This window comes from Dendroctonus ponderosae, unplaced genomic scaffold (genome assembly GCF_020466585.1).
Source record: "Dendroctonus ponderosae isolate FM_Combo_2020 unplaced genomic scaffold, Dpon_F_20191213v2 Dpon_F_20191213_5, whole genome shotgun sequence".
NCBI classification, from domain to species: domain Eukaryota; kingdom Metazoa; phylum Arthropoda; class Insecta; order Coleoptera; family Curculionidae; genus Dendroctonus; species Dendroctonus ponderosae.
The window spans coordinates 9,253,392-9,322,512 of record NW_026018715.1 but is presented as its reverse complement, the minus strand read 5'-3'; the positions used below and the strand labels follow the sequence as shown (position 1 = coordinate 9,322,512).

At 35.3% G+C, this 69,121-nt stretch overlaps 10 protein-coding genes across 10 annotated transcripts in view; 8 read left to right on the top strand and 2 right to left on the bottom strand.

Moving 5' to 3' along the window:
* Nucleotides 1–2,391, top strand: part of LOC109535255 — a 3,666-nt gene extending 1,275 nt beyond the window's left edge. The window contains exons 3-7 of the mRNA XM_019901141.2: nt 1–92; nt 556–697; nt 1,382–1,525; nt 1,678–1,801; nt 1,930–2,391. The exon at nt 1–92 is cut by the window's left edge and continues 58 nt beyond it. Coding sequence (XP_019756700.1) covers nt 1–92; nt 556–697; nt 1,382–1,525; nt 1,678–1,801; nt 1,930–2,131 — 704 coding nt within the window. The 3' untranslated portion in view covers nt 2,132–2,391. The remainder of the gene's footprint in view (nt 93–555; nt 698–1,381; nt 1,526–1,677; nt 1,802–1,929) is intronic.
* A 4,811-nt stretch (nt 2,392–7,202) lies between these two features.
* Nucleotides 7,203–12,265, top strand: LOC109535256. The gene is made up of 4 exons (XM_019901142.2): nt 7,203–7,485; nt 8,518–8,820; nt 9,646–9,882; nt 11,888–12,265. The coding sequence occupies exons 1-4, from the start codon at nt 7,387–7,389 to the stop codon at nt 12,116–12,118; spliced, it is 870 nt and encodes a 289-aa protein (XP_019756701.1). The 5' UTR covers nt 7,203–7,386; the 3' UTR covers nt 12,119–12,265.
* A 3,167-nt stretch (nt 12,266–15,432) lies between these two features.
* LOC109535109 lies at nt 15,433–16,887 on the bottom strand. The gene is made up of 3 exons (XM_019900934.2): nt 16,438–16,887; nt 15,873–16,127; nt 15,433–15,817 (listed from the first exon to the last, which is right to left on the bottom strand). The coding sequence occupies exons 1-3, from the start codon at nt 16,715–16,717 to the stop codon at nt 15,483–15,485; spliced, it is 870 nt and encodes a 289-aa protein (XP_019756493.2). The 5' UTR covers nt 16,718–16,887; the 3' UTR covers nt 15,433–15,482.
* A 3,861-nt stretch (nt 16,888–20,748) lies between these two features.
* LOC109535123 lies at nt 20,749–22,430 on the top strand. Its single transcript, XM_019900950.2, has 3 exons — nt 20,749–21,461; nt 21,842–22,057; nt 22,284–22,430. Exons 1-3 carry the CDS (start codon nt 20,897–20,899, stop codon nt 22,385–22,387), a joined length of 885 nt encoding a protein of 294 aa, XP_019756509.2. The 5' UTR covers nt 20,749–20,896; the 3' UTR covers nt 22,388–22,430.
* Nucleotides 22,431–33,326: 10,896 nt separating this feature from the next.
* On the top strand, nt 33,327–34,522 carry LOC109535261. Its single transcript, XM_019901147.2, has one exon. The coding sequence runs from the start codon at nt 33,378–33,380 to the stop codon at nt 34,245–34,247; it is 870 nt and encodes a 289-aa protein (XP_019756706.1). The 5' UTR covers nt 33,327–33,377; the 3' UTR covers nt 34,248–34,522.
* A 13,850-nt stretch (nt 34,523–48,372) lies between these two features.
* LOC109535260 lies at nt 48,373–49,451 on the top strand. The gene is made up of 2 exons (XM_019901146.2): nt 48,373–48,851; nt 48,964–49,451. Exons 1-2 carry the CDS (start codon nt 48,429–48,431, stop codon nt 49,333–49,335), a joined length of 795 nt encoding a protein of 264 aa, XP_019756705.1. The 5' UTR covers nt 48,373–48,428; the 3' UTR covers nt 49,336–49,451.
* A 3,582-nt stretch (nt 49,452–53,033) lies between these two features.
* Nucleotides 53,034–55,760, top strand: LOC109535110. Its single transcript, XM_048666834.1, has 3 exons — nt 53,034–53,639; nt 54,177–54,426; nt 54,480–55,760. Exons 1-3 carry the CDS (start codon nt 53,478–53,480, stop codon nt 54,821–54,823), a joined length of 756 nt encoding a protein of 251 aa, XP_048522791.1. The 5' UTR covers nt 53,034–53,477; the 3' UTR covers nt 54,824–55,760.
* A 1,846-nt stretch (nt 55,761–57,606) lies between these two features.
* LOC109535247 lies at nt 57,607–59,173 on the top strand. The gene is made up of 3 exons (XM_019901132.2): nt 57,607–57,802; nt 58,098–58,371; nt 58,440–59,173. The coding sequence occupies exons 1-3, from the start codon at nt 57,661–57,663 to the stop codon at nt 58,627–58,629; spliced, it is 606 nt and encodes a 201-aa protein (XP_019756691.1). The 5' UTR covers nt 57,607–57,660; the 3' UTR covers nt 58,630–59,173.
* Nucleotides 59,174–59,886: 713 nt separating this feature from the next.
* LOC109535248 lies at nt 59,887–62,113 on the top strand. Its single transcript, XM_019901133.2, has 3 exons — nt 59,887–60,262; nt 61,494–61,612; nt 61,670–62,113. Exons 1-3 carry the CDS (start codon nt 59,887–59,889, stop codon nt 61,955–61,957), a joined length of 783 nt encoding a protein of 260 aa, XP_019756692.2. The 3' UTR covers nt 61,958–62,113.
* Nucleotides 62,114–65,276: 3,163 nt separating this feature from the next.
* Nucleotides 65,277–66,461, bottom strand: LOC109535111. The gene is made up of 3 exons (XM_019900936.2): nt 66,071–66,461; nt 65,829–66,013; nt 65,277–65,604 (listed from the first exon to the last, which is right to left on the bottom strand). Exons 1-3 carry the CDS (start codon nt 66,412–66,414, stop codon nt 65,345–65,347), a joined length of 789 nt encoding a protein of 262 aa, XP_019756495.2. The 5' UTR covers nt 66,415–66,461; the 3' UTR covers nt 65,277–65,344.
* Nucleotides 66,462–69,121: the final 2,660 nt, after the last annotated feature.

Here is a 69,121-nt window from a genome sequence, read left to right as displayed (position 1 = left end):
GATCCCTTGGACAAGAAACTTATGAATACTCCTCATCTCCCCGATCAGAAGACTCTGAATGGGATTCGTTGGTCAAATTTGGAATGCGCAAGGTAAGAACGAAATCCTTGGAGCAATATCTATCATTCAAATGGTTATTTGTACAAAAAAGTGATAGATAAATTTTGCCTACATTGTAGTAATTTCAATATTAAACCCGGTTTTGCAACAAATTTTTTAGTGAGTCTTTCACCTGCCAATCAATTTCAACATGTTTTCAGTCTTGTTTAACGATCTGAGACCGCGTTTTATTATCATATAGTCAGCATGTTATGTTCTTTAAAAATTTACTGTCTAGGTGCTAACTACAAATAATTCTGAGCAGGCTTTCAGACGAAGCTCTCGCTTTCCAGATCATATTTCAATCCAAAGTCAAACTTTTAGGTAAAAACTTGCTAAATATGCAATTACTAACAACTCCTAAACAGTTCTGTAAACATTTAAGGTTTTAACAGATGCAAATTTATGAGCATCGTGTTATTGGCGCCATAATTGAGATCTATTTTCTTCTGTTAGGTTGAGAAATTTTTAAAGTCCACTGCCATTGAAGTAGACTTTGATAACGAAGTTACGGAAAGAGGAAAATATGAACCACGTTTTATTGATGAAATTGCTGACGAAATGGACGTAATTGAGGACAAAAAAGATTCAATTTTCAGTAAGTATTTTATATAGTAAATTTTCTGTCTCATTTCCTACCAAATTAAATGAGCTATAATGTCGTTATTAATTTGATGAATTGCATGAGAAAGGCTACAATTGAAAAATTAGCTGCAACATTTAGTTATGAACATTCGCCTTTCCGTTGCACATTTTAGTTAAAATAAAAATTAATAATCTATTGTAATAGTTGATAAAGTTATTGCAAATTGAGTAACTGGATTTGGAGAACGACATTGATTCTTCAATACCTTATCACCTAAATTAGCAAATTTCGGCATCTACAATAGATACATTATTCGGTCATTGTTTCACGTTTAGGATAATATAAACTGGGAGGCGTAATATTTTTAATCTTCAACTTAGAAAATCCAACAAATTCCGCCCACAACTTGGACGATTTTCACACTTCATGCCCAGGCAGAAATGCCACGAAAATCGTCCATAAATTCAATATTATTTAACAAGAAAAGCGTTTTAGTAACTTCGACGTATTTTTCTCCTGGTTAATACCGTAAAGCGACACTTAGGGGACACAATAGACGTCAACTACATCAAGCAACAACGCATATAAAAATATTTTTGCAGGCCGTCATTACAATGTTCTTCTTGAGAAAATTTTTACGTTTGCAATAAGCAGATAAATTAGAGATTTTTTGACAAAATAATGTTTTGTTTTCAGAGAGGAAGCAACTGAAGAAACTCTTCATCCCCATGCTTCTAATCCTGAAGCTATTCAAGTTGAAGCTTTTACTTTTCTTGCCCCTAATTCTGGGACTTGCATCGTTTAAAAAATTATTGGGATTCTTCGCCATTTTGGTGCCAGGTAAAATGTTTGCCTTTTTCTATATGCAATTTAAAAACAAACCCTGGGCGACATTTCCGAGAAAGGTCATGCAATATAAATCGCATTGTCTTCTCGGAGGGTTTCGGAAGCAATTTGATATATCAGAGCAGTAAAAGGAAACTCTGTTTCAGGACTGATCGCTTACTTTAAATTCTGCAAACCCAACATGCAGTCCAGCTTTGGCCCCAGCCACTTTGCAGGACCGCATTATTCCTCTGCCGGAATTGCATATGCTCAACCTGCTCAACATTATCGGTAAGAAAACTGCAGTTATTTGTATGTTTTACCCCAATTCGTTGCTTCTTTAAAACGCGACTAAAAGACGGTTTAATCTTGAAAATGTCCAATGTGGATTTCAAAAATGTGCTGTTGTATTTTTTCAGTGAACAACCGAGCTTTGTGCAACCCCAGTCGTACCATGAAGAATACCCAGGCCACCATGAAACCGGATTTAGTTTCCGGGATGAAAACGCAGCCCAACAGTTGGCTTACAATGGATGGAACGGGCAGTATAGAAACTCTGGAAAGGACATCCAAGCTGAGCCCGAAAATGTGTCGAAAAAATCGATTCTACCCGACTCGTAGGCGATGGAAAGTGATGAAAAAGTACTTGTTATGTGATATAAGTTAAGTAATGTTGTTTCGTAAGTTGTTTATTTATATTTGCTTATTGTAAACGTTGCTAGTAACGTAGTATTTATTTAGGTGTATATAATTGAAATAAATCAAATTGTAACTGTAATGAAATATATAATTTTGTAGTAGAAGTTTATAAAGCAGCAATTTAAATATCTCATCCATTTTATGAAAAGAGTCGTTCTTTGAAACTCGGAGAGAATGCTCGAGCAGGCAATGTTCAGTTTAGTAGCTGCAATTGCAGCTTTAGTCGACTATGTCTGCTTATCATGTCTTCCTAAATGTCCAGAAGAGTTTGATTAGTAATTATACTTACGTTTCCTGAATTATCGCGATCCACCTTGATTTAAGGCATGATTTAATTAAATTTGAAGCTGCCTTCGTCCTGTGGCAATTCAACTAAAATTAAAGCCACCGTTTCACTAATCTGGCGTGTTTTGCTCGGCGATCGGAAACCGAAACATCAATAATATTTCATAAATCCGTCTTGATTTAACCACAATGTTTCGACTGCGTTATTGGGCGCTGAAGTTGTTAATTCGCAATGAAATATTTTGATTAATTTGTTATTGAAATGATTTGCGGGAGTTTCCATTTGCAGGAGGAATTGCGAATGGTCATTTTACAACTTTCCAAGTTAACAACTTCTCTAATTAGTTTCGTTCGGTTGCAACTCGTTGGGTCAAGTCTTCGATTAAAGAATATCCGTTACAAATTTATTATTCATACCACTTATATAAAAATTGTACGCGTAGAAGCTGCGTTTAATCTTCCTAATTGCTATAAATGTAAGGTCGGAGAAATCTCTAAGAGTAAAAATATTATCTCCGGTAGAGTACCATGTGTGATGCAGCCAGCTCACACATTAACCTGGAAAGAATATATGGAATTATAATGGCGAACACCAGAAATTACTATTGTTTTTATTTCACTTATACAAATTACTTCGCGCTCGATAACTGGTCGGATGGCTTCGCACTGAAAGCAGCCGGGGCTTTTCTAGTTTGGTAAGCTGTCGGGATTAAATTAATTTAAGTTTTGCCAAATTGGATGTTTTACAAAAAAACAAAGTTTTCTATATCTTCTAGATCAATAGATAGATCCAAATAGAAAAGTTACCCGGGCACTGAAAATTTACGGCAATATAAATCAAGCGGGGACTTTATTACCGTCATTTTCGCAAAATCCATTACGACTACAACACCTATTCTACCCAAAATATGAGCTTTAGTGACCCATTAACTAATGGATGAATATTAACATTTTCCCAGAGCGTTTAATATTTACCAATTTGGAAGATGCTAAATGTTTCACTCAGAGGTTACGGAGCGCTTCTGGTTCCATCTGCTTAAGACGCAGCAAACTGGTCCTCTTCAAGTGCTATTTACACAGTAAACTTGCAAATGAGAGAATCTGTCTAAATATAGATATCATTAACTACTGTAGGCTTTCTTTGTTTGAATAGGCTGATTGGTTTTTGATATTTGCATATTGGGTTTTCTTATATGTATTCTCTTTTTTGGATTTTAATTATAAAAGTTTCGGGAGGTCTGCGACAGAAATATAACCGAAATTAAAATTGTTGAATTTAAATGTTTCTATTAAGCACTGGTAGGAAATTATTGAAAAATGCCTAATTTTTTTGTTCAAACTTGCAAATATTGCCCGCATGCAGAAATATTCCTTCCCCATTTATTTTTATCATAACGGACACCCAAAACTTGCATCTAAACATGAAAATCTGAAGGAAATTATCTTCAGTTCAGTCTTCGACATATTGGAATATTTGTCAATTTTTATGCGTATATAAAGTTAATTTCAGCGGCAGATCCAAGGAGCAAATAGCGAATACAGGTTTAGATAGTTCATCAGATGGCCGTAGTGAAATTTTGACCTTTACTTCAGATCGGTGTTGTTTTGCGCTTAAAGAAGGTCAAGAATGCTCTTTAATGTTGTTATTTGTTGAGGCTTGGTAAATAGTATGAGAGCGTATTACCGATAAATCCATTAAACTTCTGGTCAATCCTGAAATCAGTCCTCCTGTTTTGTACAACATTTTATGTTGTGCTTCTTTTGCAGTTTATTCTAATAAAGCATATTTTAGCATTGTAGATCGTATGTTTTTTCCTGTATCAACCAGCAAAATAAAATCATAAACAATTGTCTAATCAAAAAAAATTCCTTGCTAACAATAGCATCCAGAAAGTTTGCCATAAATAAAATATATATATATTTCTTGACTAGTTCAGTGAGCTTCGTTTTCTAAAAGTAACAAAACTGGTTGTTTTCACTTCTTCCTTAAGTAAAATGCCACAGTGTGAAACGAAATTGTGTCCTGAAAGATTTCCTACACAGTTATTTAATAAGATTTACGCTTGCACTACTGAAAACCCATATAAACGAAACAGAAACTCTGATTTCCAGAATAGGAATGTTGTTCTCTCGCCAAAGTATCTCGAAGCGGTCACCTTGTGGAAAAAGTGTCTCCCTTAAGCAGAGAAAAGAAGAAGTTTTCACTCGGTGGACGGCAATATTGGAGGTGAAAGACGTTGAAAACCGTATTCGGCTTGGATTCTAGGAATTTTGCGAATATTGTCGTTGCAAACCTTTCGCTATTTAGGTTTTCGTAAAAATATGCTACATGTTTAGCTGGAGACGGGCACACCTATAGACTCTAGTCATAGACATTCCAACAAATCAGCTTCTACGGCCACACTGAGACGTGTTGATTCTTTAACACGTCTGTTCCAAAAATTAATTCACTGTCCCAGATTTTTAGAAAATTGTCTAGTAGATATTTTGGTACTAGCGAATCTGCCGTGTATTGATATTAATTTTTATTTCGTTGGCGGTCTTCTGTTTTGCCATTGACCTAATAAGCATGAATATTTTGTTAACTTCACTTAAATAGGATTCTGAAACAGTATTTCACCAAAACGAATGAGATTAATAAGGATATCTCGAATTATTTTTTATTTGCAAGCTGTCGAAATTAAGAGGGCAAGAAAAAATGTAAACGAAGATTTAAAGCTGCATAACTCTGGTTTACTGGTTTAAAAAAATTGTGAAATTATTCACACGTTACTTATAAAAAGCATGTTGTTCTTTGAATGGAAGATAAGAAAGCTTTTATAGGAAAGCGTGAGAAGTTAATCTCGCCAACTAATTCATGACCATGATATATTTAGGTAGCAAAAGCAATGAATGTTTTATTTTCGCCTATTTTACTTCTTGAAACAATTAATAACCAAATAAATAAAACCTTGTTGTCGGTCATTTAGCTGGGTTTTAGTAAATTCCTACAAACTTCCATTAATTGATTCACATATTTTTCCTGTAATTTTCAAGATCTCGTTTTTGTGCTTATTCACATGGCTTCACTGCATCTTTATTGATTAGCGAAAACAATGCATTCAGTTTAGTGCATTTCAGCACACAAACAATTTCCTAAAAGTTCCTTTATATTCCAATGCTCAATTTTGCTCAGTTGCTAATAAAATAAACCAAAATTACTCTTGTAAGGCAATAGAATTAATCCAAACTCAGAGGCACCAACTGGAACCAAACAATAACCGATATAAACAACCAAATGGAGTCGAAATTGAATGAGCATTAAACTATTGTGGTTTCGATTACTTTGAATTTCCGAATCAGTAGTTTTTAACAGCCACAAAATAGTTTTAATTGCCATCTCATTGTCTAATGGTTTATTTAGCCGTTTAAAATTTCTGGTCAGCTGTCAGATATCAATAGAAATGAAAGTGTTAAACGTGCACTTTATTAATGGCTTTCGAAGTTTAAAAATTTTATGAGAAATCGTGCTTCACTTTCGTTCGTGATTTTCCTGTCGATTTGCATGTTGGTTTTGCAGTTATTAACAATTTTTTAAAATTGGGGTTTCAGTTTCGTGCTCAAAAATTTTATGGTCTTGAACTGTGCAAAAAATCTTCATACATTTGCTGTGGATGATTTTTGAAAATTATCAGAGCAGCGCTTACATTTGTCGTCAATTAAACTGTGGAAAATAACGCTTCCAAGTGTAACTTCTCACTCACATTACTGCCAATATGCATAAGCTTATTCATCAAACTTTTATTCCACAAGCCCTCGAAGGCTTACACTACATCCAGAAAAACGTTGGGTAGCTTCGAGCTGAATAAGAACCCCTTGTAAGTAAAGTCCAAAAATACCCCAGTGTATAAAAATTTCTTTGTAATTTCATAATTCCAACGGGTATTTTTTAAACTGGTTAACTTTGTTACTTTGCACATTTTTCTAAATTTTGTTTGACTATATTCCAAATACCCTCAAGTTGGGAAAGAATAAAAGAGTCGTTTTGTTATAAGGCTTTTGGCAAATTTGCAAAAGGCTCTGAATAAAGCTCCATCGGCTATCCATTTTTGAATTTTGATTACTCAGCTGATTAGCACATTTTAACTGCAATCCTCCTAATTATATTCGAAGTAAAGTAAAAAATAAACACAGCTGTAATGGTTTTTACAGCGAAGATCAAATTGCAAATGCCATTCTTCACTTTTACTTCATTATCATAGAGGTTTCGTGTCGGCAAAGAATGGCATGAATTTAAAGATAGTCATTTCAGTGAGGTGGATTTACACCGATCATTTTTTAAAGAACAGCAAGAATTGCAGATTTTCAAAAATGTTGAAAAACAGACTTAAAGCACTACAATAGTGTGATTTTCAAAAAATAGCCCATTCAATATCAATTGTAAATGGTTTATATCAAGCATCAGGTAATTGCTTTAGGGCGTTCTCAAATTTCTGGTGGGCATAAGAATGATTTAGCTGATGTAAACGCAACCAAGAAACCCTAATTGACCTCCTAAGCAGTGAAAATTTCACTGTCGTTATACCAATTTTCCCCCAGAAAATTCTCACGGGGCAGTAAAATGCAATCGACCAAATCAAGCAACAACCACGGTCTCGACCAATCCGTACGCCGTGTTTCTCAACCTCTGCATTTCTTCTTCATGACTCTAATTCCTTCAGCTGGTCCATACGACACACTTCCTCATTACTGGTGGCGTTTCTTACGGATCGTATAAAATGTTCCCACTTCTTTTTGAGTCTTCATTTTATTTGCTACTTTGGTCATGTGCTAGCATCAGCTCCATTTATAAACAAATCTCAAAGTAGATATTTCTAATTTGTTGATTAATTCATTAAAAAAACAAAGACGATATGAAGTGGGCAGTGCTTTGTGCGGTTTTTGCTGTTTCTTTTGCTGTTATAGCTGCAGGACCGGTGGTGGATGAACATCAAACTGCCCATGTGAATTCCGTAAGTTTTTAGCTAATTTTTGGATTGTTGAGTTCCAAACTTCCAAAAATTATTTGCTATCTAAGCTATATCTTTGTTATTTTAATTAATGTGTTGGAATGTGCAACACATTCAGATGTTTAAAAGTTAATCCGAAAATCTGCAGAGTAAATATGGTATCAACTAATAATCCCATTATGTGCTTCCATTTACCGTTAATAATTGTGGCATGTTTACATTGCATAATTGCATTAGATGTTGTTGCATTAATTTATTACCGAACAATTTCAGGGCATTTTGCGATGAAATCAGGCGGTAGCTTTCTCCGAGATTTAATGCCTCCAGTTACGTCTTGAGCAAATTAAATTAATTGCGTACAATTTTGTTTTATTGATTCATCGAGCTCCTTGTGTGGACACACCGAGCTTTATCAAGTGGGTGATTAATTCGATTAAAAACCAACGAATCTTCGTGGATTGTCGACTAATATAAGGGCTGTCGTGCAGCAAAGAAAACCAATTTCCGTTAAATCGCTCCCTTAGATTGTTTAGGAATTCAATTCTTCCCGATTTTGCTGCGAGTTTTATTAGACCATTAGTTGTTCGATAAATATCAATTATATCTCACTCAGGTCCGGATAAATGGGGTCGTATTTCATTTGACAAAAAGGAACAGTGCCCAGGTGAAAATGTGCTGTACATTACCAGCATTCTAGGATAGTCCATTATTATCAATCATCTTTAGGATCATTACATTAATCAAAAGTGTAAATTTGAAAATACGGCAATCTGCATAGTATGAAAGGAAAAATGCATTTACTTGGCTGAAAGCTTGCCGTATTTGTTTAAATTAAAGCTCTATCGGCCACGTGTTGCCAACTTTTCCCAAAGGCCATTTCCGATGAATTATTTAAAAACTTACCTTATCATCGGTAAGCGCGGTGTTCACCAACGCGGAAATAAACAAAAATGAACCAAAATGCAATTTAATGCACATAGCAAAGAAAAGCCAATAGTTAATCAACAATTTTTTAATTAAACCTTCTGTTTCCAGGTCCACTCAAATGAGCCAACCATTGAAGAATCCCTGTTAAAGAAACTGAACAGCAAATGTGCAAATCACGACATTTCCTCCTGCATGATGCTGAAGCTGGTGACTTATTTCAACCGAATGTTGAAGAAGTCGCAGATTGAGCTTGGCGATGTGGAAATCACGCAATCTTCTACCGAAGCCCCCACAGTGGAAACTTCGCGAAGTCTGAAAGATGTAGAGAAAATGTCTGAAGAGGCTCAACTAAGCCAAGTGATTGGGGACAAGTTGTACAATTTTGTACGCACTAGATCCATGAAATGGCATGTAAGTTGAACGATTTTGTGAAATCGATATGCTTCTTCTTGGCTGAAACTGAGAAACGTGCCAAGGAAAACTTTTGAAACAATTTTTTTTCGTGGCTTTCAATGAAATTTCTTTTTAGCCCTAATGGAGCGTCAAGTCTTGAACGAGCCGAGCCTGAGCCGATGCGAATTTCTTTGATATTCCGTGAAAACACCGACAGAAAATAGATCGTTTGCCGGTGTTTTCACGGAATGTGACGAAACGTAAATTAATTAAATAATACATTTTTATACAAAATAAATTTTGGCATGGGGCAAGCTCGGCTCGGGCTCGGCCCGTCAGGTCTGGACGCATTGGATTATCGGTAATTTCGGTATTTTACAGTTGGGTGGAAAATGCTGCTTTAGAAATTGAATCGGAAAATTACAAATTTTACATGGCAAAATTTGCAGAAGTTGTTAAGTGTTGCTTTTACATTCACAAACACAATTAAAAGTTAAATTATCGCTTTTAGACCAAAATTTTTTTAACCAGGGCAAAGGTAACTCTCACAACGCACTGGTAATTACGCATACACAAATTGTATCTTTCCTTAAGTGCTTACGCTCATTCTATTGTCTTCGTCGTTAGTAGATTACCCTTCCTTCCCGTGCCGACTTATCAATGCTCTACTAAACTAAATGTTCATTTTTTTAGATTACAATTTACGAGTAGATCGCTATCGTCTAGGCGCTTCCTGGGCAAATTTATTTGGTTCCATACAAAGGCAAAATTATAATCAAGCTTAATTTAATGAATGTTAATCAGGATGTGTAATTTCCTACGAGTTTTATTAATGTATTTTAGGTGACTGATGGAGCTGATGTGGTAATTTCGGGAGGAAGCGACAAAGACGGAGGACTAAACTTGGGCTTTTCGTTGCGTCCAGTTGAAGGTGCCACTGAAGAAGGGCGTAAGAAGAAGGACCAGGGAGGCAACATGAATGCAATAATTGCTGCCGTCGTTATGAAAATTGGTCTTCTCAAAGCTCTGGCTTTCAAGGCTCTGGTTATACTGGTTGGAAAGGCGCTGTTAGTAAGCAAGGTAAGAACAAAGTTTTTTCCTTTAGACGATTTGAATATTATCTGCTTGGAAAACTCTACATTTTTGAACACCCACAATCACATCAAATGTTTACTACCATTACGGATGGTTCGCATTTCCCCTTTACGACGTCTCACTTTATCCGCAACTAACAGCTTCAAGTTCAGTGTTTATGGATCCTTCACACTCGAAATTAAGAAAGTTCTTCGGAATGTGGAAATCCTCAATGCATCCCACGTAGAGTTCATTAGGTTAGGCGAAACACGCAAACTTTCTTCACGATGGATTTCCATCACGAACTCGTGGGAAATTCACTTTTCGATAATAAACTTTATTTCAAACCAGAATTTGCATCAATACAGCTTATCTAGTGGCTCAAAGAACAGATAGCCTAAGGGACATTAAAGTCAGCTGGCTTAGATCAGTGCTTTCTTTAAGCAGCACTAAGGTAGATATTTAAATCGACAAATCGCTTTTAAACTTGGGATTTGCAAAACGATTCTGGAAAAGAGTATTAACGAAGTTGGAGCATAGAATGTGTGAAGAGTTTAGATTTTTCCAAACGTTTGTTGGGGCTAATTATGCTGATTCGTTTTGTAGCTTTGTATTAATATTTCGTCTTCAGAACCTTAAAGCAATTGCCCGAAAACTATTTCAAACAAGCCAATGGAAGAACACGGAACACAGAATTCTTCTTGAGGTCGAAGACGCTTTAATTCACTTGATTCGGGCTTGCTATGGTTCGGAACAGTTTCGCCATCTGCTTGAACTTGGACTGAAACTTACCCACCTTGAACCTGTCGGTACCTGAGCAATTTCAATACCAACAGGTGCAACATCGACTTTCTCTTCCGCTCACCTCGAAACTTTTGATTCTCATTAACGATGCAAGATGCCACCAGCGCGCTGGTGAGCTTTCTGGGTCAAGGAAGGCAAACGAGTAACTTTCCAACTAGTAGCTGATATTGTTCAGTTGTTTGGTTATAGGGGGAGCTGTTAGCGCTTAAAGTTTAAACAATTTTGTTTAAAGCCTGAAGATCCTGAATTATGTGCGCATCTAAGACCCGGACGGCAGAGATTCGTTCATAGAGAAAAGTGCAATAAAAATTTTCATGGTTACCAAACTGGAAGTTTCCGTGCGGGAGCCTAATGGGAAAAAATGAGCAAACGATAAACTTGGAAACAAAGTTTCAACGGTCATTAATTCGGCAATTTTAAGAATATATGGTCGTTGCAGCGAAGCTTAGGAAGAAAAATGCCTTAAGTTTCAAAAATTAAATGGACTCAATGGACGTTCACACGAGATTGTCGTCTTCATTATACACTTTAATCGTTCAATACCATGCTGGGTAAAAGAGGTTTCACTAAATCCTGTTCTGCTTTCTCCTGTACGCATCTGATAAAATATCTTGATTAATTGCTGGGCCTTGTGGCAATCCACAAACGAATTACTAGTTAAACAGTGAAAACTTGGCCAGAGTGTTAGGTGTTACAGTTGAACGAATAACTGCCTTCGGTTGGAAATTATTCTTTTAAAATTTCAGTTAAACATTTATGGGCTAAGTTTAAGGTTTCTGTAAGCGGTACAAAATATAAGACAGATAACTCTCGCATTTATTTCATTCGCTTCAAGCATTATTCCATTGAAAACTTTCAGCTTAGGGACGTTGTTGAATATGTAAATGCTTAGAGTCAATTAAAATTTACATTGGCATTTAAAAGTTGATGAAGTCAATAACTGTTTTATATATTATGACCAGAGTGCTCATTAAATTAACGAATGAAACTAGGGAAAATCCTGGAAAATATTCGAAAAACATTCCATCAAATATTATGAATTTTTCTTCTTCCCAGGCAAACACAACTACAGTTTTTAATTGAATGTAAATCTTTTTGCTCAATATCGTCAAAACAGGAAAATTAGTACGCATTAGTTGATTTATATTTTAATTAACTTCCTATTTATTTAATTTTACAATCAATTTAAAAATATTTTTCCTTTCAGCTTGCTCTAGTTCTGGCTGCCATTATTGGTCTAAAGAAGCTGCTGAGCCAAGAGAAACACGTAACTTACGAAGTGGTGGCTCAGCCTCACCATGATCACCATGATCACCATGAGCACCATGTGAGTGGTGGCGGTCATGACAGCTATGGAGGCGGTGGTGGATGGGGAAGAACCTTCGATGCGAAGAATGCCCAAAACTTGGCCTACAGTGCTCACGTACCTGCTAATTAGATGATTATTTTTCATGTTTATCAGCAGCATTCGTGCTGTCTTAAAGTCTCGTTACCACCACATTGGTGTCCTGTGTGTTATTTAATTTATTTTATTTATTGTTGATGTGAATTTTACGTTAATTGTTCCAATAAACTGTTTACCGAACGGGAGAGGATTTCTGAGTTGATTCTAAAAGAATTACAAAAATAAATGTAAAAGAATGCAAATCTCTTCTGAGCTTCACTTTGAGAACGCTTCCGTATTAATGACAAAAGCTCACTCTATCAGTGACAAAATCCAATTACAAACAATTGTAGGCAATAGAAGAAGCATAATGTAAATTTTTATGTTGGAAAAATCTTTCTGAGAGCAGCGTTTTCTCGGCTGTTATTCGATTGCTCGAAGTTTTCCCGGGAAATCTGGAAAAAAATATCGGTTTAAGAAAACATTCTGGAATTGTTGTGGATTTTCAATATGCGGCCTATTGATTCAGAAAAACCCATCCAAGTTTAGCAGCGAAAAATCTACATAAATAATTTCTTGGAAGTTGTTTGCGAAAGAAAAAAGCACTTTGATTTCCCTATCGTACAAGCAAAAATGCTACAGCAATGTAGATTGAAGCGAATGCTTGAGGGTTACTAATTTTTTTTATTAAATCGAGTTCAATAATAGTTCCAAACAAACTGTTCGAATGGTTGGAGTGGAATTAATGAACTTTCAACGAAAATTGCAAACACTTTTTTTTATTTACAAGCACTTCAAACTAGCATTATATAAAATCAAACTAAACCAACAGGAATTTCTAGTTAAGCAATTCGCAGCGAGCTGCCTCTTCTGCCTTTATTTGCGGAAATTTTATTGATAAAGTTTCGCAGCAGACAGCAGGGTTTTAATTGGGCATCCTTATTTATTTTGCTTTTCTTGGTAAAATCGGTTGATTGGCTGAACCTCAGTGTATGTACAGGCAATAATTCTCACTTCCTAACAATGGGCTCTCAAAGGTTCGTTTTGTCCTTCTGCTTCTGCTAATGAGCAGTTGTTCGAAATCGAAAATAAATAAATCGAATTCGCCCTCGTTTCTAGCTGGAATACTAGAAGTTAACTAACTCATGGAATTTAAATCCGGACAATATTGATCCCACTTGGTTAACAATTTAATACAGGAGCATCCTGCAAAACTTTTATGCTGACTTTCAAATACGTGGATACTGAGAAACAATACGCTATCATTTCCTCTGGGAAAACAGTAATACCCGTAAATCTGAGGCTTAAAATCCGAACTTAATCTGCGAGTATTAAAGTTTCAGCGACGGCACAGAGAGATGATTATTCCTTACTTTTTGGTATTATTTAAAAGCAACTACCTATTTTGAATAAACTGAAATTCCCCAGCTCCTGTGGTTGCCAAATATGGTTTTACTAAATAGTTTAACATACGAAAAGTGCAGGTGCTTAAAATAGTCAGAAGTATCGTCCTGCTATCACGTAAGTTTCACCAAAGAAAACTGTTCTGGATGACAATTTCAGTGCGCTTTATTCATTCCGTATATGGCAGCGACTGTTGGCACTAAGAAAACACTGCGAGTTAATGAAAATTATTACAATTAACCCCCTTCAAATGCACTCTCGACATTCACATAACTGCAGAGAAAGTGTCTTCTTGCTGGTTTCACCGAAGTCCTGTTGAGTTTATCGAGACTTATATGTAGGTACTTGAGAACACTCAGCCTTGCCAGAATAAAAATGCAGTAGAGAATTGCTGAATAAAATGCAACGTTGCAGATAAAATTGAATGCCTACCATGAAATAGAAAGTTTTGTCTGAATGATTGTATACAAGTGCTTGAGGTAATGAAATCGAAGTACTGGAATTAGCAGAATAAACAGCACGATTTTTCAGGTGGTTTACACCTCAGTTAAGTTCAGCTGTAAATAAATCAAAGTATGTAGCTTTCAATAGTGACTATGTACATTTTTGTAAAAAGGATAAATTCTGCTTTAATTTTACCCTCTAACTATAATTTAGATTACAATTAAACTTAATTAAAACCAACAACTCTCACATACTTCATTACGCTTCATATGAATCTAATAAAGTTGTCTAACTTTAGAAATGTATATAGGATTTTTCTTAACAAAATGTTATCGAAAAATTATTGTTGAAGCTCAATTCCTTTAAATAGATTTTAGCTGTTGTAGACTTTAGCCAGTAACCAGCGGCAACATGAATCTTATATCAATATCAAAATCAAACAAAAATCCCCCAAAAACCTGATTTAAAGCAAGGGAGTAAAGTGAAATTTCAGCAGGAGTTGGAAAGTTTTATGGAATGTTCGGCTTTTCACAGGAAATATCATAATACAGATAATTTAAAGAATAGCAAAATTTTACAAGATGCACAGTGTTTATAAATGATTTTAAAATTTATGGTAAAATATACCTGCATAAAATTTGTAGTTTTTAGGCTTGTATGAATGTGCCATAAGAAATATTTGAGTTATTTAACCAACAACAATCGAAGTGCTAATTTATTTAACGATTCATAAATGTTTTGCAATTTGAGGCACTTTACAATTTACAATTTTTGTCTTTAACTCATTTTCGCTCATTTGTTTTATTTGGCAGTTTTTCTTATTAAAAAAATTAATTGCATACATCTTTTTTCAGAGTAAAAAATCATATAAAAATGCGGAAAATTAGACGTATTTTTTTACATTAAAATTTTATGATTATCACCAGCTCTTCATAAATAGTTCAACATTTATCGTCCTTAAAACTCCGTAATCTTAATATGTCTTGGCATTCTGGGCAAATTACAAGTGAAACTGCGTTCTCTTTAATGCAAGCATTTTTTACATCCATCAGCAAATGCAAAACACTATCACCTTCATCTTCTGACAACACCAATTGCACATTTTTAAACATCGGAATTTTCTCTTTATATAATCAGACTTTTAACTGGAATTTTTTGAATATTAAAACTGAACTTATTCGCGGACTTCATAAACGAATAAATATAAAAACGAATGAAAATTTAACAAGAAAATCTTCTGCGAAACCTTAACACTGGCATTGAAAGTCCTGAAAATACCCAATTATTTCTGCTGCCATTTTCCACGTGAACAATAGTCGTAAATCTGAAACTAATCTGAACTTGCCCTGGATTTAAAAAGTTTCAGCTGCGGCGGAATCGCTAATTCATTGATATTGTGCGAATATCAAATCAAAACTTTTCCATGATGTTTGCCGAACTTAAACGAATATTTTTCAAATATTCATACTCTAATTTCAAATATTCACAAAATGAAACAAATCAATAAAAAAAACCTTAAATATTTTGAAATCATAAATATATTAATTAAGACTGTAGCAATTGTGAATTACTATGCAGGCAAGATGTATTTTTTAACAGTCAATATATTAGCTGCTGATCCGCTCAGCATCTTCCTAAAGTATGCAGTATCACGTTTGCGCTGGATGTCTTTTCCTTTCCTTGCAATGCCTGTTTGTGTTGAAGCTTCTGTATCTGCTGCATTATATGGGGAATTCTGTTCTGAGTTGGCTTGAAGACCCGCTCCACTTGGAGCGTAAATTATATCGGAATACATGTTACTACTTTGAGCTTCCTGGCCATAATTATGCTGTACTGAGCCACCTTGGCCAGCTCCGCCTCTGAATCCTCCTCCATATCCTCCAGCAGTTCCTTGGAAACTTGGTCCTGAAAATGACCGTTTTTGTTTAGGAGTAAAAATCCGTTTTTGCCTAATGCTTACCAATATCTTTAGCTATGATGGGCGGACTTGGATACTCAAGCTGCTCGACTTCGACTACTTCGGAAGAATGAGGTTGTTTGAGCTTCAAAATCAGCACCAATAAGGAAATCATGAGGGCTGCTTTTGCAGCAATGAGGGCTTTCAAAGTGAGTAGTTTTATAACGGCCATCATTGCACTAATGGCGAGTGCCGCTTTGTAGCCGATGACCATCTGTATCATCATTTGTTTGCTGTTGTCATCTTTTTTGCCTCTACCTACAATTTGTTTCTTTGTGAAAGATAATGAATTTCCTAAATAGCTGTTGCTTAGTCGCTTCCATGGCGGCCAATATTTTAACTTGATTTTGAAGCTTAAGATTGAGTGCCAAGAAAGTTGTTTATCGTTGGAAAACAACTTTTAGTCAAGTTGATGTTTTTTGGCACAAGTTTGGTAAATCTGTGCCAAACAACAGTTCAATAGATAGTGGAGTAACGACCAATAAATTTCAATTTGAAAAATTCCCAAAGTTAATCAAGTAAATACAAGATTTAAGTGATGACTGTAGTAAAATTAACGAGTACTTACCTTCGTGGAAATTGCCATCTTTATTGACATAAAAGTCCAATTCAACACCGTCGCTCTTCGGTTTACCAACACTCACACCCAATAAATCACCCAGTTTCAAGTCCAAAGTAAACCGCTCCATTATGGGCACATTTTTCCCGTCTTTATGACTATCGTTTAATTTTAACACCACTCCATATCCCAAATCCAAGCCTTTGGGAGAAAATAGGTCTTTTAACCACACATGACCCGCATTTACATTAGCCAAAACCACCAGAAACACCAACCAAACGAGCCGCATACTTTAATGGCAATTAGCTAGAGGAAGCTAGTAGTTTTCCAATGGCTATGGGACTTTGCTTTTTAATGAAAATTGGGTTTGCAGTTGTAAAGTGCCAAGTTTTATGGCAAAATAACTGGAGTATTTACCACGCACCGCTTTATATCGTTTATGGTTGGTAACCAACCCTGAAAGCTGGCGTGATGTTTTCCTAAAGTCGTGCATGCCATCGGGCCGAATTATTAAAAAATCTATCAGGTGTGGAAAATCAGTCCATCGCATTATGGTAAGTGCGGAATATTTGCAACAGCAGACTTGGAAAATCGTTTCTCTGATTAGCTCATTTAAATGGGGAAATTCGTTTAAGCACTTTTATTTTTTATAAAATGCTTTCATAATTTAAGATTAACTAATTTAAAATTGTGCTTAAACAATGGATATATGCGGCAGCCCTTGAACAGAAGGAAGTTTTGCATTTAAAAGACGATATATTTTAACCACTATATATTACAGCTTCTATGTGTTTTAACTTTTTTTTTACTTCTTAAGTAGTGTTTTCTATGTCTTTTAATGCACTGCTTTTTTCGTTTGAATTTTAAGATAAGCTATACAGTAATGAAGAATGAAAACATTCGACAAGGAATATGCCAACATTGAATTTCTAGAATTTGAGTCAAAGTGGATGCCCAAAGAACTTTTTAGCTATTCGAATCCCTTAACCTTAGGATGGTTTTTTAAGATCCTAAATATTTTTATTAGTTAACATTAGTTCCTAAACATTTTTGTCAAACCCATATTTTACTCACATTTGTAGCCTATTTCTAGTTCAGTTTTTACAGTAATTGCTTGATTTTACCCATTGTTCAGTTTGAAAAGTATGTACATGGTTTGTGTACATTTTCGAATTTGGGTTTTTTTCAGGGACAAAGTTTCACATTGCAAATAATAATTTCTTTCTTACAGGCATATAAATTTTGATGACTTAATTTATATACGAATTTTCAGTATAATTTATTTGTTAATGCTTTTTACAAGTAAATTCTTTAGTTATCAGCACTCTTATTACCATTACTATTCACTTTGACTTAACTTTGTTTACCATAGTTTAGTTCTGTTGGCTTTTTCGTACATAAAATGTTCAGGCAAATTTTCTCTTAATAAATATAAAGAAAACATTGGGAGTTGGGATTTTAATTATTCAATAGTTGCAGTCTTAATTGAATTGTTTTAAAAAGGCGTAACGGCAAATCAATAAATTAATGGAATTTAAATTTCAATAAAAAATAGCGGGTTTGGATAATGTTCTTCACTTCAACACATTAACCAATGGAAAATATGTATGTAGCTCAAAGAAATATGTAAAACAAACAAAATATTCTACAACCAAGCCAAATAATTTAGAGAAACAAATATGCTAATAACTAAGGTTGCATAAAAAATATTACAGGTACACATAAAACATGCCATAGAACCTTAAAAGTGCCTAATTTTTTACCATTTGTATTTGGACTCATAATTCTGAAACTCGGCAAACTGAAATATTGAGTTTTGGCCGATTTATCAGTAGAAGTTTAGCGGTTAATTGGGCAGAATTTCAGTTTAGTCAAACAGCAATGTTGATTTTAAAGAATTTTTTAAATGTGAGGTTGAAAAGTTGCTGCCTTGTTTGGCGCGTTGAATTTCAAGAATTCATAAATTCCCATCTGCGCCTGCTAGAGCCTTTTAAAGCTGGACTTATCTTTGCAAGTACTTGGTAGTCTGACACGTAAAATATCAATAAATTTTGTTAGTTAGAAGAGTTTTGAGGAATTTTTAAGTGTGACTGCAAAAAACTGCAGGAGAAAGCGGCAAGAGGCTGGAAAATTTTTAAGAAATGGGCCCTGATATAAAAAAGGACCTAAAGAGTCCACTGTGCTACCGTGTGATTAATTTGAAGCTTCAGATTATTTTGCAGAAATTTCTAAAGTTAGCTTTGAAGAACTCAAGTCAAGTATTTTTGTGTTCGCGTTGCTTAAAAATCGTAAGTTGCGAAATGGGCTGGCTAGAAGCTGAATTTTTGGGATTTTATAAAGCAATCAGTTTTATGGCAGTTATGTGACCAAGACCTCAGTGATAAAATGCGCGTACATTTGCAGAACGTGTAAATTTTTTACAAATTCTTAAAAGTGCTGCTGGGAAACTAAGGCCTCATTGTGCTTGCTTGGGCTTAAAAATTAATGCTTTAAGCTCGCTGATTTCCTCCGGAATCTTATAAATAAAGCGTAAAATCTAAAATTTATAACATCAAACATTAAATGTTTAGTTTTTTAACTGCACAACGGAAAACTTGAAATTGGGAACGAACAAATTAATGGAACTCAATGCAAGATTTTGTCAAATAATGTAATTACTAAATAATTTGGACGGGTTTTAACAAAAGCTATGGATTAATTAATCAATCGGCAAAAAACTACCTCAAAATGTAAAGAGATGAGGTAACAAGTAGAAAATGTAGAATTTTCTTATTGGTGATCTGCTTAAGTTGATCAAATGCAAATTCACGAAATTCGATTTCAGAATTTAAAAAAATTGATTTTAAAGCTGTCAGATACTGGCAAATCGAAGTTGCAACAGTTTTACAGTACAACAGTTTTCAGTAGGATCTTCCAGATTTGGGCCCCTGGCAAGTGACAAAACATAAACCTATTAATTTTCCAATCAAATAGCTTGTCTATAAGAAGGTCGTTACTAAACTTGCAAAGACACGAGCAATTATTAGGTTCCTCAGTTCCCTTGCGGGAAAATGCCAAAACTTTCTGGAGTTAATTATTATACATTGATAAATCCAGGGACCTTCAAACGGGCTCGATTATTATCGGAAGTTTTCCCAGGTAGCTCCTTGCCAGAACCAACAATGTTAATGAATCCGTTTAGGCCTGAAATCGGCCCGGGAATGCTTTTGGAAGTTCCCAAAGTACACGATTATCAAGTAGAACAATATTGTGGCTGTATTGGGGAATTTCTTAAAAAGTTGATGGATAATTTCAGGTAATTGCTGATGTAGCTTTGAAGACTGAAATTGCGATATGTTGGCAGTCTATTTGGGCTAGATTCTCAATGTTAATAACGGCTCTAAGGCATGGGAAATGAATGAAAATTTCAGCAATTTGTCCGCTGATCTTGTTTATAAATTACTTTTGCCTCCTGCGACTGGTCTACATTCCATCGCTTAAAAGGAAACTCGATAATTCCTTAGATTCATGTTTTGAACGAATCAAGTAAAAAAGATTGGTCAGTTACCTACTAACCTATTGGTGCGTTTAGCTACTCGACATGTTGAATTCATCCAAAAGTTATGGCAAATATTTGCCCAAGTTCTTTATTTCGCTCGCGTAAAAACTCCCGGTTTCACTTTTTCACTCTCCAGTGAATGGAGAATCAAAACCGCAAAGCAATTAATTCTGAATAAATCGATTCTTGTTGGACTATTGACATTAGACTTTTGGGAGAAAGAATCGGTTTTTTCTGGAGGTTTAGGATTTTCCTGAATTGATCGAACTGTTACAGATCTGCAAAGTTAAATTTTACATCGAAAGCCCTCAGGCACGAGGGTTTGGCTATTTTGTAACCAAACCAAACGAGTAGCATTTCATGAGCATTTCTCTTATTGTAAAAAACATGCGTTTCCATTCTGGTCTCTCGACCGTTTCTCGCTCCGCATTAAGCAGGTCTTTAAAGAAAAAGTGCGCACTTTTATCTCAATTACTTAAATTAACAATCAGATGTACAGTGTGGAGCAGAGAAACACTTTCTTCTCTCATTTTGCGGTTCCTTAGTAGTACCAATATTTCGTGCTGAAAACATTCGTCCATTAAATCTTAGAGAGTTTTTCTAATCATTAGTTTCTCATAAAATGTAGCAATTTTGATGCATGAAGTTACAATTTCTGATTATGTGCGTCTGCTTGATTTTTTAAATGTTTTCGTCAAGCAGCAACTGTTCTCATGGGTGGAAGACCGTGTTAACTGAGCTAGGGGGCTTCCCAACTTAACAAAGGAAGCCATAAAATAATTAACCCAAAACTTACGAAAACAAATATGTTCTGGAATCCAAGAAACAGCAAGTTCTTTGATGAAATGTTCATTGGTAACTGGCAATCAATTTCAAGAAGTAAATAGCTGATGTTCTGTGCCATTCACCTTACTTGTTCACCATGTAAATATGAACTGCATCAGTTTTCAATCCCGTCTATTTGCGCCTAAACCAGGTCAGATAAGATGCTGCAGACAATCTCGATCTAATTATTTATTTTGTTATATTTCCCCAGATTTTTATGCTCCACTAAATTCCTATCAAGAAAACTGGCTTTTAATTTTTTGCACTTCGCTCCGTATAAGTAGTGGTTTAGAAGTGCACCTAATACATTTTAGTCGGTGTCACTGCTGGAACATGAAGTTCTTCGTGTTGACCAGTGTTATTTTATTAATTGCAACATTGGCTACGGCTGAAGGGTCGAATGGAATTACGATTTTGTCGAAAATTTTGCGCCAGTACATCAATTCGCTGCCTGAGGATGTGAGACTTGGTGATGGTGTGCACATTATTAGTACGAGAAGTGAGAATGATGCAAGGGCTTTCGGGGATGATGCCACTCTGATTGGAGCAGTTGAAAACTACCTAGACAGCCATGAAGTGAGAATTCGCCTACCAGAGCTGATGCCTGGCGAAGGGTTTGGAAGGGCCTTCAAGACTGCAATGGATGAGGTGGAGAGCAAGGAGAACGAGAGTAAGTATTCGATAAAAACAAAGCCAGTAACTGATTCGATATAGACTTTTGAAAATAACTGGCTTCTGACGCGTTTTTCTATGCATTTTGTCACTTTATCTGTTTGCCACAAAAGATTTGAAACATCATAGCTTCAAACTTGCATAAAAACATTATGTAAACGTCCTTAGCAATAATCAGTTGAATGTTTTGCTTCACAAACCTTCAAGAAAAGAGTGATCAAACAGACACATTTTTAAATCATTATCATTGCAAATTTGCTCCATATCAACTAAAAACACCTACGGTAAACTCATCAGCATCAAACTACAAAAATGATATTGCAGAATTTATTGTTGCTTAAAAATCAACCACTATATGAATCTGTTTAAATAACATAGACGAAGGACGTGGTAAAGGAGGCGGCGGCGGAGGCGGTGGAGGCGGAGGAGTAATGCTTATGGGTTTGATGATGGGGAAACTGATGGCCGCTCTCGGTATCGGTGGGGTGGGATTATTGGCCATGAAAGCTCTTATGGTGTCAGCCCTGGCCCTTATGCTCTCACTCATCATCGGGCTGAAGAAGCTGGTTCATCATGATGATGATGACGGCGGTGGTAAGTTGGGCAGATTTTCACAGCTGGTAGGCTTCTAAAAAACTACGATGGAGCAGGTAAAATGAACTTTACAGTCGTCCACAAAAAGCCCAATTTAATGCACTGTCGGTCTTTATTGGAAATTTTCAAAGTTGATTAGATCTAGCAGTTTAATACAGCACTCAATCATCTAGACTAATTACATTCAACAGAATTCTCAATTTGTAAGAAGTAAATAATTTTTTAGGTCACCATGTAATTCACGCTGGTCACGGTCACGAATACCATCGAAAGAAGAGGGAAGCCATCGAAATGGCTTATCAAGGATGGGAGCAGTACAAATCGCTTTAGTTTAGCGATGTCTTTGTAATTTATTAAATTATTTATTTATTTATTTCGCCATTTCATTCCATCACTCACTTTTCAAATTGTCATCAAAATATTTTATTGCAGAAAAAGCAATTTTCCATGTTTTTCAGCGTCACCATTTCATTAGCCCTCATAAACTCATCACGTCTATTAATCGCTGAATGTTTCGGCAGTTTATTGCACGTTGTTTATGCCATTTCCAATTGAAATGTTCGGAAAATTGCCTATTGAAATGAGTTGGAATTAAGCAGTTAATTGGAGAATAAACCCAGAAAGACATTTTAATATATCCGCCTTTTAATGTAACATTGACCCAAATTCCAATAAATTTCTCTCTTGTATGGATTGTTCGTAGAGGAAGCTGGTGCACCATCGGACACCACTTTACTGAAACAGTTTATATTATCATTATTTGGTAATTACTAATCTAGCCCCACTCTGCTCGCTTCGGATGTTTAAAAAACCAAATTCTGGTCTTTTGAAGCATGCTCAATAATCATTGATGAAATTAGTATAATTAATGCCAAAACTCGTATGCAACTGGCAATTAACGTATTCTTTAATCATTTATAATTTATGAGAAAATTGAATAAAATTGTAGCTGTAGGCCGTTGCCCGCACTTGTGCGGTGTAATTTTCCCCGAGTTCCCCTCAATTAATTTCTCTTTTCAATAATAAAAGATCAATGAATCGGATTTCTTCACCTAGATGTATAATGTCCTCGATTTAATAGACTGGTTTTTTTGGTATGAGATGAAGAGAAGAAAGCTGCGTGAGCATTCCATTTTCTGAAGAGGGCGATGGATTCATTATCGTTTTACTACACCGTCGTAAAGAAAAGTCTGCTTTCTTTTTCGTTTCTTTTGCCGCCGAACGCGCTCGCCTATAAGACTAAATTCTCAATTTATCAAAACTAAGCTCATTGTGGAACTAACTATTCTCCATCTGCGGCAGCTCTTTATTCAAGCTTTACCAGTGCCTTAATCAAAGCTGGATGATTCATTTGACTTGGCAAACTTTTAACCACGGCAAATCGTAGGAAAATTTCTTAATAAAGAGCGATTAATTAGGGAAATTAATTTGAACACAATTGGCCTTTAAAGCTAATTTGTTGTTTGTGCGTTCTTACACCATTTCGTATACGTTCTGTTGTAAAATCATCAATCTACACCTCGATTTTCCACTTTTGTCGATGTTTTTCACATCCTTCGATTCATGTTTTGCGCTGTTTCTGGCGTTAAAAGGTTGCGGTTATTTGTGAGCGTTACAAGAGTGCAATTGGGGCAAATATTTGATGATGGGATGATTCTGGAAGTCATGCAAATGTGGAAATGTTAACTGCTGAATAAATCAAACCTGCAGAGTTTTCCGACTAAAGGACACAGTTTACGGGTCTTCCAAGGTTTTCAAGCCGAAAATGATAGTCACGAAAACATGATAATATAAATGATATGATGAACGAAGGGAAAACCTTTTTCATTAAGAGAATACATATTAAGGACCTGCGATGACTTTTAATTAAAACTGTATCAAGCCATGATTAAGTTAAAGTCCGTTTCCATTCGTTGGTGGACGTTTTAGCCACCTGAAATCACGGGCAATTTTCTTAATGAACAGTGAGATTTCAGTGGGCATGAAATAATGAGCCATACTCCAAGTTATCATTGTAAAACATTCTACTATTAACGTCCATAATACCTGCAGTTATTCTATTTATTCAACAGCAATTTTAACTAATTTTGGCCTTATTTGAGAAGAAAATAACCGTGTTAAATCAGCTCGTTTTTTTGTGATTTGCTCACTTTTTTCGTTGCAGAAAATACTTCAACTGGAAAAAGCTGTAACTCAAAAGTGCCTCAGAATTGCAGGTGTTTTCAATCTTCTGCTGTTTCGCTGGTACCTGTAGTCACTTTCCAATAGTTAGCGGCGCAAAACGTGAATGAACTTTCATCTAGCAGACAATTGCTGAACTAACTGGGTACTTAGACTTAAGCAATCTTTCCCATGCAGTACCCACTTAGAATTGCGTTATTTCAGTTTTGGTTGCAATTTGAAGATGGCGCAACTCAAATCCAAAAATTCTAATGCAAACTGATCTTTGTAAGACCGTTTGAGGTTTAAGAAACTTTAAAGCAACACATTCGCTTCTAAGAAAGTCCTTGAACGAAGTGAGATTGCAAAATAACTTTAGCCTTTTCCTCAAACTTACTAACGAATTTCTTGAAAGGAATACTTCCATGTAATTGGGCTATTTTAGCTCTGATCTAGATCTGCACAATTTGCATGCAATTTCAGGAAATAACTTGCAATTTAATTTCTATAAATCGCTTGCATCAATTGGATGGCCGTGCGTTCAAATTATGGTGTTTCACTTGTTCTCTGACTTGAACTTAACTGTAGGTTATTTTCAATTGTTAAGCACATCTTTAGTAATGGTTTGTTCCATTCTGAAATTTTTCTCGGTAAAAAATGTCTATATTCAAAATGATAAAGAGAGCGATCCAAGACATTTTTAAATTATTTTTTTTTTAATGTAAGAGAAATATCTATAAATGTGAAGGAATTTGTCAGTATTTTGATTGGGGTTCTAATAAACTGACAAGAAAATCTTCAATCAGTTGACCAAGTTGAGTTACTTTAAAAATGAACAGACGATAACTTTTTCAGTGTTCAAAGCTCAACGCTTGCAAAATGTTTAAAACTCCATTAGGCAAGATTTGCCGGGAATTATAACAAGTTTCCGCAGAAAGTCACCGTACATCTTCAAAGAAAGCCCAAGTTTCAAATATCTTTAACTATACTTAACTAAACTTAACATTTTTTCTGACTTGGACAAAGCACTTGAAAATCAAATATTCCTATTTGGGGCCGACGAATAAAGAAATAAACAAATGTGTGAAAAATTTTCAAAATATTAATTTGTAAAGCACTAGCTAAACGTTCCATGGCAAATAAACACAAACTTTTTTTAAATCCCTTCTCTTAAAAAACATTTCAATTTCAAAACAACTATATTTCTAGATAACAAACATAAGAACTTTTTCGTAGACAAATTCATTTAAAATCTATCTTCCGCCTTTCGTTCTTGTTTACTGGCAAACTTTCATTGTAATAAATTAAGTTGTACAAACGCCTCACTCTTCAGCGCCATAAATAAAATTATCGAATATAATCTCTTTTACAGTTTCGTTATTTGCAAAGTTTCAAATTGATTAAACTTGCCAACCGTCACAGATATTTCCACGTCCACAAAACCGCTAAAGTAGTGCTCAATTCGACAGTAAATTTTCTATTTTACGATCCGAGTTTGCCCTGTGTGAGACAACAAAGGAAAATTGGAAATTCAGCATCCAAATGCCGCTTTTTCACACCTCAGTTTACATTTATGATTTGAAATGAGGTTTCTTATATTTAGCGAAAAGGGAATCACGAAATGTAAGTCGTCCTTTGATCTCGCACCCAGTCCCTAAAATAAAACCCTCAATCGAACTACAAAAGGGAATTTTCTCTTCAAGCCTTCTTAAGCGTGAGCCACTTGGTTCTAGAGTTTTTGGTCTGCGATGGACAACTTTCAGATGTGCCCTTTTTCGCTTTCGAAATCCTAAAAGTGGTTCAAGTGCATTACTGCTTTGAGGGCAGGTTGGAGAAAAATATTTTACGGAAATTATTGGCGGTTTCCCAGCATTATTTTATTATCAGTTTTCTAAACAAGCACACTTAAATAACACAACAAAGTAAGTATAGTTGTTGCATTTTATCAACAATTATATAAATTGATAATGCAATTGAATTGTTGTTCAAAATGAGCGGCACGAAAGAAAATGCTCAACAAAGTCAAACTGCAATAAGTTTATGCGTTCTTAACATTCACTTTTAAGCCTGTAAATTTATGTTTTTGTCCTTTCCAATAGTGCAAATTGAAGCTATTTGCAGACTTTATACACATTAACACATGTTATGAGTTACTAGAATACAGCTCAAATTAAAGGAGCTAATTAGACGGAAAAAAGCGACATCAACCAACTGAACTGACACGTAAATATATCATAGGTATGTTCAAATTCATTAATTCTAAATCTGATACGCGCTTACTACGTGACGACTTCTGTACAGTTATGAATTTAAAATATTGCTCGTAAAAACATGTGTTACCTAGTTATGCTAAATGCTTAATGGATCGCCCGCCTGCAATGGCAAACATTTCCATTTACATTAGTCAGCCGAATCTAATATAGAACTGCATATTGATATCCAACTATAATTGTAGATTGATGTTACTATCCATATTATGCAGCTAATTTTGGAATTGAAATTTTGGGGCCAACTGCTCTTGTAATTGATTAAATAATCATTATTGTAATAAGCAGCCACTAAGAAGAGCGACTTTAATGAAAATTGCTAGGACTTAATTGGATTGAAATCTTGATATTTTTTGTCGTTTATTATTTTCAAAATTAAAGCATTGTCTCTTAGAGTTTGCACCAATTGAACAGAATACTATACTATAAGTTCAGAAACTCAAGTCATAAGAGTTTGACGGTCGAAAACGATTTTTCAACACAAATGTTATCAGTGTTTTCTTTGTAGAATTAAGCTCGCATTTTAATTTTCAAAAACTGTTAATATCGGGCCGATTTGGAAATTTGTTGAAAAGGTACGATTTTCTATAAAAATTGCATCACGGAAAATTGCAACTGGTTGAAAAACTCGGAGGTCATGATGATTTGAGGATCAAAAAGACGATTTCCAGAACAAAATTATGCGAATTTTTACCTCTATTAACTCATTTTTAAGTTAGAACACCAGACTGTTTGCTGTTTGCTGTTGCAAAATGTATTCTAGACACAATCACTGTCTATAAGAATTTGTATTTGCAACAATTTTGAACGAAATGGGCTCTGAAAATTGGCAAGCGTAAAACTCTCAAACTTGCACTATTTACCCTGTAACTCGTTCAATTATCATAATCTTTCAGAAATTCAACAACTTTTAACAAGCTCGTTAAAAAACGCCAAACACAAAAATATATTTTTAGGAGCAGCTCAATAATTGGAAAAAGTTTTTTCATTTTGGAAATTTTCGATTTTGTTTGAAATCCGCAAATGTGCTAATTTAGACCAAAATACCAATTTTCAATAACATCGTTTTCGTACGTAGTTTCGTAGAAAATGGAATTTGGAGTTAGAGAGATTTAAACTGCCATCCACATTGTGTGCCCATAACTCAGCAACTGTTGGAAATATTTCAAAAAGAAAAAATGCTTTAGATTAGCGAATACACGTGGCAGATTCGCCAGAGTTTAGCTGTCTTGGAAAAATCGACATTAGCAACCGTTTGGAAGATAATTAATCCTGAATATTGGTAACTGTTCGACAGTTATATTTGCCTATAACTCCATTCTTCTGCTTCTGCAAATCTCAAGACATTTCAAAACTTCCAAAACCCTCAAAAGGCGCGAAGAAGTAGCTATAAAAACTATTCCAGTCTCATATGACATAGCGGCAACAGTAATGGAGTTAAACGAGTTAGAACTCAGAGAGTGTGCAACTTTTCAAAAAAAAAATGTGAGAAATTAATGTTAGTTTTAAAAGTTGCCATTTATGAAGACTAATGCCGAATAGACGATTTTTCAAGCAAAATATTCTCAGTCAAAAATGTTCCTTTAATGGTCGAGTACCCGAATTTTTGGAATAGTGTATTTTTTGCCTACAGACGCTCCTTTTTTAATTGTGGCTTTGCTTAAAGTTTATTTCTTTTTGTATTCGTAATAAATAAAAAATTGTACCTAAATTTCTCGAAAGAGGATTATTTCTAAATTCAATCGAATGATTTTGTTTGTTAGAATGGGCCGTTAGCTCTACAATGCCTTTCTTTCATCAATCTGTGATCATCAATGATGGTCTTAGCGTGTTGACAATATCTCAATTATAATTCAAAAATTTACAAATTTAATACGGTTGATAACAATTGGGTAGATTTAAGGATAAAATCCGTCAATAATTGAATTGAAGCCTGTCCCTGACTTGAAAGCTGGATCCGCCCTTGACTGAAGGTGCTAAAGAATAGGCTTAGATAATTTCAAATGTGTCTAGAAAAAAATCGAGTATAAATTAAAAAGCCTTATTCTGGCGATTTGATTTTATGTAACTATTTCAGTTTTCAATGAGAACATACATCTCTTGCTAACTTTTGTTCCCGTTTGGGTCTGTACAAACTTTGAAGTTGGATGTTCATATTTAGTGATTCACAGGTCAACTTTCCATTCTCCATTGAAAACACATTCCAACCAGAATAATTAGACATTTGAAACGGCCTATTTACTCGTTCGAAACGATCGGCTAGAAAACAGTTGGTCAGCGTATCACCTATAGAACTACTTAGGAAGTATGCCGGACACAATGCTTTACTCACATTATTACTTTGTCGACTGTACTTAGTACGTATTAAATAACGACAGCCTTTGAATTATTTGCCATATCGAACAAAATATATCGACAATAAGTGCCAACTTTTAGAGTGTAATGCATTGTTTGTTTGACCAACGTAATACGCCAGTTTTCTTTTAACGGACACTTAGACTGGCAGCCAAATTGCTTGATTTTTTCGTTATTCATTAAAAAATCTCGTTTCACTTTTACTTTTCTATTCTATGAATTTTCCGTTGGCCTGAACCAAACCCAAATAGTTGAAATGTTAATCAATAACTGTACACACATTTTTTCAACATTTGGACCATTGCCTCGAAGTCCATTTGGTATCATCTCTAGATGGTTTTGCATACTGTCAAAAACTTTCTACATAAATTAACTGTTTAAAACTGCTTCGCACAGGAGATATTTATGAATGATTCAATGATGATCTTATTGTTCGGGAATTTTTACCCTAGTTTTCGCCCTGCGTTGTCTTATTGCCTTTATGAATGGAAGCTATTTGCATTTGGAGCCGGCCCGTAAAGCTATTGTTTATGTTATTAGAATGCGAATAATTATCTTCGTTAAAGTCAATAAAGTTGAGCTATGTACAATTTTGCTACTGGAAACACAATTTTGTAAAACTGATGAGAAAATACGGCCTTAAATAGTAAATGTTGAGATAAGGCAGAGAAGATAATAAAGTTTGTTAAATTCTGAATCGCTTTCAGGCCTGAATTTAACTAGTTTCAGGTAACAGTTTTTGAACGCAAATATTATATTCTATTTGCCCTATTAATTTGCACTAAATAATTTAACTCAATATTAAAATAGGGCTTCTATGTAATCCACAACATAATTACCAAACAATGAATTTTAATTGTTGATTTTAACGAATTCCGGCAGTCCACATGCATTAATAATCCCGATTGAACGTGCAAATTATGAATACTAATAATTCAGGAGAAAACTTTAGAATGCACGCATCAATCACTGAACATGCTAAAGTGCGATATCGTGGTTTAGATTCCATAAGTCTTCGAGTGTAGGTCATGACCTATGAAAATCACTTCAAACTGAACAAGCGATTCATCCGCCCATTCACTTTTACTTTAAACGCATGCCGGATGCAAAAGCAGGAGCGGTTCTTTGCCATGGGAAAAAGTCGGTTTACTTTCTACTGGAGGACTTTACTTAATGGTGATTTTATGGACAACTGAAGGTGTCTTTGTTTGCTTTCAAAGTTAAGCATCCAAGAGAACACGCAGTTAATGAGGATGGTGCCTCGCAAATGTGTTGTACTTGTTTGGTTGATGGTGGTGGCGCAAATCAATTAAACTCTCTGCACAGGGAACTTAGAAATTTAACATTAAAAATTAAATTGAGGAATTGAAATATTTTCGCACGCTTCCAAAGTCCACATGAAACTATATATTGCTTGTCCGGTGGCAACCTATACAGTCATACTTCTATAACCGGGCACTCATGATTCTACTACATTTGTCGAGTTATTGAAGGTGTCCGCTTAATAGTGGGATTTAAAAAAATGGTTTAGAGTTGTAGGGTTAAAATAAGAATTAATACTATGTAGACGCGCATATAAAATCAAAATGAATTAAATACTTTGACTCTGAATTTAAACTTGTAAGAAATGTATCAATGAACCGTAGCTACTTACCCATTTTCAAAATTTGTAATGCTAGACTGGCGCAACTTCGGCATTTTTTCTACTAAATAACAACTATGAAAATTATGAAGTATTTTTAAAGCTCCAATGCTCACGTATTGCGTTCTAACAAAACTATTTTCGAAAAGTCGGAAAGAAGTCCATCACTTCTAGCCAAAGCCAAGTAAAAATATTTTCTGAATTAATTTTAACTGAATCCGAACATTTTTCTACAATCTGCATGGTGTTTCAAAAGAAAAACACATATGGAAACATTTTATCCTGCAATGGTACGCAATTACGCCTGGAAACCTTAATTATATGGAAATGCTTTAAACTAAACCTTTTTCCAGCAAACGTTTGTAAAGTAAGGAACACGATTCAAGCCTTGGAAATCCGCAAAAATACATACAGATTTTCCAACATTCAGCCATAATACATATTGCAAAGACGAAACTGAACCAAGCGAGGATCAATAATGTTATGAGCGTTTTCAAGCACTATACAACAAAATAGCCAATTTTAAAATTCATATATCCACTGAGAAAAACAACAACAAGTCGAATCACGTCCACGCTGTCATATTTTATGATGTAGGTTAATACAATCCAATGGGACAATCATTTGTAAGGGCGAAGCTCAGGGAATCGTTAATTTTCGACTAAATGCTAAATAACGCTGCATGAAAGCATTATTCGATGAAGCTTTTGATTTATTAGTGATTTATCATTCCACGCTCACTCTGAATGGTCATTAAATGCCCCTGAGTAGAAGTGATAAGGTATTTTTGAGCAGTAAATGAATCACATAAAAAAGAGCAAAATAAAAATGTCAACTTTGAAACAAGCTTAAATACTTAATTAAACCTTCTCAGAGGTGAAAGAATTCCAAAAATACTTAAATCTCATTATCTATTGTTAGGCAGTTCAAATGTGAAATGTCCAAACATGAAATTGGAACAATGGCAAAATATTAGCAAATTGTTTTTTTCACTAGATTGGTTTCTTAATATCCGACACATCAGATATTTCTGTGTCACTCCGCTTTCATCAGCCAACGTTTTTAATTAACATTAGTTACGCACATGCACAAACAAATTAAACAAAAGATTCCTATTGAATGAAATTGACCCTTTCACCAATAAAATTTACTAAATCGTTAAGTTGCTCGTTAATTTACTAGAAATAATGAGATATTTGAACTTGCGTGGTTTTTGTTTAAAAACCACTTTCCTCTTTTTACGCAACAGCTTGTAATCGACAAAATCTATCTGGGTTGACCTAAGGACTTGCCAAAGAATCTGGAGATTATCGACGATCATTTTCTTGGCTTTCCCATAGAGTTTATGTGGTTGAATCGCGATAGAAACGTGTTCATTTTTACTTCTACTTCTAATTGACCCTAAAAACGTTTTCTTGACGCACTTTGAAACATACTGTTTATTGAATTGTAGTAAACTGTGATCCCAAAATTGGAATTTAGGCGGTCAACGGAGCAAGACGTTTTTGTGCAATATGAGCTTGGTTTGCCTCTCAGTTCAATCGAAGAGAGATTTTACGTTTTACAAGTGAGGTTCACACTTTGAACACTTTGAACTGGAAAATTTTACATTGCAGCTTCAATTTTTTCAGGACTCTTTCCAGTTTTGGTAATTGCAAGATTAGAATAAAAAATATTTTAATATTATATCGGTTTCCAACTTTTTTTGCCTTGAATGTTGAGTTCAACTTACACCAAAACAATTTTGTGTATTTTTTATTAAAATTACAAATATTTCTGTTCGAGCGGAACGACAATGTTGGGGCTGATGATTTTACCTGTGAGTCGGTTAATCGCATTTACACCCCAAGACCAGCAGTAGTAACTTAATACAGTTAACATGCGACACTATTTGACTGAACATGCAATATTCGGCAGTTTCCTCTTGTGTACCATTAAACTATCAAAGATTTGCCGTTCAAATGCACGATAACAAACAAGACATTGAACCCAAAATTGCCTGCTTTAAAAGAGTTTTGTTATTACTCAACGAAATACCACATCAACTTTATATCCTGAAATAAATTAGTCAGTTCTAGAAATTCGAAGAAGCAGCAAAACATAATTAGAGGCATTTTAATTAAAAAAATGCTCATAAATTAACCGGTTCTCATTCTGTGTTATATGCGTGATTTTGGTAATTAAGGGGCAAAAGTGGAAATATATTAATGGAGTGAAGAAACTGGGTGTTTTTATTATTTGTTTCCACTACTTTCATCAGAACCACCCAGACAAATAATGAATCACCAGACGAAAATAAATTACGGCATTGTAAAAATTTCTCGTTTACTGCTTAAATAGACTAGAAAAGTTTGGGTTGCAAGTATTATATGACTTTGTATGGGAAATATAGTTTACTTCAGCTGCCCGGCTTGGTACTTCGCAGGAACTGAACATGCACGAGTCCAAAGGACCAAAATCATCACCGTTTGCACACTCCATTCAGACACAATTTTGGCAAACATCCCTCAAAGACTAACAAAAAATATGGATAAATCAAAATGCACTTGCGTTTCATTCCGAGCACGTTCATCTACTAGACATAACATATCCGCAAACAGCTTCGGTGTAAACATGAGGTAGAAGCGTTTCGATTTGTTCACGGTCTGCTGCAGCTTAACCTTCGCCATGACCGTCGGCACCTTGCGGAAGACGCTGCCGAAGAGGTGCATATCGGATATCGCACAGGGCGCATGAAACGAGGTTAGAGCGCGCGACTTGAGAAAGCGGTTCCACGGTACATTCGTTATAATCCACAGGCCCAAAATGTATGGGCCCGACGACACTGGGGAGGGAGACTTTGTTATATATCAGTTTAACCCGGCCGGAAGATCACATCATTCAGAAAATCACTACGATGAACTTCAAAATAGTTTCTGTGATCCTGTGCGCGGCGGTCGTGTCTCAAGCTCTTCCCACGCAGGAAGAAGCTCGCAGCAACTCCATTCAGACGGAAAACGACTTGTTGGACGCCGTCTACACCGATTGTCTACGCAAAGATTCACTCTCCTGTCTCAAGTACAAGATCTACAACTTCGTGGACAAGACCCTGGGCCAAAAGGATACGATTACAGTGACTGATGGAGTACAAATCATCAAAACTGGAAGTGATAAGGATGGTGCACCTCGCGCCCTAAACAGTGACGATTCCATCGAAACTCTTGTCTTCGATCGCGTGGCTCGTTGGCTGGATACTCACACCATCAAAGTTGACCTGAAGGGTAGCGAAATTGTCAATGCCGTTCAATCGACCGCCAGAAGCTTCAATGATGTTATTGCTGAAGACGATGGCAGCGGCGTGGAAGAGGGCAGGAAGAAGAAGAAGAAGGGCGGCAACATGGGACCTTTGATGGCCGCTCTTGCCCTGAAAGCTGCAATCCTAGGAAAACTGGCTCTTTGGGCTATCGCCATGTTGGCTGGAAAGGCACTGCTGATTGGTAAAATCGCCCTAGTATTGTCCTCCATCATTGGAATCAAGAAACTCCTGGCCAGCCAGAACAGCGGAAAACATGTCACTTATGAAGTTGTTTCCCATCCACAACATACCAGCAGTCACGTCAACACTCACGAAGTGGCCTACGCTGGAGGTTCAGGGCATGGAGGCGGCTATGGAGGAGATGTAGGAGGATTCAGCGGCGGTTCAGGACATGGAGGCTGGGGAAGGTCCCTGGAAGCTCAACAGCTCGCCTACAGAGGACAACAGCCAGAGGCGCAGACACAACAGTAGATAGTTCAGTACCTGCCAAATCTTCAACCGAAAGCCCAGTTCCAAGCAAGAGCAACAGCTGTACATTTTTCCATGACATAGCTCTTGAAGGGACTTTAGCTCACGGCTTACAAAATGATATTTATGTAATTTATTTTAAAATAAAGCTTAGTTGTAACACGAACAAGACTATGACCTACCAACAGACAAACACATTATTTACGATATTACATAGCTCTAAGAAATCTGTTAGATTGAACCGATCAAAGGCGCAAATAAATGAGTTTTTATTTTGATGTTGTTGTGTTTTCCTCCACGTCCACTAGCCAAGCAGTAAAAACGCATCATTGACCAATTTAACGGTAGACCGCACCTAATGTGTCCTAGAAAAACACAGTGGGAAGATATTTAAATAAAAATCTTCTTTCGTATTAACCTGCCTGGAAAGCAATTAAATCATTCGGGGGCCCTCTGAAATTTAAATTTGTCATTAATCGGCACATGAGCTTGATTGATTGGCTGCTCGTAGAGAAAGTTCGACATTTTCGTGGACCCTGCGTATGTGGACACATGGTAGGTGGGCACTATTTTTTTCTTCTCTAGTAAAGTATCGGTTATTTATGATTTTCCGTTTCATGCATTTGGGTTTCTAGCACAAAGAAGGTCGCATATTGTTTTGCTTTTCTTCAACTTTCTTTAGATAAAAACTCGTGTACTACTCGATAAATAAGCAAGCGGAATGACCGTATGTCGTGTTAATGCAAACAAGTGATATATTGCTGATGTTTTAACAGACGCTGAAGAAAGAAGCACTTGACTCGTGTGGATAAACAGTCATTACAAAACTCAAAAGGGATTTGAATATTCAGATTAAAAATTGATTCGAGTCCTTAAACTGAGTCCTGCTGCCTTATGTATTTACGCAATATTAGGAGCAACAAATTGCTGATTTGCTTGAAAACGCCAGACCATTTTTAATTTGAATATTTCAAATTCTAATTGCCGATCACAAAACATACTTTGTTACAATTAAAATGTGTAAGAGTTATCCGCAGAAATTGTCGCGTACAGGAAAGTATAATAAGTTGCCACTTAAAAATTTGCTGAGTTGTTGAGCATGATCCAGGCTCAATTTTATTCATAAAGTTTTTCTTTGTACCTTGGTGATATTTTTAGGATCTGATATTTTTTCTAAATTTAAGGTATAATTATCATAAAAAAATATGAAAAGTTCGTTTGTAACAGAAGACAAAGCAACGGAACTAACATAAGAATTAAGTAACAATGTAGTGTCTTTGAAGTGAAGTCAGTTATACCAAAATCGACTAAGAAACGACGGTTTGATCTATTTTTATGTTTTAGAAAATAAGATAAAATAAAACAGCGTGCTTCGCATTGAAATAATGTCTACAAGTATTCGACAGTCGACAATTTTAACCCATTTAGCTGTAAAATACTTTGTTCTATTCCCTACGTACGTATTGGTACGAATAACGCAATAACAACTATTTATGGTTCGTTTCAGCGAGTTCCAGGGAGCGATAAACCGTAAATCCTATATGTTTCAAATAACGTTCAATATCTATAAAATGGAAAGAAATGCATGCAAATCTTTATTACATGCAGTTTTAGCGCAGCTGGGAAGCAACAATATGTTATTTACTGACGAGCTTCCAATCAGCTTCTAGCTCTGACATTGAACGGAGTTCGAATATAATATAGATGTTTTATTTACATTAATTTTTAATTTTGCCATTAACCTGTTTTGGTAAATTATAATAAGTTTGTAGTTGGTTCAATTTCCAATGGCGGTTTTACATTAGTGAATCAGTTTAATACTTATAATAATTAATGAACTCGATTTATTTAAAATATAAATAATTTCAAAGGAAATTAAAATTATAACTTGTTCCTTGCATCTTTGGCAAAAAAAGCGTTGATCGTCCACCCTAAGTAATATTTTTAGCAATTTTTCATATATTTAATTAGGAAACTAATACGGTTCAATTAAGAAAAGTGGTAAGAGCAAGATATATTTCACTTTTAGTTCAATGTGGTAGTAAAAATGCCAATAAAACTTTAGCAAATGCACTTGTCCATCCAAAAAATAAAAGTTTTACTTGCCAATGAAACACTTTAAATGTTTAACATATTCAGCTGACAATATCGTTATCTTGCTAATTAGACGTAGTAACAAATTTGATTTTCAGAACTTTGCTGCTGAATTTTTAAAACTGACTATAAAACCATAAAAATTGGAATTCCCAGTTATATTTCCAGCAGCTGAGCTAATTGGCGACTTCTACTTTCTTTCACTTTGCGGTTTCAAAATCGTTTAAAATTCGCTTTGCGGTAGAAAAAAAATCGTTGTATTTTCCGAGATCTGCAGTTAGAAACTTACACTGTCGTTTTAACAACTAGTTAAATCATCCAATATGCGAATCTTTTGTATGTCACAGTTGAAAATGATACAGCGATTATTAAACAACACGTTTTCGATGTTTACGTGGTAATTTAGTAGAAACGCACGAAAGCATGTTTGCGTTTAGCCGCTTCCAACAGCAGACATCTGCCTTTCAGTCACAAAGCGCTACGAAATTAAATTGAAGTCAAAAAGCACGATTTATATCAACAAAATGACGATGAAAGAGGATTGGAAATAATAGGAAAATCGCTTTTTGCCTATTTGGTATCCATCTGGGAGCTCAGTTTCTCTTTGTGTAATTAAAAATGTTTTATATTCTTATAATTGCCTTATTATTTCTTCGATAGCTTATTTTAAAACCGAATAAATTGATTCACCACCTAAGGAATTTTAAGACTCCAATTAAAGTACTTTTGGAAGGAAACTTCCCAAGCTTTTCAATTTCAATTCAATTCTAAGCCCATACTTTCAATGCCGAAAAGTTCATTTGCTTGAGCAAGGCAGCAATTGATGTCATGTAGAACTAATTAGTTTTCCTCTTAACAAGAAGTTCTTCGAAATCTTGTTGCTCCTGCAACTTATACAATTAAAACGGTAAAAACAAACCGTTTAGACTGTCGCAGAGTTACTAATTACGTTACGATTTCCTATTGGCTGCTCATTTATATAACAATCTGTTAATTAATTGATGGCTTAATTATTTTTGCGTTAAAAAGTTACTGCAATTTTAACTGATATCATTAATTATAAGCCTTTCAGTTTACAAAAAACGCAGGGTATGAAAAAGTTGATAGACAGTCAACAACTTTGGATTCAATTAACAAGCAAAGCAAATATTCGGTGAGGTAGAGAAAGAAACCAAACATGATTGCAAATTGAACATTATTAGGATAAATCGTGAAGTTGACGAGCTAAATGAAGTTGCGTTATTATCTGAGCTGTTAATAAATTTTTCCTCAGATAATCCTTACGACTAGTAAACTACTAGGAAAAGCTACAATGCTTATTTTAATAGCCTTAACGTTCTTAAGGTTCCAGCTTTGCATTGCATGAAGTCAAACTTTTTAAAAGGACTCCAGCGTTCAGAGCTGTAAAAGTCTATAGGATGCCGCCACGTCTTTCTGTTCAAATGACGAAAAAGATTGCTCAATTTAGAGAAAAATTATCCCATTTTCTGAAGGAAAACCAGTTTCAGCGCTTCGGTTTTACATCCCAGTATTACAATTATTTTTTTTCCGCATATTATTTTTCACTTTTGTTTCCTGCATTTAGAATAAGAGTGGATTGCATGTGTATCTCCTTGTACTTATTATTGTGTATGACAGTATACAGGATGTTTTGGGAAAAAGCGAATTATTTTGGGCGGCGGTTTCGGACCTGCGGTCAGGAGGACAAAATATGATAAGTGAATCCATTCGTTTCAATCCGATTCTTAACTGTTTTTCAAATAATCGGATCTTCTGTTTTTTGTGGATTTTTTGAGGAAAAGCGTACTCGGAATTTTCGTTACTTATTTGTTTTAGGAGAATTTTTGAATTTTTTTTGCAATTAAGTTTTTGGTCTTTTGCTCAAAATTCCTGTTCGTGGTTTTTCAGAGAGAGAATTACCTTTTTCTGTTTGAGGCTTCGGTTGGTAGGAAAAAATGAAATGTGCTAATTGCGCTACAAGTTGGGCGATTGATTAAATTACGCAGTCACGTTTAAAAGCTGCTCAAAATCCAGAAAAACTTCCGATTTGAATGAAATTTTGTGATTATTTAGCCAAAACTCGCTACTTTATTATGTCGGATATTTCCATTTGCCAGCCGAACTAGTTTTTCAGTTAAAAGTTTTCCTTTAACTGTACTAGACAAAGGATATTTATTAAATTCGCGCTCAAGTTCAAAAGGTTCTAAAAAATCAGTGAAGTATTATATTTTAAGAACATGGTGCCCTCGTTGTCGTTTATACCATTTATTAATATTAATACCAATTATTTGTTTATATTGATTTGAAAATAAAAAAATTGTCTCAAAAACTTACGAACCGATTGTTAAGAATCGCATTAAACCCTATGAGTTAATTTATCTTATTTTGACCTCCTGAAAGCATTTTAAAGGCATTTTTTCCTCCCTAAACACGGCGCTTGTGTAAATATTCAGATTATTTAAGTTCAAATTTGCGATAAAATCATGAATCTGGGAATTTAATAACTCGTCACCTTCATCTACTTAATTCTCTTAGTACATTATTGAACATGGAATGGCTTATAAGCCTAAAACTTTATTAAGAGCAAAAGTCAATAAATTTACCTTGATATTATTTAAACAATTAAACTTTTCCTTCACCAAGAAATCAAGAATGCACCTATAAAAAATTTCTTTTGTTTAACACTTTTAAGAAATTAACACACCAATTGAACGAAATCTCGAAAGTATATTTTCCCATATGGGGAACTTTGATTTTCGCTATAAAAAACTTACATTTTGTATTAATCAAGCTCTTAATTTAATTAGTTATAAGGTGTGTTTTGCATAACAAAAATAACTGTAAAACAAAAAAATATTTCAGAAAAGAAAAAAAAGTTTTTAAAATTTTCACATTTGCTTTCTTTTTTCATTTCAGAAGCTACTGATATTTTAAGCTTTAAAAACCAAAGCAGTTAATAATAATCGTAAAGTTCCTCCATTCAACCGCAACACAAATAAATAGTTTTAATCCATTTTCTCCTAATCTTAAACCTGCAATTTCGCTTCAAACGATAAAAATGACCAGCTTTATCATTTACTTTCTTCGGTGGATGGCATGCGTCGTAAAAAAAGTGAAATGCACACACATGTGAAGTACATGAAAGAAACAATGATAATTATGGTGGCTTTAAGAACACATATGAGACAAACACAAAACACATTACTTAGTGCGTCGGTAAAAAGCTGGAGACGAAAATTTGATCCGTTCTATTTGTTTAGCAACTTTTATTTTTTTAATTGTACGTTTGCATTTAAACATGTATAGCCCAGTAAATTATCAAACCATATCCACGCAGCCAATTATCATTGTTAATTAGCCTGGGTTAGTTTTGGTTGGTCGACAAGTTTATATTTTATCACTCAAGGCTCATGTGGGTAATTAACTGAAATAAAGATGATAATTTGGATTATATTCCGTTTTCTGGAACTTTCTTGGAAAATCTTTAAGAGTTCAAAGTAGCCGAGACATCGAGATTTCCACATTTCGCTTTCAATTCATACAGGATTGCAGGATCGAATAAAGCATTTCAAAGGCGAAAGTTTGCCACTTTAGCTTTAATGAGACATTTTGTATGTATGCAAGTTTGTTAAAGAAAAGTAGCAACTTGAACAATCGAACACATAAAGTGTGGTAAACTAATGGTAATTCTTCTAATAGAAATGTAGATCTGCATACGAGCTGAGGAAATGCTGGCAATAAACCTAGATAACCTGCAGAATGCTCAAGTGGTCTTGACTCCAAATGATAGTCAAATTATATTGAGTTAATTAGAATAAATCGCAGGTATCCAACAGTATTCGCAAAACTTGAAGCTTCAGCTTTATGAGTTTTAAAATTCAAGGAGTAATTCGCTTTTTCGCTGATCATGAAACATTGAGAGAAACACATTCTTCACATCAGCACCTGAAAAAAAATATAGCAAGTCCGATAAATGGTTCCCACGGTCGAAGCTAATTCGAAACTTGTATTATGACACAAACCTCCAGCGTTTTTTCGACGAAATTCATTTCCAATATAGTCGGCACATGATAAAAGATAATTCGGCATGGCAAAAGGTACAAAACTTTCTCTTGTTCGGCTGCGAGAAAGTAATTTAGATCAGGAGATGACGGCAACTCGATTGCACAGACAAAATTTCTCTTCTCCAGGGTCAACACTTTGGCGTGATGGACAAGGCACTCGAGTTCAAGAACATCGAGACCTAGTTGCGGTATCGTATGATGAAACTTAAGGATTCTTACCGGATATTCGGCTGGGATGATGAAACATTTGGGTGTTCCTTGTTCTAAAAGCCTTACATGGTAAAAATGTTGCCTAATCAACTCCAGAAGATTCACTCTTCTTCAGTTTTCACTTAGCGTAACTGCTTCATAGATCTCAACCAGAAGCTTCCACTTGTTCCGTCAGTTTTTGCATATTGTTAGTCGCAATTATCATAGAAGTAAATTAAGGTTGCTTCCACGGGAAAATATTTGAAAATGATCGAAGCATCCGATTGATTCCAATTTTTTTTTATCCTTTCACTTGCACAAAGCTTCGTTTAAAACAGTTGGAAAGTGACCTGAAGGATGAAGCAAAATGAACGTTTTATATTTTATTTTCCATAATTAATTTTACTTAGTGGCTTCACTACGGACATTTGAATCAAAACGTTGGCCTTTAAATGTTCTTCTGCTTTAATATTCCATTGAAATTAATTCTACTACCAACTCAACATACATAAACATGTAAATTAATTTTGCTAACGTTTAACTGAAAAGTTTGATATTTGAATTTGAATATGTTAATAATAAGGATTGATTTGCAGTAATTTGGGTTAATTTGTGTCAATTTCAGGTAGTTTGGGTTAAGGCGAGTTAGTTTGAGATAGTTTCAATTAGTTTGAGTGGTTTTTGAGTCAGTTTGAGTTAATCTGGGTTAGAACGTTTTGAAAAAAGCATTTTTATTCAGTTTTTGGTTTTCCATCTTTCTGTTGCTGAATCAATTTATCTGAAAAGTGTGTGCTTGAAATCATCCCTTACCAAATATTTTAACTAAGAGACGTTGCAGAATAAGACATTTTATTTTTTATTCTGTGTGCTAAGTAAAATACTGTGTGACTCCAATGCCTTCAGAAACTTTTTTAAAACCGACTTTTATGAATTTTCTAAAATGCTGACTTCGCTAGTATGTTTTTTTTATTAACATTTTACCTAACCTTCTGTTGTGGGTGAAAGAATTAACATACCTCAGAACCAACTATTGGGCCTTATCCTTTACGAGATTTTAGAAAATATTTTCAGAATTTTTTCTGCACGTTTAGTATCCAGTCAATTTGCGTTTATTGGTTTCTGCATTTATTATTCAATTATCAATCTTTGAGACTAAAAAAATGTCTTAAAATTGATGCTGCAAGCTATTAAAATAAATCGTACGTTCGGAAAGTCTCAAAATATGTTTTCCTAGATGCTCATTGTTCATCTTTCTTTTAATCCCACTTTAGTATAAAATCTCGTACTTGGCGCCGTATCCAAATGATCTATTAAATTAATATTTTTTGTAACTTAAAAGTAGCTCATAGTCTACATTTGTTAAAATAAACGAAATGTTAAAATTGCTGTTCTGTTCCAAAGCGAATAGATTGGCCAAAAAAGTCCCAAAATCACCAGCAAGCAGAGATTGCGAAACTGTATTCCCTCAATTTTCCCTTGATAAATGACCTAAAATCAATATAAAAGCTCTTTTTTCAATATCATGCTTTTCAGACACTTATCAGGAAATGTGAATTTGAAAGCGCTGAAAATGCATCAATTCTTCTCCTGCTTTCCTAATTGCGTTCGTTTTCGCCAATTTCAGAGACGTTTTCAGAACTTGACCTACTTCCGAGCTTTCGACGAATCATCCAAAGAAAATTCACAATATGACTGAGCAAAGATAATCAAAGTTTAATAAAAAATAATAACTTTCTATTACTTATCAGAACCATATGTTGCTCAGAAATAATCTGAACAATTTCAGCAACTTCCAGAAAAATGATTTTGAAGAAATTCGCCAGATGGTTTATTAGTCACTTGACCTGCTAATCCCATGGTGGAACAGGACTTGGGAGAAAGTGATTGCACCATACAAGATTTTTCGTACTAAAACTTTCATTCATGATTTTTGTACTACGTAGTAAATTGGGCGTAAGCGGATATGAGAGTAACTCGTGAAAACTGATTCGGTAGATGTGATTGAAATAGATATAAACAGATCTATTACCGTGCGATTCAACAAGCATTTTTGCTCCCAATTTCGTCAATGTTTTAAGCTAGAAAATATTCCAACATACCAAACATGTGAAAATTCATTAAATAATACAAAAAAGTACACACAAATTTCTAGTGAAATTATTCAAGTGAAATCATCCTCACTTGAACTTGCCATTCTTATTACCTACGCTGAGCAGAACAAGCAATTTTTGTTTGAACAAACTATCATTGAATAATCAATTTTGTAACCTAACAAGTCCAAAGAAAAAATATTATCGCTGTACGTTCGCACCATCGAAGAAGAAAGTTCTGATGAAATTGCCTTATATGCAATATCCGGCGAAGATGTAATGATAGTGCGATTAGCTGAATGGATTTCATCGTTTTGCGTTAAAAGGCTTCAAATGTAGAATTAAATAATTATTAACATGGTGTTGTGAAGGTGGATTGACGGATTGCTAAACTAAGAAAGCAGATCAGCCGCTAATTGATTATTCAACTTGAAATTAGCTAGATTATTGCGTAGTTGTTTAAATCAGTTTCAGTTTTTAAAAAATTAACAGACATATAAATCAGCAGCAACAAAAATTAGAAGAACTTCTGAAAATATTTACTGAAGATTGCATGACAGAAAACCCAAGTACATAAAGGAAAAGCTCCGATAATGCGCCTTGTTGTGAAAGTTAAATACGTAACAAGTTTAACTTTCCGTAATAGAAAATGATCAAGGGCAACCCTCCATATTGAACTTGGCAAAGCCGAAAGTAATGATAGAAAGACCCACAACAGTATTAATATATCATTTGAACTTGAATGTCGTAAACGATTTATCAAGTGCCTACTTACTACATTATTCAGAGGAAAATGGAAAAGTTTTCTGAATTTCCTGGTAGTAAAAGCTTCAAGAGTGATAACGCGAAAAGTTCACCATACTATGCTCAAGTTTCATGCTAAAGAGATAATAAAGTTCTCAAACAATTTTCCTTTCATTTATATTGACATAGCTGAAATTTTCAAGTATATAAACTGTGTTTAGAACTAAAGCAAAAGCTAAGCCGACTCGAAGCAATCCCTCCCTAATGGTTCGGATATATTCAGCTAGATATTTGCAGGAATATTAGCTTCACCACTCTGCATACCGAAATCCGCACACTAATGGCTTAGCTTTTATTTAGCCAACATCCTTGGCCTTAACTTGGTTGAAACGGTTGTATTAAATACAACCCAACGCCAGTTATAAATAATGCAATAGAGGTTTGATTATTATAACATTTCCGCAACTTTAAGCCCTCTAGTTAATTCGGACCCCGGATTTATTTAAATAGTCGGCTTTGAATTGTTAAGGGCGCAAACTAGGTAAAGCTATAAATAATGCGCATATTTAATCTTGGAATTGGATATTAAGTACTGCAAATGCAGCTCCATAAAGGTTGATATTAAACTTTGTAGAATATTGGGATTTATAGAAAAGTGGGGTTTCTAATCCGTACATGTGGACTTTTCCGGGAAAGACCAACCTAATGAATAAATCATCAGGACACATAAAAAGCGAAACATTTAAGCTGTTACTGTAGCCGAGTTCCCATTTTTCCCTGGCACAGAGCAGCTGCATCTAATTAAACCATTTGCAGAATTAAAGGATGCAGCATGATGCCTTATTATATTAACATACATTCATACCATAATTGCATGAATTAAACTGCCTGTAACTGTTACTTATTGTTTGGTCAGTAGGACATAAAAGATTAATTGTCAATCTTAAGACATGCATTATAGGGAATTATCATTATCTATCAATATAAAAGCAGTTGGCGTGCTAGTAAAATATTTTTTTTTCAGTCGCTCCTCGGCCAACGAGGAATATTTGACGTAAAATTAGAGAAGCTTTTAGTTTCATTACAGACTGTTCTTTGGCTGTTATCAATTTCACAGTTTAGATCCTGAAAGACGCCTGTTATGCCAGTAAAATATTTTTTTGTTTGCAATCGCTCCTTAACTAAGAAGGACTATTTGCCGTAAAATCAAAGAAACTTGCATTTTATTATCGAGTGTATTTTGACTGTTATCTCTTTAACAAATTAGATCCTGAAAGAAGCTAATCATGTCAGTAAATGGTTTTTCCTTTCAGTCGCTTTTGTGGCCAGGAGCAAGATTTGAGGGAAACTTAAAAAACTTTTAGTTCATTATTGATTATGCTCAAATTGAACGCGGAGCCAGACATTTAAGCATTATGCGTAAAAACATTTCTTTGTTGATGTTTCGTATAAAAAAGTGCGTATTTAATATTCTATCCGGCGATGACATCTCGATCTTTACAGCTCAACTGGTTCTCGCAATACAAGCCAAAGTCGGTTTTCACGACATGCGTTAATTTAAAATTTTCCCATTTTTCGTGAAAACCAGAAAAATCTCTAAATGGGCATTTTATATGTAATAGTGTGTATTTTAATGCTCTATCCACGAATGACAACTAGAACTTTATGGTAGCTAGCCGGTAACGAAATATGAGCCGAAGTCCTAAAGGTGGTTTACAAAATCCGCGTTAATTCTAAGTTTTCGAATTTATGACTAACAACGAGCGAAAGTCTAAGGGCTAATATTCTCATTTTGCGTGAAAAAACATTTCTAAATTGATGTTCTATATAGAAAAGTGGGTATTTTAATGGTCTATCGGGTGATGAGAACTGGAACTTTTCAGCTCAACCGACCTCTAAAAATGAGCCAAAGTCTAAGGGCGATTTTCAAAATCTGCGTTAATTTTAAATGTTCGCATTTTGCGTGGAAACTTCCAGAACTATTTTGTTGTTATCAATTTCAACATTTAGATCATGAAAAGGGCTGGTTTTGTGAGTAAAAGGTTTTTTTCTTTCAGTCGCTTTTCTGTTAAGGAGGAACTTTCTGGGAAAATCAAAGAACCATTTGGCTTCATTTTTCACCATTTTTTGGCTGTTCTAGGTTACTGAATTAATATCCTAAAAGCCATACTCATATGAGTAAAACTCATATGAGTAAAACTATTTTTTCCATTCAGTCGATTTTCGGTTAAGTAGCATCATAATTTGAAAAAGCAAAGACACTTTTAGTTTCATAAATTAGTAATTTTGGCTGTTATCCGTTTCAAAATTAAGATCATGAAAGACGCCGGTTGTGTGAGTAAAACGATTTTTTATTTCATGAGTTTTTCTGTTAAGGAACAACTTTCTGGGAAAATGAAGAAAACTTTTAGTTTCATAGTTGAGTATTTTTGGCTGCTATCGATTACACAACTAACATCTTAAAAGGCGCCGCTAATGTGAGTAAAATTATGTTTTCCATTCAGTCGATTTTCGGTTAAGTAGCAGCATTTGTTCAAAAATCAAAGACCTTTGGATTCATTATTAGATATTTTTTTCTGTTATCCGTTTCAAAATTTAGATCCTGAAGCGCGCCGGTTTCGTGAGTAAAACTATTTTTGCTTTCAGTCGCTTCTCTGTTAAGGAGCAACTTTCTGGGAAAATCAGAAAAACTTTTAGTTTCATTATCGAGTATTTTTTGGGTGTTATCGATTACACAACTAACATCATAAAAGGCGCCGCTAATGTGAGTAAAATTATTTTTTCCATTCAGTCGCTTTTCGGTTACGGGACAGCATCTGTTGAAAAAGCAAAGGCACTTTTAGATTCATTATTAGGTATTTTTGGCTGTTAACCATTTCAAAATTTAGATCATGAAAAGCGCGGATTGTGTGAGTAAAACGAATTTTTTTCAGTCGCTTTGCTGTTAAGGAGCCTCTTTCTGGGAAAATCAAAGTAATTTTTAGTTTCATTATCGAGTGTTTTTCGGCCCTTATCGACTACACAACTAGCATCCTAAAAGGCGCCGCTCATTTGAGTAAAACTATTATTTTATTCAGTCGATTTTCGGTTAAGAAGCTGCATTTTTTGAAAATGCAAAGACACTTTTAGTTTCATAAATTAGTAATTTTGGCTGTTATCCGTTTCAAAATTAAGATCATGAAAGACGCCGGTTGTGTGAGTAAAACGATTTTTTCTTTCATGAGTTTTTCTGTTAAGGAGCAACTTTCTGGGAAAATCAAGAAAACTTTGATGCGAGTAAAATAATATCTTTCTTCCAGTCGGTTTTCGACTAAGGAACAACATTTGTGGTAAAGTCAAAGAAAGTTTTAACAAAATTTTTTTGGCTGTGATCGAGTTTACAATTTAGATCCTGAAAGACGCCGATCATGCGAGTAAAAGATTTTTTGGCCGTTATCGATTTCACAATGTAAACGCCGAAAGACGTCGGTCGTGCCAGTTAAATGTTTTTTTTAGTCGCATTTTGGTTAAGGATCAACATTTGTTGAAAAATCAGACATTTCTAGTTTCATTTTCGGGTATTTTTTGGTCGTTATCGATTTCACAATTTAAATCCTGAAAGACGCCCGTCATGTCGTCGATAGTTCGCAAAGCCAAATTGATTAAGCATGCAAAGTGAATCAGATCGAAACAATGCTGAATCATATTAGCAGACATTTGCAGTTATTGCAGCTTTAAGCACGCACATTACATGGATATACAGGAATTCGATAAATAGGAGAAAATAGGAGAAATTAAACACTATTTTTACCATTTTATGGTCGCGATTTATACATGTCAATTCATTGATTAGTATGGTTGGCACGTGGCTCGAATATTATTAGTACCGGTCCCAAGAAATGCCAATCGTTTTTTTAGTTTGTTTTCACTTATGTCGAAATCATGACTGAGAGTTAAACAATTTTAGAAAATGTAGAGAAACTAGAAATTTGCATTGTTTTGATTTTACAATGTTTCTGTGAATTTACGTTTTTCTTTTCAAGTGGCAAACTACAGGAGAAGTGAACGTCAGTTATTCTAGAATCAGTAGAAATAAAAGTTTATCGAAAATTTAATAAATACATTTTAATGAAGAACGAGCACTCGTCTTAAAGACTGTTCAAATAACTTCAGTATTGAACGACCAGATTTTTGCTCTTCGTTACTTTCCTTGGTTAATTGTAACTCTTAGTGCCAATTGAAAAGAACTCTATTCCCGAGACCATCTTTTCATCTCGAAAAGTAATTTGCTGGTTTAACCGCAAGCAAAATTGTAAATTTGTTGCTATTTTAACGATCGGAAATACCCGATAACTTCTATAATTTGCGACGATAGAATTGCTTAAAACGTTTTCAATCGCTCCTCACATCTCAACTAAATGGCAATTTTTATATCAGTTGATTCAGTATGGCCGTTTTGGTTTGTCCATCATCAATAAAGGTTGCGAATTAAATTTTGATATAAACCGGTTTTTTGTCTTGCTAGGCTTGTCTGTGGTTCCTATTTATTATTTTAAAAATCCTTTTCCTCCCGACTGATTCTTGATAACCAGTTGTTTTCAACTGAACCTTTCACAAGACAGGATTAATGTCGATTTTGGATTTTAAAACTGAGAATCGGATGGAAGCACTTGATATGGTAATACATGAAGGCAAAATAACTCAAAACCTAATAACGGAAGAATACAGCAGAGAAGGACAAGAAAGCATCAAATGCAAAAATCAAAACTGAACATAGCCAAAATTGATTGGGACAGTAAATTCGAGTGAATTGCGAAACCACATCCGATTTTTTGTTGCGAATCGAAACGGATCTGGGTACCCATCCGTGCAGGCGGCACCGAACGAAACCGTACCGTCAGCTGGAGATCCCACCCAAAGGGGAACCAGCAGCGGCGCCGCAATATCAAAGTCACTCTTTGCCGGTATAAAACCATCTAGTGCAAGTGAATTCATATCAGTCAATCGCATTTTACCTGTCAAAAATGTTCTACAAGTACGCGCTTTTCGGGCTTTTATCAGTGGGCGCTTTGGCAAGGTCCGCCAGCCTGCCGGAACTGAACTCCATTGAGCATGGAGCACCGCGCGCCTCCGACTCTTACTCGTACCTAAACGACTTTAGGTACGTCTACAAAGTGTATCAAGACTGTGCCTCTCAAGACCTGCAGCCCTGCCTGAAGCTGAAGCTGTTGGCTGCCCTTGATCGAGCAGCTAGGAGCTACAGCTTGAACATTCTGGATGGAGTCACTTTCATCAAGGACCCTCAAGCCGCTGCTCAGGACGAGGCTCCGAAATCGGAAGCGGAAATTGAAGCTAGCCTGCCGAGATCGTTGAATGAAAAAGATGAAGCCCTAAGTGGACTCATTTTGAACAAGGTGGCTTCTTTCTTAGGCAGCCATACGCTACAGGTACGATTTCCGCAATATTGCATTTACCTTGTTATCAGCTTTGATATTTTTAAATCGCTTTTTTAAATCGCTTTACCAGGGCAGTTTTTTTAATTATCAACGTTTTTTTCAGGTTAAACTGCCATCTGCCACTGATATAGCTCGCAGCTTCAGCGAAGAAGAGAGCAGAGGCAAAAAGGGCAACAAGAAAGGAGGATCCATGATGCTATTGCCTCTGATTCTGGGAGGCACGTTGGTTCCCCTAGCTCTTGGTGCGCTGGCGCTTTTAGCAGGAAAGGCCCTGATCGTCTCCAAACTAGCCCTTGTCCTCGCTGGAATTATTGGCCTGAAAAAATTGCTTTCCGGACAATCCGGTCACCAGGAATCCGGACATGTTGAGGTTGTTGCCGGCGGCCACCACGGTTCCGGTTGGGGCAGGTCTTACGACAAAGAAGAAGCCGCCCGACTGGCCTACCAGGGCTATGAAGAGAAGAAGGAGCGATGATAATGCAACAGATTACCCAATGAAGACTTAATAGGCTATTTATTTAAATTATTTTAAAACTAAGTTATTTTAAGAGCCGTTTTGTAACATAAATAAAATTGAGTTTGTTAGAACAACCCGCTTCCGTTTGGTAATCCACCTGGAACGTTCTTCGTAATTTTTGAAGAGCGCATTATTACAGATTTGCTACACTTGGTCCGTTGCATCTTCACACTTTCAGTTTCGCTATTCACATGATCCAAAAATCGACAAAAAGCCGACGAGAAAGTTTAAGTCTCTAATTGAACTTGCACGGTTCGGTTACGTTGCCAAGGTTTTACTTTCTTCTCGTCTAGTATATTTCTTAGGTAATCAGTACTTTTTGTGTGTTTTGGAGATTTAAAGGTCATTAGCGTTGGTCGTGATAAAATGTAAACCAGTACGGGCAGCTATATCGTCCGTGACATTGATCATGTATGCAAGTCATGGTTAAGTGAAGAAACCATATGGTTAATATTAAATACGTAAATGTGCGGTTTTCGTACGTTGCAATGGCTTTCTTCCGATGCATCCTGGTTAACATTGCAATTGATCGTTTCGGATTAATTATTCGCATGTCCATCGATACTGCTAATCCTTGGCTACTTTAATTGATATCAATTAAAACGGATCATAATACGAAGCGATTTATTAGAAAATTAAATGAGCAATTAGATCACATATGTACCTGCTGTGAGATTGTGCTCGATTGAAGCCGTTTTACGAAAGCGTTTGGAACAGAGGTTTCTTAATGAAATTGATGCTTATATCTAAAAAAACTGCTAATTTCGAGTGTGTCTCGAAAAAAATTATATTAAGTTTCAAATTGCAGACATCGGTTTGACCAAGAAGTGTTTATTTGCAGTAACTGATGGGCGATTATCACAGTTATCACCCAGGTAAGTGTGTGTCTAAACATGCAATTTACAAAGTTTATGTTAAAATACTATAATCCATCCGGTCGAATGTCTTGGAGAAGAGAAGCATCAGCATTTGGTAATAGCAAATCTTTTGAGTCCACTGGAAGCTCAGGTTTTAAAATACTTAATTTTACTATATGAAAGAAGAAGTTTTAATTTTCCTTTAGGTATTGAAGAAAAATCTATCATTCTTACATAAACAAACATATGCTCTTTTTGTTACTTATTTTGCCTAAGGCTTACATTTTCTGCTTCCTTTTAAGAAAATTTGACTGGTATTATGGTTTCTAACCCAAGCAGAATGTTCCATTGTCTCCAGCTAAAATCGGTGCAAATCGCATCAAAAAAGATGTTGGAATTAAGTGATACGTAAGGTAACATAATAAAGCTGAAATCGATAGAAGGTTTGAGAACAAGTAGGTAGAAGGCAAAAGTTAATTAAATTATAGAAAACACGATTGCATCGTTAACTTCTTTCGCTTGATTAAACAATGGTTTTAATTGGAGAATCAGGAGCAAGAGGTGAGCTCTTATAGGGACATTTACAAAATCCATAAATAGTTTATTTTCTGCGAACTTCTTCGATAAATATATGACTGTCTAAATTATAATTTCCGCTTTAAAAATGCGCACAATATCAGCTTCGCCGGAAGCCAATTCTTCTTATTATTCCAATCGACCAATTGTTAAACATATTTGGATACTCGAAGAGAGTTAAGCTTCATTGAACCATTATCACCTTTCTGTATGCTAAGGGCATCTTTAAAGATAGAAGTAGATGAAGAAAATTCCGGAAAAGAGAGTACAGCCACAAATTAGATAAAAATGAATAAAAGACAACCTGGGATTGCAAGTCAACCAAGCAAAGGAGGAACAAACAATAAATTTGAAAATCTGGGCATTTTATAAAAGCAACTGTATTTTGACGGACAACTTAGTTCTGCAGCTACACAATACGAATCAATCTGGTTTCGTACTGTTTAGTCCATTAATGGGGTTCTATCAGCCAAAACTGCATGATTTTAAAATCAGTGCTTGCCTGCAGAAGTCTCCTTTAATTGTTTGTTTTCATATTGACTAAAACCAAATTTTGAAGTCCAACTCGGAGTCAAACTAGAAAAACTGCGTTGATAATTAAAATCAGGTCGTTGAAATTGCATCTTAACAAAATACAATAAATGCACGACAGTTTTTATGCAGCAATTTTCAATTTACATGTGGGATTTTTGCGGCAAAGCTACCTATATGTATGTGTTTATATGCGGGGAATATTATAAATATGGAAGAGTATGGTGCTGAGCCGAAGGCAATTCAATAAATATTGGCACAGAGAAAAAAACGTAACTGTAACTCGGTCAAACATGTGTGATACACTCATGTTGTTTTGCGTTTTGCGATTTTATCGTTCATTAGCAAACAATCCAATAAAGAAAGTTCTAAACGGTTAACTTCTTTGTTCTCCGTTTTTATGACAATCAAAAAAATTGGGCTAAGATTAGTCATAAGATTTCCTTTTTTGATGTTTGATTGTATGACTCCTCCGGAATGAATCTCGGCCAGTTTATGGGCTACGCCCACTGGAAATATACGGATAGTAAACATGCAGAAGTTTTCTCATATTCAAACATATTTGCGACAAAGAAACTTTCCTTTTGGTCTGACAAAGGATGCAGTGATATGGAACTTTGCCATTGCTCCAACGAAATGCAGCATTTTCGAATAGAAGCTTTGCTGTGGAAAATTGTAAATGCTTGGGTGCCAGAATTCTTCCAGGAAAAATTGCTAAATATTTGCAGTAACTTTTCTGACGACTAATTTCGGAAAGGAATTGAAGCATTCGCAGCAACGAACCTTTAGTATGAATGTCTGTAGAAGTTTGCTCAAATTGCTCATTCTCTTAAACAATGTCCAGCTGCTTCCATCTTTTTCGCCTTAGGTTAAACATGAAGTAAATTCTGCAGGAATGCTCTTGGCCGAAGAAGTCACCATTGTATGCGTTGTTCGCTTTTTACAGTCTAGATGTCGGTGAAACGGAAGGTTTGGGTACCGCTTTGTAAACTTTCAGAATGAAGCAAAATTACTCTTCTACGCAAAATAACTGGTAGTTTGCTCTCTATTATTAAAAATCAATTAATAGATTCAAAAAATAATAGGAAGAATATAAAAGTTTTATGGACGGTTTAGATTAGTTAATGTAACTATTTAAAGTAAGTCATTCATAATCATGTGAATTTTAAAAATCATTTAGAATTTATCCCTAAGCAAATCACGTATGAATAGCAAATAATATCAGATAATGAATTTGAACAGTCAATGATATCCAAGGAATGTAATTACTTTCATGGATGAGTAGACCTTTTGAACTGTTCCCTTAATAACAGTAGAAAAATGTATCCTTCTCTTAAGGTTTGAAATCATCGACTGGAAAAAACCTGTTAAAGTAGCAGCTTCTGAACTAGATTTTTGCCTGCCCACATAAATGAAAACTCTGAACGGAGTCAACGTTTTCATTTCAAGCCGCATATCTTCTATCTTAAAATGGTCTCTTAATACCAGGTACCGCTATTTCTTGACATGTTTCAGATCGTTGCTAATAGGTTTGTAGTTCTCGCCGTCTAAATAGTCTCCAGTTTGACTAGAAAATATTTTTTTGCATCGTCTGATATCGATACCCACATATCTGCCCTACCCAACGTGCCACTGAAAGAATATGAGAATTTTAAATGGATTCAATCGAGTAAAGCTATTTTTCCAATAAATTCACTCTACTGAATGCATTGAATATTTTTACATTTTACGTGAATGGATGAATAATAATTTTCAGTAAATGCAGAAGAATTATCAACGGCTTAATAAAAGCACAAGGTGTTTCAGTACCACCAGTTGCAGCTGAATAACACCAAATTATCCAGCCTCAGGCCAAAATTACCCGGAAAGTTAAATTATTTTCCAACCCATATTCGGGCATGTCAAGTTCATGTGAATGAACGTAAAATGCTCCAAAATTGGTCTGTATCAGTGAAGTTTCCACTAGTAGCTTTTAACCTAGTGTTACCATTCAATGATTCCTAAAAGGTCATACCAGTAACACACATTTTGCTGATATAAAGCTGCTGAACTAAAGGCATTTCTTCCTGATTGAACTGAAACGTGTGCTCAAGCTGGTGCCAGTGACTGACCGCGAATCTCGTGGTTATTTTCACCATGGGACGCAAGATTTGGGTTCTTGCTCTGGTGATTATTGCAGCTGGTGCAGACGCCCTTAAGGAGGACGACGAAGATACCAAAGAAGAAATGGAAATTTACAAAGTTGCCATTGATTTTGTGGATGAGTGTGGATCTAAAGAATTGTCTTTATGTGTCAAAGTAAGTAGCAGGGATTCATTAGGTATTAAAGTTTAGGCAGAAATGTTTCAGCCAGCAGGGTTTTGAAGATTATTGATTTGTTTGAAATAAATTCTCACCAATCCCACAATTTTAAATTTTAGTGCTCTTTTCTGCAGTTTTTCCTTTTAAAATTCTTTATTAGGCATTTAAGGTCACTAAATATAATATGTAATAAATTTCAYCATAGCAAATCTCKTCGACGTGTTTTGAATTCAGACGAAAACTTTTACTATCGCACAAAAGTTGCCAATGCGAACATATTCGTTCGGACTTTCATCTACTTTACGATTTTCCTGGAATATTGAAAGGATTGTCTGTTATCCAGGCTTCTGAAATAGCTACATATGCGAGTGCTCCAGAAATATGAGGCTTTACCTGGAAAGCTTCGAAGTATCTCTTGAATTTTCCTTCGATATGAAAATTTTATGTTTTTGTCACAAATTCTGGCTCTTCAATAATTGAACTAATAAATTCCTACAGCAATAATAACTGCGTTTCAAACTCCAATATTTTAAGGAAAGGGTTCTAAAGTACATAGACGCCCTTCCCAACGAGCTAGACATAGGTGGTGGTGTAAAAGTGAAGCCCAATGGAAGACTCTCCAGGAAAAATGAGCTGGAAGCTCTTCCAGAAGAACCGCGAGCTAGAGAAGACGCAGTCGAGTCCATCCTTTGGGATAGAGTGGCTGACTACCTGAGCTCACACACCATCGAAATCAAAGTGCCTCCTGACGCAATTCAGGAGCTTCAGCACTCTGTGGATGAAGGTACAAACATCCGAATTTTATCATCTAGGATTAAACAAGTTAATGTTCTGCAGGCAGAGGCAAGGGTGGAGGTGGAGGCGGCAAAAAAGGAGGAGGCGGCGGCGACAGAGTGAAAGGCCTAATGATGCTAATCCAACTAAAAGCAGCGATTCTGGGCGCATTAGCTCTGAAGTTTGTCGCTATTGTAGCTTTCAAAGCGCTCATAGTGGCCAAGGTGGCATTCACAATAGCATCAATCATAGCTCTAAAGAAGCTATTGGAACAAAAGCATCATACATCTACCTATGAGGTGTTGGCTCATCCTCATCATGAGGAATACGGACACTTCGATCGGTCGTTTACCCAAGAACAGCTGGCTTATAAAGGCTATGAAGGTGCAGCTAGGAGTAAGAATTAGCATCGGGAATTGGTCATATTGTAACAATGTGTGGTGTATTTATTAGCGGTTGTACGACTGAGGCTGCTCAATGAGACGAAAACAATTCAAGCAAACTATTCAAATTTTAAGTTAAGCAGTCAGATTGCCTGCTTTTTTTGTAGAACTTTGTTGAAATTATCACAAATTGGGTTCTCTGAAAGCGCCACTGCCAATAAAAAATTAATCGCACTTATCAAAATCTCAAGCGGAATTTCTTTCAGAGCATTAATTTTCATTCGTTTAGCCGTTTTATGTTGCTGAATGGTTACGGGTATATAAGATTATTAATATTTTTATTGATGAAGACGGATATCTTTTTCGAGTAGCTCTAGCCTTAGTGGAGGACTATAATTTTATCGAACTTAATTGCGAGTGGCGGATAATTAAGCAATAATTAATATTCAAGGTAGATTAACTAGGTGGTAGAACGAAATAAGTACTCCATTATATGTTACAGGTTTAATTGTATATTAATTTTACTGGTGTTGGCAACTAGAATTAGGTATACAGAGAACACGCTTGTTAAGCCAAAACATCTAGTAGCTAGGTAGCAGTATTTAAGGCACATTAAATGCAATTTAGAATTAAGCGAATTTAGGATATTAGACGTTTTACAGTAGGAATCCGGTTTCAGCAACACTTTCAGTCAAAGAACAGTATAGCGTCCTTATTAATTTCTCTATTTAAACCATTTCTTAGGCAGTGCGCTAATTTAATTGCTTCTTTTAGAACTTGAAAATTGAACCAGCTAAAGCCAGCTAATTGCCATCAAAGCGTGGCAATCTTTAAGTTAAGCGTTTAACGGTTTTCGTCTCCTTGAGGCCATTACATACTGTACCTGCGATTAGTTTATATCAAAATTATTGTCGCTTTGAAACTACTTATTTTCATTGGTAATATATTTTTTTAAATGGTATTTGCGAGTTGTTTCATTTGCATGTTTAGACACCATTGTGGCATTTTAGAAATTTATCTCGTGTCTTTAGCACATTATTTTCAATGCCGTTGTTTGGGATATATTGGTAAGAATGTTAAGAATTGAACGATTTATCATTGGCATGCAGAAGATGATTTCATTTTGGCACAGAACAGAAGCACCAAACACAGCAGCTCTGGGTGCAAGAGCTTTCAAATGAACCACTTCGGGGCTAGGGGTGTTAATAAAATAATAAATCATTGTTCAAATGGAGCTATTGAAACAAATGCATTTTGCAAAAGGCATTGGCATATTTTCGTCAAGTTGTTCTTATTAGGAGCTAAATGGAGGAAATGTAGATACCCTGCCTTACTCCGCTTTATTTCAACAAATATGCCATCTTCTTCTTTAAATGCCGCTATTTATTTAAAAGTAAATTCTCATTATACGTAAGAATCCCCGGAGGATATTCTGTTCGCTCTGCTTCCAATACAGAAATCGCAGATTCTCGAAAACCTATTCTTGTTGCATCTTTAAACTACTACCTATTTAGTTTCTAAAAGAGCAAAATTAAGTTTTCAATTTTCCAGTTCACCAACTTCACTAACAATAGCCACTTCCGACTATCCTAATCATACAATGCAAATCTTTCTGTAGGTCCCGTGAACCCGCGAACTGAATCGCCTTTAAGAGAAAGACTTCGTCCTGTAATTCGACAATGCAAACGCTTAATTAGTGCAGGCACTTTCACTAAAATTTCGGATTCACTGGAACATAACAATTGTCGCTTATATATTACAATGGAGGCGATTTTTCCCATCTTTTGTTGTAAGTTCACCACGGATTGCACAAGACTTCCAGACTTGATAAAAGACTTTGAACGCGGAAGAAATTAGTGTATGTAGCAGAGTGGAGTGTGCAGTTTAGTTATGTGAAAAGACCCATTGGGAACATAGTTTGAAAATGTACAAGTTTCCATTGATATTGTTATCGGTTGCTTTAAGCTCAGCGACACTGATGAAGGCTCCAGGCCTGGGAGAAACCTTTCGGCAGTGCTTAATTTCTTATCAAGCGCAAAATGGACTTGGACGGTGTTTTGGAGTGGGTGCTATAAGCCGTTTGCAGGCCCTAGATTCGAATCCAGAGTTTGATTTTGTGGATGGGCTGACGCTTTCCAGAGATATGGCGCTAGAGTTTAGGGATAATTCCTATAATTACGCTGAACAGGATCCCTCAGATTTCAGGCAAGTACTACCTTAAGGCCGGAGACAAAATTCGGCTATAATAATTAAAACAATACTCTAAAGCAATATTTAATTTATTGGTCGTTTGGTCTGTGTGCCATATCAGTTGGCTAATTAGTAGATTCCAGTCCCAGGGGTAAACCTCAAAAATTTAGTGGCCCAAAGTTTATTATCAGGGGTTTAATCTAGTATCGTAACCAGCCATAGAATTGCCAGGCGACGATGTAAGGAGGGCACAAAGGTCCGTAAAACCTTCGGGATATATTGGAATATTTTGGGTATAGGTTGACTTTGATATTTAAATGAAAATTGCTTTAAATTGCGCGGAATAATAATAATATGACCGAGTTTTCGAGTTCTCCAGGCAGAGCAGATTGATTGCCCGATGAACACCAAATTTACACGAAGCATTATTGCGCCCAAATATAATTAACTAGGAACTTCCATCAGCATGTTTTCAGAACACTTAAATCTAGTCTATTTACGTTTGTAAACGCTTTTGCCCCTGATTGTGAAAACTGTTTTAATCAATTAACTTCCGCTTGATTAAAACAAATGGAACCGTTTGTTATTTAATTCTAATCGTTAAAACAGTCGGAAATTGCAATTTCAGGAGCATTATCGATACCTTCGACCACGTGTTTTCCAAACGTGCCATGCGATGGGATTTGAACTTTATTTATCCAGGTCTGGAAATGAGAGTGATGCCTTCAACTGGTCCAAGCGGTGTTTTGGAATTCGTCATGGATCCAAATCACGAATCCGCTAAAGCTTACATTGGACAGGATATAGGAACTGGTAAGTTGTTTTTGATGCCTTTTTCATCATTAAAATTACGTGCTTTTTCAAACAATGGCATTCGCCAGAACCGCAATTTTGTATTATGAAGCAATCTTCACCATTGAATCCATCTTTTTTCAACAGTCAGCAATTTAAGCTTCTATTATTCAATGTGTTCTGCTGGAATTATTGACCTACAATCCTCATTCACCATTGCATTGCACAATTCGACCAGAATTGCCTATTTCACAAGAAGATGGCATCGGCAGACGAGTTTTCAACCGACCCAACTTTCACAAAAATCAATTTCTAGGTAAAATTCTGGCTCGCCAATTTCTGGTTCCACTACTCTTGGGATTGAAGTTCAATGTAGCCACCATCGTACCACTAATTTTTGGACTTGTGGTTTTAATGGCAAAAAAAATCGCTTTTATTAGTAAAGTAGCACTGATTGCGAGCACTGCCTTTGGGCTTGGATCCCTTCTTTTTAAAGCTGGATCTGCCGGTCCTTCTCCAGGATATTACTCGAATGACCACAGCTACTATGCTGGTCATCAGCCTGGAAGCTTTGGAGGAATTTATAAAGGGTACATTAAGCTACAACAGAAAAAAATTCGAAACGGTTCTTAAAACTTTAACCATAATCACTTTATAGACACAGCGAAGAATTTGTGCCGCAAGAACATTTACAGTATAGAGGCGTTCATGTTCCAATGGACGAATTGAAATTATATGGGAACTTACAAAGCCCATTTGGGGAAAAGTCCGGCGAAGAATCTCCGCAGAAGAAGGGCAGGAACTTCGCATGGAATGAAGATGATAAGCTAATGAAGAAAACCAGATAACCTTCTCTGGTACTGTGTAAATATTATTTATTTCTCCCGTATGACTTCATAGATTGTTCAGCACCATCTGCAACCGTACTGAAATCAGATCAAGTTAACTACGCTGTTAGAACAAATTGCAATTATTGGGAAATATCCAAGATGCAGGCAATTAAATCTGTAGTTAATATTTCAAGATCCATTATTATATCTTCTACATCTAGAATTAATATATTTCTTAAGAAGACCTGAATAGGAACTAACGCTTCATGTTCCGTTAGCCGACTATACACCACTAATTATTAATATTTGTAACATTAACATAGTTTTGTGCTATGGATAAGTCTGCTAGGTTTTTTAAAAATTTAACGAAACTGAATAGTTTAGGATCCATTTCACCAGCCCTGTTGACCTAGTATTCACATATGGTTAAATATTGATCTATGTTAATTGTTTGCAATTAGCGCATTATTTATTAACATTACTTTACTTTAACTGGGAAATTGTCGAATTTATTATTTTCACTCTATATTAACAGCCTGTTTTATTAAAGCATTTACAAGCATTTGTGTATTTTTGTTTTATATGCCACATGCATCGATTCTATAAGCCCGATGTAAAAAAAATATATTTCCACTGTCTTTGTCTGCTGGAGAATTCTAGCCGAGTTGCGGCCTACTTGTTGATTAGTACTAAATTCCTTTTAACTGTAATTATGAAATCACCACAAAATCACTATAATATTGCGCCTTTTAATGCCGCTCCTATCTGCTAAACTTCACCTTAATCAACACTGGAAGCGCAAAATAAACAGAGTGTAAAATTGCAGATTAACCTTTTCATGTGAATTTCTTATACGAGGACAATTTTAGAATTTTACTTGTGACTGAATTAGCTTTTGAGAACCAATTTTTGAAAATTTCTCACTTTTTCAAATGCATTGCTGCGCTTTCACTCCTTAATGGTTTCGCACATGATTATACTTAAAGGCCAAGAAAGACACAACGACTGAAACCCGAAATGCCATCAGAAGAATCCCAGATGATTAAAATCTTTACGTCTCAAATTACGTTTCAAAACATTGTGAAAATTTCGGACGAAATTTCCATTTATCCCTGGTAGTTTCCAGATGCAAACCCATGATTTTTCGTAAGAACAAGTTACAGCATCTTAACAGTTAAAATTTACGCATGGTAAATTCTTCGCAACATATAAAACTAATTTTTTTAAAAATCGCAGGTTTAGTAGACGTTTAGCCACTAAATCATATTTATTAACATGCAACGTGTTTTCGTGTTGGTGTTCGTCTCATTACTATTTAGTACAGTGACCGCCAGATCGGACACGATTGCTGAACTTTACAAAATCGTTGTTTCGATAAAACAGTGTCTCGTCCTCAAATATCCGGCGGTGTGCCTTAAAGAACGAGCTTTAAAAGCTCTAAACGACACAATTTTTGTCGATGAACCGATTTATCTCGGGTATATCAGGATAGAGAAAAATCGCGACTTTGACTGGAACAGCACGAAGAATGATGGACTTCCAAATGAAATCAGCAAAAGAAGCATTGTTTTAAATGATGCCCTTTATGATAAGATTCAGGAGTTTTTTAAATCGCGCACTATAAAGCTCAATGTTGATGAAGCAATAGAAGGTAAGTTCAAGGCGTCATTGGTTATTGGAAAGTTGGGAAAAATTAGCATATTGTTCAGTTGAAGAATTCAGCTATTTTTGCTCATTGACGAAATGAATGTTAGTAAGTAAGTTAAGTATTGCAGAGCAATCTATTTGATTTGTTCTTCATTTTGCATAAAAGTTAAACCAGTTTTACGGGTATTTAGCTGCATTGTTGCGATGAATTGATTTTATAATGATATGAAGAAAGTCGAATTAAACTAGAAAACCTGATAGAGAGAGTCATAGAACAGCTTTTAAACAGAGTTTATTAAATAATATCCACCGAATCTTTAGCTATGGAATATGGAAGATCCAAAAAAAGTCTAAGGGCCACATTTGTCGAGCTTCAAACGCACTCAATATTACTTAAATTAACTCTAAAAAGAATGATTACATTTTCAAAGTCTGCAGTTTGACAGCATATTTTTAAATAGTTACAGTTTGTTAAAGAAATGTTTCGGGCCTTGTTTAATCGTTGTGGCCGTTGTAGGGATTCTGTAAGAGATGAAATAAATTCTAGTGCATTTTTCGTAATTTTCCAATGAATTTCAACACATAATGAACTCAAATGCTATCAAGCTGCAATCAGATTTCCGATAGTAGCTAGCAATAGTGCTTCTGCTTTAATTTTGAATCGTAAAAGCGATAACTTACTCAAGAAAATCATAGCGCAATAATAATTCCTGCAGGTTTTAGAGTCATTTTAAAATCTCAAAGAACAAACGCTGATAAAAATAATACACTTTAGCATATAAATTAAGTCCGGGGGAATAAAGCCAAACAAACACAATGCCGTGCTTGTAACTACTATCAAGCAAAAATGTTCGGTTCTTGCTATTACATCATTGACTAGAACAGCCAAAGATTTAAATTTCATGTTATTTTGATATTATTACAGTAAAATGCAATTAACTTTATATATTTGCAACGGTTTGGCTTCAATTAAAAGAAGCCATCTAGCGCGTCTTTGCACCCAGTTAATCTCATTTTTTAAGTCACATCACGTGTCAAGGAGTCGCCTAACTGTTCCTTTTAGAGTCTTAATTGGTAATTATGCAAAAGTTTTCAAATTTTAAACGTTTACTCATGTACATGCTTTGGATTTGAAATTGCAGGCTTTCCTAGGCCTTAACATGAAACGCGCTCTAAATTTTGCGATAAATTGCATTGCTATTTATAGGGTCTATTATGTTGAGGAAATGTTTTAGGTAGGAAAAAGGGTGGTGGAGGTGGTGGAGGAGGAGGCGGCAAAGACAAAGGACAAGGAGCAATGATGATGGTGGGAGCAGCCGCTGCTTGCGTATATGCAGGGATGATGGCAGGAAAGGTAAGTTAGATTGTCACTAAATCGCATAAAAAACCTTTAATTTACTACTTCTTACAGATGGGAATGATGGCAATGGCTGCAATGATGATGTCAAAGATCTCTCTTCTTCTATCCGCGATTATGCTGCTGAAGAAATCAAAGGGCGGAGGCGGTGGAGACGACAGCAAAGAAAAACAAATAAAAATTGTCTATGCGACCACTGGTGGCGGCGGGGGCGGTGATTATGGAAAGGGCGGAGGTGGTGGTGGCTGGCATAGAAGTTTAAACCATGATCCTCATACTATTTCCTATAGAGCTCAGATTCCTCAAGATGCAAACCCTAATGTGGTTTACGAAGGTTATTAACTTTAGGTTTTATTTGGAAAAACCTTTTTGGTTTGACAGTGCGGATTTTGTAAATGTTTTGTAGAAGTTGCGGAACGCAAGGTCCCGAATTTAATATTAATATATTACTTGAAACTACAAATGTGGCGAATTATTGAATAAATTTGTCTAAGTTTACAGTTTGTTTTATATTTAGTGCTAAATCGAATTCTCTCTGTTTTGCAGGATCAGTAAAATGTGAGCAAACTGCAGTAAATTCCATTGAGCCGAATGTTGATGGTTCAAAATTGCGAACTCCTGGGGAATATTAAAGTAATCGCATTTTCTAAATTTTAAGAAAAAGTCAATAAATAACCTAGACAATGTTAATGTGCAATTTATATACAAAGCTCTGTAATATAAAACATCTAATGCATTCTTGGGTCATTTCGTAATGATATAGAACACAATATCGTTACAAGCAAACCAAATGCGATGGCTCATAAAGCTTAGCGAGATGAAAACATCGATTAGGAGAAAATGGGCGCAGAGAAATCATACAAAAAGCTAAATTTAAGCGCTGCATCAGTTGTACATCATCAACAGCAAAGCCGATAACTTGAGTTTGAAAAGACAGCTGAAAATATGTTATGAGGGTTTATGCGGAGGGAAATATTTCTCTAACTATTATTGGTTGATAAAATTAATTAAACCATCATAAAAATCAGCTTTTGTATGTCAATTTTCCTTTATTAGCTTCAAGACTTCCTTTGCTGCATGCAATGAAGTTGGGTTACTGGTGTGAATACAACAAATGTTTGAAAGAAATACGAACAACTATCATAAAAGTGTGTATGCATTTACTGGTGTAAGGGCAAACATATTTTTTATTTACGCAAGTGGCTGCGACCTTAACAAGTTATCATCAATTAAAAGTATGCTACTAAAACGACAAAACTAGGAGGAGGCAGGTAAAAGATGACAAAAGATGAAAATAAATGAAGCGTCAGTTAGGGAACTTATAATCACATAAGTTTCAAGTAAGTTTAAAGTAAAAAATAAAGTTGACGCTCAAGGAAACACCCACTTGCTCCCTTTTCAACACGTTAATTAATCATTATTAGGCGCACAAGTAAATGTAATCTCTTCCAATTTTATTATCGTAGGACTTTATTATCAAATGCCAAATATATCACGGAAAAACCAGTCAGTTACAAAGCGACCCATGTCTGACTATTCTTTATTTAATCCTTGACTTTTCTTAATAAATAATTGTGTATAATTTCCTGACTGTATTTCAACTTAATTCAAGAGAAATTCCTGGGTTCCAGTCAATTGTATTGACAATTTTTTTGGTAAACGATAAAATTGACTGGACCCCAGGATTTTATTTTGAATTAATAAATAATTACCGTTTTTCGGATTAATTAAAGCAAAATGCTGATGAATTTGGAGAAACTTCGGCAGCTTTAATAACCGCCATTCAACATAGGCGCGTATTTTGTCCCCGAAATAAGCGAGATAAATTCTTGGCTTCTAGCATTTTCAGCGGGTCAGCTTCGTTCTCACAGACGGAAAACTTTCACTTCCACATGGTACGATATCGACCCATTTTCCTATCTTGCATGTGGCCGTATCGACCTTTAAATATCAATCTCTTCATTTTGTTTTCTCTTGCCAGATTCGATTGCTTGCATTTGCTCACTCTTAGTGATTGATTCACAAAGTCTATCATTGAACTGGAATTTTTGGAAGTGTTTTATCTCCTTAATTTTTCCGATTACTCATTGGTTTGTATATAAAACCGGCAATGTTTAAAGTGTGGTCAAATTATTTTTTGCAAATAAAATATTTACACAATTGCGCACATACAAACTTCATAAAATGTGGATCACCTCATGGCTTTATCAACTGATAGCGATTCACAATTCAAATCATAGTTGCTCGAACATGGCTCGAAAAAATCAACTGTGGTCAATTTTTCTATTAATTTTCGCTCTAAATTGCGACGCAAAGATTTATTCAAAGTGTGAATTTGCCAAAGCTTTAGTTCGCCAAGGAATCACCAATCGCAATCAACTGGGAACATGGACCTGCATCGCCCACCATAAATCCAGATTTAACACCAAAGCACGATTACTGGCGACTATGGCATTCWGCTGTCTTCAGACACGAATATACCAGGTAAGTCAAGCTTGAAAGTCCGATTTAACTGATGTTCTCTTTTTTATGCAGGCAGAGGATGTGGAATAACATKACWWGTCCTTACTTGGGTCTGATATTACCAAAGATATTGTGTGTGCAAAAACTGTGTACGACAGAACTAAGAGTTACACAGTAAGTGGGTTTACAGCCTGGGTTTCTTACGGAAAGTACTGTCTGGGTGACCAATTGGACTTCTGGATGCTATTTGAATCATGATTTCCTGGTTTCCCAGGGTTAAATCCTGTTTTGATTTGCTATGGAAAAAAAGCTCGCAATTCAAATGCTCTTTTAACTCGTTTTTATTCTGTATTCACTTTATTTTTTAAATATTTGCTTTGGAATGTAGGTAAACTATTGTGTTTAAGCAAACTTTAAAAGTGAACTTAAAGATTTGAAAACGAGAATTATTTTTTAATTGCAAAAACGTCCTCGAATAAAGCTGTTGAAGAACGAGCCCAAGTCATAATATCACACACAAAAATACGTTAATATTAGTATAGACAAAATACTGTTTTGCAACAGCCGTAGAACAGAAACAAATTATTGCTTAGATTTTCATCGCTTTACTAGCTAGCTTTACTAGCTTTGAGTTTGAGCTACTCGTTACCCTTGGTTTGCCTAAGTACTAAATTGCATAATAAGCTCAATATGGCATTCAATCCAAGAAAATGTTTATTTAACACTATATAGAGTGATTAAAAAACGGCTGTTTAAAAAACGGCTGTTTAAAAAACGGCTTGTTAAAGCTCATTTAGGGAGTGTAGGAGAGTACACAAAGACCCGGGAAGAGTATGCAAATATTTCTGAAATTTATTAATGCTGTTAAAGCTTAATATTTCCGCTAACAGTATCTTAAAACTGTATTGCTTTTTTAGCAAACGTTTTTATGAATTTTAAATTGGTGAGCAAATGAATGATCAACGATAAACTTACACTTGGAAGACTTCCAGTGAATTAATCTGAGTTTAATGGAGCTGGAAAAATGCTTTTTAAAGGCTTCGTTTTGTCTAACAGAGTCCCCAAATCCGATGACATAATTTAAAAAGGACCGCAAAATATTAGTGTTAGAAAGTCACCAGTTGAAAAAATATCTCGCAGATCTATTGTCCGTTCCGTTATCAAACTTTAAACGCAAATAAAACGATAACACTTTTCATCACTCCCAATCCTCTTTATATAAGGGTTACAAAACATTTCCTTACAATGCAAATTCAGATAAAATTTTTAATGGGGAGGAAGACGAAATCTGAAGATCCTCTTCTGGATTTCGCCATTGTCCAAGTAGTTTCTTCTGTAATTGTCGTGATAATCGTCTTCATAGGTCGATGTGTGCACGTGCTCTTCTGTGTATTTGGGGGTTTTGATAATTTCAAAAGTGGTCTTTTCCTGATTTCCTGACACTAACTTTTTGAGGCCCAAAATAGCGGTTAGAACTAGAGCCATTTTTCCTATAATAATTGCTGTGCCCGACATAACTGCAATGCCTAAAAAATGCAATTGCATTTGAATTTTTCGAATATAACCATAAGTGAGGCAACAGCGATCAAACTACTGCCAAGATTATTTCCAGTATAGTAAGCAGTCTGATGGCATGCCATTAGTTTGTGGACACACACCATTTAGCATATTGCATTTTTACACGGAGTTACTATCGAGGGCACACACGCCAAATAGGTTTACAAATGCATAATTTTTAAGGCTTAATCACCTTGATAGGCCATAGCCAGGAAACTGCCTTTAATGGCTAATGCGGCTAGAAGTGCTCCATTGCCTCCTCCTTTGTCTTTACCATCACTTCCTCCGCCTTTTCCGCGGGCTTGACCAGACCAACTCCGTCCAGTTTGTTCGATTAATTTGGGGATATTCACTTCTATTTTGTGAGTATTGAAAAATCTATTAAAGCAATATTTAAACTTGTCTGGGTAGTTTTCCAACGCTCAGGAAACTCACCTAGATGTCCGGTCTCCTAATAGATCGTCCAGATCACTATGAGTCAACATTTCCAATTTCGTTTCATTCAAATTCGACTGACTGATGCTTTTCCCAAGCCGATTGTTACCAACAATTTTCACTCCATCCATCACATTCAGGGCCTTTAAATTCAACGCACGTTCGGTCACTTTTAGTGCTTGAATTTTCAAACATTTTCCGAATTGCTTTTTGTGCGAACACGAACTTAAAAACTTTTGCAGAATTTGGGACGCATTGTTCATTCCCGTTTCAGTACTGTGGCATTTGCACAAATCCGCACACATGCAAATTATAATTACGATCAATGGCAAACTGTTGTTCATGTTAACTTGTTGGATGACTTTGAGTAGAACTGATACGAAGAACGAAATTCTGCGAGTTTTATGAGGAAAATTTCGTGTTTTCATACACAGGCGTTTTAGACCGTAAATAATGGAAATTAAGACGAAACATGCGATTTTGTTGCCACAGTTTTCACTGTGAGATCTCAGTACAGAAACGGCTTTTGGCAGTTTCAAAGAAATTATTTTCATTTCTTAAAACGTGAGTTGATTTGCTTTTGCATTAAAATAGTATTTCCCCATCTGTAAGACGATTATGTATGAATAGTAATTGTTAGGAGTGTTTCACAGTGAGATCGAAATTACCCACAAAACTTGATCTAAGTCTAAAAATTATCGCAAGTATTTTTTCTTAAAACTTGGCTTGAATCAGAACTTTCGCTCCTTTTAAAAGGATTTTTGGCGTTTATAATCAATTTCAGCGAAATTTTCAACCGAAAAATTCGTGACTCCTTAAAAAGAAAGCGGTAAGTAAAATAAAAAGTGTTCAAAACATTTCATTTTCAAATACATTTTCTTGACTTTACTGAGATTCTAGCACCGATAGAAGCGCACTGGATATGAACTAGTCTCTGTTAAAGAAAATGTAAGTGCATTTTACTTATTTATTTTTTGGTAAAAAATAATAATTTTGTCCCAAATTAAAAATTATTTTGTTATCGACGTGTTTTATTTTCTGTATGTATGATTAAAAATTTCTTTTCATTTTGCTTGATCGGCAAAGGCTCGCTTTATAGAAAGTTTATTGCATCTAAGTGAAATTCATAACGTTTAAAATACAATTTAATAAATTAGACATTGAAACTCTTTTAAAGGCAATAAACTTTTTGTATTCTATGCATTGTAACTTTCATATCTGTATAATTATTCGTCAATTAATTAATGCGAGGATAATTTTTAAATCTGTTCTATTTTGTTCATCAACTTCTTCCTTCTCTGTTGTTGGATGAGTTAAATTTTAATGGATATTTTCTGGTTCAAACTTCTAGATATTTAAGCAAATGTTTCATTATTTAAAATTAAATACAACTCCTGCTTTTTCGTAACTGGCTACACGAGAATTGATTTCAAGTATATGGTCAGCAAAACAAATTATTAATTATTATTGAGTCTCAAGTTCAAGGCTCAATATGTTATAATCAAAAAACCTATTTATTTTTAAATAAACTGTTTGTTTTCTTTAATATGCAATGTGTTTAAAACGTAAAGTTATTTTCTTTTATTTGCGTTACTCCGATGTGTAAAACACGAAATTTATATTTACTTAATATTAAAGTTCGCGCGTCTTCTTTTTGGGGCAATTTTCACAATTGAATTTCACCTCGAACCATGCGGAGCCCTGGCAGTTTCGGACCAATTTAAGAATATTAAGCGGAGTACCACATTCTGCAAAAAATTAATCCGCAACCAGTAATAATCCAATTAAACCATATGCCTTTAAAAGCCGACACAGATGCAGTGTTTTGACATCCCATACTTTTTTAAAGTAGACCGTGCAAGAATAAAGCAGCACTTTTCTAGGTCATCGAAGGCACATTTAATTTCCATTACAGAAGAATATAATTTCCGGCAGTGTTTTTCTTTTACGACAAACTCTCGCTCTTAGTCGACCGGTATTGTTGCTGTAAAATTGCTAATTTACCCGAACTAGAAATTGGAATGTGTGAAGCAGCATTGGTGGGAAATTTCCCATCCAACATCCAAACCCGCAATAGCCACCGATCAAAGCCAAGTTTGATGGTTTGTTAGCACTCATGGTTTATTTTAGACGGCAGTATTTTTAAGATGGTTTTCTAGCATATTTGCCGATAATTTTTTAATTACTCCATCGCTTAACACCTAGGATTAGTAGTATCAAGTGGATTTCATTAGCGACTGAAGATTTCAACAAAATAGCTCTTACTTTCTTCCATCCACAATTGCTAAATACACTAATCGAAAAGTAGCCTTTCAAAATACAACAATGAGGTGAAAGTGAATAGCAGAAAGTGCCAAGTTTTCCTCAACCAAAGCATAAGCAAGTGCCCGAACGAAGATCCAGTTAACACATCTTAATAATAAAGGCAAATAGGGAACTTTCATGACCATCTAGTTTGCAGTGATTTTTTAAATCCCAGTTAGGCAACGTTTAGTCATTGATAAGAGGATGTGCTAATATCTTCTTGTATTTTTTTTTATTATATTTCTCTTGAGACTATGGAAGGCCATAAGTGAACGCATTATCAACACGATTCAAAAAAGAGGAAAAAAAGTTGGAGGAAGAACTAAGAAACATTATTGACCAGACCCATAATTGTAAGCGAGGCAACTAGAAGGAAACTACAGAAATGGACTATTGGTATAGAAAAATATGTTATGGAAGATGTCGAAAGGAAATAGTCAGTATGGTTTGTAAATGGAAAAAGAATTAGACAAAACAGATAGCCAAGAGAAAAAATAGAGGAAAAGACCAAGAAGAAGCTGGAGGAATGACTCGGATGATGCCGTGAAATCAAAGAACTTAAACGAGGAAATGAGTCACGAAAGAAACAATATGGAATCTGGAGACGGAGAGACGACTACCATATACATATAATTACTATATTTTAAATAATATTCAAATGCCATAATTTGGGCTTTTTATGCAATTTATGGCGAGCCCAGTTGAAAGTGCGATATGACCATAATCATTGATGTATGAGAAAGTGAA

What these genes read in the sequence shown, in the direction of transcription:
- LOC109535109 (XM_019900934.2), bottom strand. Translation starts at nt 16,717, where the DNA reads ATGCGGCTCGTTTGGTTGGTGTTTCTGGTGGTTTTGGCTAATGTAAAT. An exon ending in AGATGGCAATTTCCACGAAG is followed by an intron (nt 16,128 to 16,437) that starts GTAAGTACTCGT and finishes AACAAATTGTAG; the next exon opens with GTAGAGGCAAAAAAGATGAC. An exon ending in CATCATAGCTAAAGATATTG is followed by an intron (nt 15,818 to 15,872) that starts GTAAGCATTAGG and finishes GGTCATTTTCAG; the next exon opens with GACCAAGTTTCCAAGGAACT.
- LOC109535123 (XM_019900950.2), top strand. Translation starts at nt 20,897, where the DNA reads ATGAACTGCATCAGTTTTCAATCCCGTCTATTTGCGCCTAAACCAGGT. An exon ending in GGAGAGCAAGGAGAACGAGA is followed by an intron (nt 21,462 to 21,841) that starts GTAAGTATTCGA and finishes TAAATAACATAG; the next exon opens with ACGAAGGACGTGGTAAAGGA. An exon ending in TGATGATGATGACGGCGGTG is followed by an intron (nt 22,058 to 22,283) that starts GTAAGTTGGGCA and finishes ATAATTTTTTAG; the next exon opens with GTCACCATGTAATTCACGCT.
- LOC109535256 (XM_019901142.2), top strand. Translation starts at nt 7,387, where the DNA reads ATGAAGTGGGCAGTGCTTTGTGCGGTTTTTGCTGTTTCTTTTGCTGTT. An exon ending in AAACTGCCCATGTGAATTCC is followed by an intron (nt 7,486 to 8,517) that starts GTAAGTTTTTAG and finishes TTCTGTTTCCAG; the next exon opens with GTCCACTCAAATGAGCCAAC. An exon ending in AGGCGCTGTTAGTAAGCAAG is followed by an intron (nt 9,883 to 11,887) that starts GTAAGAACAAAG and finishes TTTTCCTTTCAG; the next exon opens with CTTGCTCTAGTTCTGGCTGC.
- LOC109535247 (XM_019901132.2), top strand. Translation starts at nt 57,661, where the DNA reads ATGCGATGGGATTTGAACTTTATTTATCCAGGTCTGGAAATGAGAGTG. An exon ending in TGGACAGGATATAGGAACTG is followed by an intron (nt 57,803 to 58,097) that starts GTAAGTTGTTTT and finishes ATCAATTTCTAG; the next exon opens with GTAAAATTCTGGCTCGCCAA. An exon ending in TTTGGAGGAATTTATAAAGG is followed by an intron (nt 58,372 to 58,439) that starts GTACATTAAGCT and finishes ATCACTTTATAG; the next exon opens with ACACAGCGAAGAATTTGTGC.
- LOC109535111 (XM_019900936.2), bottom strand. Translation starts at nt 66,414, where the DNA reads ATGAACAACAGTTTGCCATTGATCGTAATTATAATTTGCATGTGTGCG. An exon ending in TTAGGAGACCGGACATCTAG is followed by an intron (nt 66,014 to 66,070) that starts GTGAGTTTCCTG and finishes TTGCTTTAATAG; the next exon opens with ATTTTTCAATACTCACAAAA. An exon ending in CCTGGCTATGGCCTATCAAG is followed by an intron (nt 65,605 to 65,828) that starts GTGATTAAGCCT and finishes TGCATTTTTTAG; the next exon opens with GCATTGCAGTTATGTCGGGC.
- LOC109535248 (XM_019901133.2), top strand. Translation starts at nt 59,887, where the DNA reads ATGCAACGTGTTTTCGTGTTGGTGTTCGTCTCATTACTATTTAGTACA. An exon ending in TGTTGATGAAGCAATAGAAG is followed by an intron (nt 60,263 to 61,493) that starts GTAAGTTCAAGG and finishes GAAATGTTTTAG; the next exon opens with GTAGGAAAAAGGGTGGTGGA. An exon ending in CAGGGATGATGGCAGGAAAG is followed by an intron (nt 61,613 to 61,669) that starts GTAAGTTAGATT and finishes TACTTCTTACAG; the next exon opens with ATGGGAATGATGGCAATGGC.
- LOC109535260 (XM_019901146.2), top strand. Translation starts at nt 48,429, where the DNA reads ATGTTCTACAAGTACGCGCTTTTCGGGCTTTTATCAGTGGGCGCTTTG. An exon ending in TAGGCAGCCATACGCTACAG is followed by an intron (nt 48,852 to 48,963) that starts GTACGATTTCCG and finishes CGTTTTTTTCAG; the next exon opens with GTTAAACTGCCATCTGCCAC.
- LOC109535110 (XM_048666834.1), top strand. Translation starts at nt 53,478, where the DNA reads ATGGGACGCAAGATTTGGGTTCTTGCTCTGGTGATTATTGCAGCTGGT. An exon ending in AATTGTCTTTATGTGTCAAA is followed by an intron (nt 53,640 to 54,176) that starts GTAAGTAGCAGG and finishes CAATATTTTAAG; the next exon opens with GAAAGGGTTCTAAAGTACAT. An exon ending in TCAGCACTCTGTGGATGAAG is followed by an intron (nt 54,427 to 54,479) that starts GTACAAACATCC and finishes AATGTTCTGCAG; the next exon opens with GCAGAGGCAAGGGTGGAGGT.
- LOC109535261 (XM_019901147.2), top strand. Translation starts at nt 33,378, where the DNA reads ATGAACTTCAAAATAGTTTCTGTGATCCTGTGCGCGGCGGTCGTGTCT.